The 72,089-nt window shown below is 32.2% G+C and overlaps 4 protein-coding genes across 10 annotated transcripts in view; 1 reads left to right on the forward strand and 3 right to left on the reverse strand.

Moving 5' to 3' along the window:
* Window positions 1-1,372: 1,372 nt before the first annotated feature.
* On the reverse strand, window positions 1,373-15,744 carry LOC148605621 (uncharacterized). Of its 4 annotated transcripts, none has more exons than XM_088548129.1 (6): window positions 15,589-15,744; window positions 14,658-14,963; window positions 13,927-14,178; window positions 11,495-11,614; window positions 10,282-10,344; window positions 1,373-1,395 (listed from the first exon to the last, which is right to left on the reverse strand). In XM_088548129.1, the coding sequence occupies exons 1-5, from the start codon at window positions 15,635-15,637 to the stop codon at window positions 10,322-10,324; spliced, it is 750 nt and encodes a 249-aa protein (XP_088404255.1). In that variant the 5' UTR covers window positions 15,638-15,744; the 3' UTR covers window positions 1,373-1,395; window positions 10,282-10,321. The 4 variants fall into 4 exon arrangements, with proteins under 4 accessions (XP_088404255.1, XP_088404256.1, XP_088404253.1 ...); XM_088548127.1 differs by lacking the exon at window positions 1,373-1,395 and adding an exon at window positions 4,716-6,658; XM_088548128.1 differs by lacking the exon at window positions 1,373-1,395 and adding an exon at window positions 6,699-8,164.
* Window positions 3,057-24,865, forward strand: LOC148605622 (uncharacterized). The gene is made up of 7 exons (XM_088548131.1): window positions 3,057-3,160; window positions 20,496-20,606; window positions 21,254-21,547; window positions 21,873-21,988; window positions 22,203-22,383; window positions 22,549-22,706; window positions 23,750-24,865. The coding sequence occupies exons 2-6, from the start codon at window positions 20,546-20,548 to the stop codon at window positions 22,641-22,643; spliced, it is 747 nt and encodes a 248-aa protein (XP_088404257.1). The 5' UTR covers window positions 3,057-3,160; window positions 20,496-20,545; the 3' UTR covers window positions 22,644-22,706; window positions 23,750-24,865.
* Window positions 24,866-60,713: 35,848 nt separating this feature from the next.
* LOC148605623 (uncharacterized) lies at window positions 60,714-67,448 on the reverse strand. Of its 3 annotated transcripts, XR_015916008.1 has the most exons (7): window positions 67,297-67,448; window positions 66,634-66,954; window positions 65,845-66,111; window positions 65,158-65,502; window positions 63,750-63,779; window positions 62,607-63,297; window positions 60,714-61,189 (listed from the first exon to the last, which is right to left on the reverse strand). XR_015916008.1 is itself a non-coding variant. In XM_088549452.1 (6 exons), exons 1-6 carry the CDS (start codon window positions 67,328-67,330, stop codon window positions 63,083-63,085), a joined length of 1,212 nt encoding a protein of 403 aa, XP_088405578.1. In that variant the 5' UTR covers window positions 67,331-67,448; the 3' UTR covers window positions 61,580-63,082. The 3 variants fall into 3 exon arrangements, 2 of the variants coding, with proteins under 2 accessions (XP_088405578.1, XP_088405580.1); XM_088549452.1 differs by lacking the exon at window positions 60,714-61,189 and having other exon boundaries at window positions 61,580-63,297; XM_088549454.1 differs by lacking the exon at window positions 60,714-61,189 and having other exon boundaries at window positions 63,169-63,428.
* A 1,585-nt stretch (window positions 67,449-69,033) lies between these two features.
* LOC148605624 (uncharacterized) overlaps window positions 69,034-72,089 on the reverse strand; it is an 11,312-nt gene continuing 8,256 nt past the window's right edge. For both annotated transcript variants that reach the window (XM_088549456.1, XM_088549455.1), the window contains exon 6: window positions 69,034-72,089. This exon is cut by the window's right edge and continues 180 nt beyond it. The gene's annotated coding sequence lies outside the window, so the exon portion shown is untranslated.

Genomic DNA, 72,089 nt, shown 5'->3' on the forward strand with positions numbered 1-72,089 from the left:
TTTCTCATTTGTTTTTCTGGTACCCCCATTTTTGTTAAGTATGTAGCTCCACCAATTCGGAAAGTATGTGAACGAATATGACCTTATTGGACGCCTAAAAATTACAAAGCATTTTAAGAACCTTATTGAGTTAGTAAGTTGTTTAAAAAAGTTAAATTTATGAAGAGATCATTACTGTCACAGATTGGTCTGATATAAAGATTTTTTAATAGTATGCAACAAACAATAAGCTTTGTCGTTTGTCTTAATAAATGTGTTAACTGATTTCCCTCTTTGCTGAGTCTTAGACTGAAAAATAGTGAGCTTGATACTATCCAAGTAGATGTGTGAGATGTATCAATATATAGCGTTTGTTTTGTAAATTCGCTGATTCTGAGTAAAGCAAATAATGCGAGTGAGAAGGCAGCCGAAAACAACGTTGCCTCAAATTAGGAAGACCGAAACTTTTTTTGTAAGCGCTCATGGAGTTCTTTGGTCTTTTTGTTGGCCTTCATTGCGTTATAACCCGTCCATTGCCTTGCAGACTATAAAATGCTTTGCAGTGTCACCTAGACCTTTTTGTGACAATTGGATATTCCAGACAAGCATTTGACTGTGGTTAGTAACAAAGTTTCTGTGGTCAAGAAAGTGGTCATTGCCCGGGGACAGGCCAACATTATTGTAGGTGATATTTAAACCTGATATTTGACAATTTCTGTAGTGCTAAGCAGTAGGATATTACTGGGTATTTATGGTAAACCCAGACTGCACAAAATGAGCGGCTATGTATTGCAGATCTCCAAAATTGAGGGTTGACTACAGCCTGATTGTTAAGGTAAAAAAAAAAACAGTTTCTTCTTTTCTAAATATGATTCAAAAAGGTTGCATCCATGAAAAGAAAGGTAAGGTCTCTTGTGATACCGGATTCCCTCCTAGAACGGGACCTAGGACCTTTTGCAAACTCACCTTCAAAATAAATACCAAAGCCCCTTTTACCATCAGAACTCTATAAAACTCTATGTCGTTATCAGTTATCCAAGAACTTTCTGTTTTAGGGGCGACACATTGAGAGTAATAAAAGGGGGTTAATGTTTTGCAATGCAGCTCTTCTGGCAATAATATCTTTATTTACTGCGTTTGCAAAAATTGATGGGATGTCCTGGGCATTGCAAAGATTTTTTCGAGAGCCTAGCTAGGCGGGGACCAGAATATCTATGTGAAAAAAAAAACCCACAAGAAACCCATGAAATAAAACGATTCTCATGGGAGTGCTGGGATATGTAGATAAGAATTCTTTCAGGGTTGAAAGTTAAAGTTGGGGAATAACCTGATGAATAGTGACTAGCGGCCTTGTTGTCTTGATCTCCAAGCACCAATCGATGCTTTCCACCACAAGCTTTGCATTGATGCATGTACCTGCCAAAAAGATAAAAGTGGCAATCAGTGACTTTGTTGTAAATTCTGCAATACATTATCGTGATGGATATTTCCCTGAAAATTGTGAGAATGAGTTTGATCTCTTTTTGTTGATTTGTTGGTATATGGATTTTTGTGTCTGGGTGTTGCTCACTCACGTATAACTTTAGGCTAAAATAATGACAACTTTATGGTATCTTTGTAAAGCATTGTTATTACTGTGGTTGTTATAATAGACGAACCAGCTCCTGATTGTGTCTCATGAGGAACGCGGGTCCCTTTCTTTTCTCATGCAATATTGTTGCCATATGTCCCCCAAACAAAACGACTTGACCTCTTTATTGCTAATCTGACATCCCTCATATATTTGAGCAATTTTTGTGACCTGTTCCGAAATTTTTTTTATCATAATGATCATAAAAACAATAAAAGTTGAAGTCCAGTCTTCAATGTCCACAAATGGTCTGGACCTAGTGACCAGGTTTTAATCTTGATGTCGCCCGATTCTAGGTCATTCAGGGCCTCTTTTTCTGGTTTTAAAAGATCAGAGTGGATAAGTCTACCAGTTTACCGACCCATATTTTCTCCTTTAACTTGAGAGGACATTTGCACCCACGTTATCTAGGGAACCAAGGTATATCTATGTCAACACCGTGTAAAAATTCTATTTTCCTAAAAGATTCCTGATTAAAAGGGGCGAACGGCTAACCACATTTGAGTCCTAAGCTGTCTTTTCCTTCTGTGGTATGCTTTGAGGTCTGGCTGACGCACGTATCCAACCTAACTCCTTCTTGACTGGCTGGTTGTCGTGCTGGTGTTTCTTCTTTTTGTACCCCTTCCCCTTGCATGTGCACCCCGTCTTTTCGATCGCCGCATGTCTGTTGCCCGGTCGTTGTATATTTAACAAACAGTTTGGAAACACACTCAGGACTCTTTCAACATTAAGAACTGCAGAACTAGATTATCTACTAACCTCCGATTGGCGAAACAAGTGCTACCATTATTGGACAAAATTGTTGTATGGCACAAAAATGGCGGCCACCGGTCACAAATCTGCTATTGTGCAGTTCAGTTTCTGTTTATCAGCATGTGTCAACAAAAGCAATTTATGGGTGACGTTTATACTAATTCTGCAGTTAATGAACAGTCGTCGAGCTGCTATCAATTAGCCACCACCAGAGAGTACATCATTACACGTGGTTCTTCTTACAATCTATACGCCCGATTTGTCTGTAACTACGGATGTAAATACGGAAAATGTATTGACTGATGATCAGACTCACTTTTGTGAATTAAAAAAATTCTCGATCTGTCCTTCAAGCTTATGATTCATGGTAGCTATAATAATCTTCAATCTTCTACATAACAATTAAAAAATGAAATTTGGCCGCTATGTAAACTTTTGAAACTGCAATCTCCATAAAGCTGGTTTCACCTGCGTTTTTTTTAAAAGAAAAATAAGTTCAATTTCAATAATTGTAATGTTGACTCATGCTACTTTGATTTATGTTTGTCATCGATGATCAAATTTTAAATGATTGTTCTATAGTTAGAAACATCATCAATACAATTAATTTTTATCTTAAACTGTCATGTCTGTGATATTTGAAATTCCACGCGACTTGTTATTGTTGGTTAATTAAAAAAAAATACCTAATTGCGAAATGTTGCATCATGTGTGTATAGTTTTCTTTTTTTGTATCATATGTTGATGTCAGAGTTATTTATAGATCCACATCATGTCTAGAAAGAAGTAGCAGTAAAGGTATGTACTGATTATTGGTTACCAGTTGTAATCTTCATGAAAATATTCAACAAAAACAAATCGAATTGTATTTTTTGCCGGGGGGATTGGGTGGATGGTTGGTGTCAAATATTCTGACCTCGAGTTTCTTGTTTCTGTAATCATATTAATCTCTTCAAATTTAACTATGGAAAACATACTGTTTATTGTTAATTGACAGTAGGTGCAGGTTTGATTTTGTGAAATCGAAAGTAAATTTGTACATGTCCTAGTAATTCATGAAAATTCATTTAAATCTCACACAGAATTATATCAGATTGTATTTACCATTTATCAAAATTTGAAATATTACTAATTTCAAAATACCCAAAACACTGAGATTGAATTCCTTGTATTGCATATAGAAGAATCTTTCGGTGGTGGACTTAGCTTCCTATTTCGATAGTTTTGGTTTTGAGAACTTCTTTTTTCTGGGGGGGGGGGGGTTAAGATCTTCCTATATATTTGATTCTAAAGCTGCTACGTGTACATAATATAGAAATTTGAGATCACAATGTTTTGTATATTAATATTTAATAACCACTGGGTCGATTCCACTGCTGGCGGACCAAGGGGCTCGGAGGATATTCACCAAGCTAATAGTCAGACTTGTCTGGTCCGAATTGTATTAGAACTTAGTTATCATATTTTTTATAAAATTTGCAGTATTACTAATATAAAGTACCCAAAGCACCGAAGCTTTATTACTTGCATTTCACTCTCGGTGATTGATTTGCTTCCAGTTCCGATGGTTTTGGGTTTGAGTACTTCTTGCATACATTTTTTTTGGATTAAGATTTTCCTATATACACACGTATCTGGTTCTAATGCTGCTGATGAAAGGTTATTCCTTGAAACACGTACACAGTTCAAGGAAATTTGCAGTATGTTTGATTGGTATTTTGTGTATATATATTACCCCTTTGAATACCAAATAAAGTGCAATTCGGCAAATCATGTTTAGCATTTTGAAGTTAAGTTTTTTTCCCTTTTCGATTAGACCATGATTAAGTGCTTGTGATTTCTTGCACCTTTACTAAAAGAAAATAAGTCAGTGTACATGGGTACATCGTGCCTTGCTGCTGTCCATTTACAGAAAAAGTTGTCCTCCAGTATAAACAATCAAAAAACAAAACAAGCCGGTAACATGTACACTTCAGTCATAAATAAAATGTTAAGGTGTCACTTTAATAGCTTTTTGGGTTTTAGTAACCGAATCGTTTGCTTGGAAGGAACATATAAGTTAATTATAGATTCTTTCTACTTCAAAATCCATTTTCATTTGTAATGCGATCTGAAAAAGTATTCTTAATTTAGAATAGAGCAAAATTGAAGGGTGGAAGGGAGTCAGGAGGTAAATTTGTATCGTAAACTGGCTGAAAAAATTTCCATTCACCTCTTATGAAAGATAATCATAGCCATAAACAAAACCAATGATATCTTGCCGTTCTTTATAAAACGAATTAAGTATTGCAATGATATACAAAGAAATAATGAATAGACGTCAACATCTTGAAACGAAATTTTTGGTCTAAGTGAAACAAAAGATTTATTTTTTGTTCAATTTCAGTTTATTCGCCTTGATAATCGATACATTCTAATTAGGTTACTTATTGAGCATCTACAAAATGATACAAATATGCACATCAAATTTATCATTATTATGGAATTATTCTACCAATGGCAATATTTAAGTATTTAAGCAGCATAAAGTATGATTACAAGTATAAATAATTGTTATTTTACGTCCCAAATAATGAACATTTATGTTTTTTAAGTTCATGTCTCAGCTGATGTTTCACATTACACAATATTGATTCAATTATCTCTTTATTACAAACAATGTGTATGTTTGTAATTTATTTACTATATATGTATATATTACTGTATATGCAAAAATCAAGGACAAAATGTTATACCTTGCTGCTTAGATTATTCAAAACTAATGGATATAATATATAAATATGACCATTCATCATATTATGCAAGATTATATATCTATAATTACATTATCAATGCATGAATCATTAAAACATAGTTTACAATGAAAACCAATATTTGATCGAAACGACAAGGTCATATACCATACTATTAAACTTTGACCAGTTTCACGAAAAATGTTAAAATTCTGAACGAAAAAAAAAAGGAAAAAAGTCAGTTATAACGCAGGTTAAATAGACTGTTTCAAATATCATTACAAAAATACAACCAAAGCATCTCGCTCGCCAAAGCTCTTTCGCCATATTATCAGACATATACATGTGGTATTATAAGTTTACTTATAGTGAATATAGAACATTTCAGCATTAAGCATGTACTTAAGTTTTAAAAATTACAAATGACTTATAAAAGTTATAAGTGCGGAAATTTTATAGTTCATATAGTATAAGGGAAATATTGAAATGTAATCTGCTTAGCTGCTTAGATGAGATCTGATAAGATTGCTTTATTTATTTGTGACTTTGTCATTTAATATCCATTGTCACATAAATACAAAATCATAAAAAAAATTTGGTGATATCGTATTTCCTCACATAATTACAATGTCATTTTGGTACTGATTTTGCTACGTTGACTTTTTGGATATTTGTGAATGGACTTAAAGCCCAACAAATATTGAATCTGAAGCGGAATATTGTTTGTTCTCATTATAGCCGACAGAACTAATTTGTCTTGACATAATATTCCAACGATTATTATTTATCAAGGAGGCAAGGTATATTATCCTGGCACATACAAAAACATGAAATGGAGTATCTCAACTAGTTCTGTAGATTTTGATGAGGTTTCTCGTGTAAGCTTTTGATTTTTTAGCGTTAATGCTGACGATTACTATTTGTAATAAAAATGATGCGATTATTTTTATTTATTTTGGACGGCATTGACTAAGAAGATGATAATTTATGTGGTATTTCTTGAATTTTTAAGATTGATTCAAACGGGGTGTAACTTAAAAACTGGGTTTGCATTGAAAGCAATCGGTGTTAACCAAAATTATTCCTACAATATTTTAAAACCTTAGCATGGATCGAAAGTCAAATAAATACTATAACACTCATTAGGAGAGATAACTTTAAATTAAATAATCAGTTTTTAACAACAAATTACGAATTATGCCGTGAGCATACATCATTGAAAATGGTGTGGTTTATATCTAGTAAGTTTATTTGCACAATACAGAGTAGCATATTAGAGTTGACATCAAACTTTGTATTTAGTAGTACTGCATACCTTATAAAATTAAAACCTCTCTTGTATATGGAAGATACAATCAACATAGACACCATTTAAACATTGTAGTTTAGACTCCGAATCTGAGGAAGTATATCATACTGAATACTTTATAACTACATTTCAAATAATAAAACATAAACACTATAGGATTATGTTCCTTGTCTATGTTTGAGTAGGTACAAGAATAAACCTTTGTCCCTCCGCATCCGGATTGAAAATAACATTCTCGTTATGTTGTGTAGATATCTACAAAAATAAATAAATAGTATCATTGCGTAAGGTTTTCCATATTGGCTTAGTTATTGGTCCGAGGCTAGCTATATTGGACTGACGCATAGCCGAAGTCCAATATTTCTAGCCGAGGATCAATAACTCAGTCAATATGGAAAACCTTACGCAATTATATCTTCATTGACTAACTAGTAAATACACTAGGCCAATTTGGATTTTAACCAGTCCAATATTAGGTATTGGATAGGTAAAATCCCGCATTGGACGGCTAGATTTCGTATTGGCGTATTTCTGTATTTGGTATTGCATTGGCAGATTTTATCATATTTAGCCTCATATTTGAACTTTAGTTAATAAATAATTGTATTTCCAAATCAGTACGTAAATTGCAATTTTTATCTTCTATGTAACTTAATATCAGGAAGAAAATAAATAATGATAGTAATAATTCCAATGTACGTATGTAAATTGCATTTTTTGTATTCTATGTAACTTAATATAAGGACAATAACCAATTATACTTTGGCTCTACAATTAATATATTATAGTAATTTAGATATGTTAACACCCTCCCCCCGTTTATACCACTTATATATCAAATAAAGCATATTTGAGTTCCATACAAAAAGAGCTGTTAGTGAGTTAAATAATTAAATTTGGTTGCTTTGATTCGTACACACCAGAAACAGACCTAGCTTTATTTTGTAAAATTGAGAAATGAATGTGGTGGGTTAGAGAAGCTAAATAAAGTAAGGTATTTGATAAAAAGATAGGTAATTTATGTGAAGGTAAACATGCAATAATTTGCTCTTTAAATTCGATACGTAACTCCCCGTCATATAATGTCAAATGGTTATCTCTTTTTGTTCGGACTTGGGAACTTGCTTAGAAATGAAGGAAGGAATGTTTTCATTCATTGTTCATATTCATGCTTCTTCCTTTGATATAAACGTAGTTTCTACATGCATTATAGTTGATAAAGTACAGTATTTGAACTCAGTCTTAGAGAGTCAAACCGAATTTGACTTAAAACCAAATAAAATTTTCAATATGTTAGCATAGCTTTTCATTTTATGACAAAAGTCCCCCTTTTATTTAATTTTTTTTTACAATTTAAGATTTCGAAAAGTTTGACTTTCTTTTCTTCTTTTTTGACAGCAAAATAGCTTTATTTCAACAAAATAGTACATTTTTAGAAATAACCAGACATCAGAAATTGCCATTTTTATGAATTTCCTTTAATTTCGTATTAAACTAGGAGATTTTGCGGGTAGTAGTTTTCTTTACCTTGAAATATTTGCCACATCCTCATGTAATATTAAAATTTGTATTTTGTCACGAGTTGTTGTATTACGTGCATACTATATTTTCGTGAATGTTCTATTCGCGCATTTGTCTCATTTTTAAACTAATTGTTCAGTATTGGTCTCTCTACCAAGGACGATGATTGTGATTTACCGTCTATGTACTGGATTCCTAAACTCCACAAGAATCCACACAAACAACGTTTTATAGCTGGATCTGCAAAATGTACCAACAAACCTCTTTCAAAACTTTTAACTTCTATACTCACAACTATCAAAGAGGGTCTGCAGTCCTACCACAACACTTGTTACTCCCGTAGTGGTATTAATTCAATGTGGATCCTGAAAAATTCGAAAGATCTTTTGGAGACATTCAGTTCAAGACTATTATCTGAACATAATAGCATTAAAACCTATGATTTTCACACTGTATACTTCTATTTCCAATACTCAGCTAAAATCCCGACTCAAAAACATTAAACATCGTTGTTTTCCAAAAAAAAGATGGTACACCAAGATACGAATAAATAGTTCTTGGTAGAGATTCCTCATACTTTGTAAGAAATAATTCCAAATAATTTTCCAAATATACAGAGAAAGATGTTTACAAAATGCTGGAATTTTTAATCGACAGCATATTTGTCCAGTGTGGTGGACGCATTTTTTAACAAACGGTCGGCATTCCAATGGGAACAAATTGTGCTCCTTTACTTGCTGACCTATTCATTCACTCTTATGAGGCTGACTTTATATCTGATCTGATCCGAAAGAAAGAATATCGTTTGGATAGATCCTTTAATCTCAGTTTCCGCTATATAGATGACGTATTATCCTAATTTCGGGGATTTGATACATCGCATTCGAGCCAAAGAACCTGAGATAAAGGATACTACAGACACTGAGAAGTCAGCCTCATATCTTGACCTACACTTATAAATAGATGGTAAGGGAAAACTTTTGACCAAAATTTACGACAAACGTGAGTACTTTTCATTCAAAATTGTCAACTTTCCTTTCATCTGTGGCAACATCTCTTCAGCATCTGCGTATGGAGTGTTCATATCACAACTCATACGTTATTCCAGAGCTTGTCGTAATTTCGTAGACTTATTGTATCGCGCTAGAATTCTAACAAATAGGCTTCTGGAACAGGATTATGTTGCTACAAGATTGAAGTCATCACTACAGAAGTTTTATGGTCGTCATCATGAACTCGTGGATCGTTATGGTGTATCCATCTGCACCATGAAAACTGATTTATTCAACGGGTCATAGTTTTCCTTTTCTCGTTTGTCTACCATGGACTTGACCTTTTATGAGCATCTCGGTGCGTGTTTCTAGAAAAGCAGGGAATGCTTACCGTACCAGTGCACCTGGTCCATGCTCCCAGTTTTTAGTGGAGTCCGAAGCGCTCATTTGCTTTTTTTACTTTGTATGTATGATTTTAATTACTTTATGTTCTTTGTTGTGTATGTCTGTTTCCCATGTCTGGTCTTTGTCCCTAGATTACATTCTTTTGATTTCCGCTATAACTTTGGTTCTCCTTTGTATATATTAACGCCAAAAAACATATTGACGCATAAAAATAACTCATTGTTCAAATCAAGCCTATTTTATTTAAAACTGAAGAATAAGATACATGTGTATTATCAAACTATTGTAGCTATCTAATGTTTATGTAATACCATTTGTTTTTTACTCATACACGCCGAAAGCCAATCCGATGGTTGATATGGATTGTCGGAAGTTTTAAGTTGTAATATGAGAAATCACCTTAATACAGCGTCTATCATGTATCATCATTAATGTTTGTATAAGATTGTTAATTTCTCACTACAGTGACTAGGATTAGCCCATTTTTAGCCATGTGAGATTTCCTTATCTCATCCACGGGTGATATAAAACACGCGACGATTGTGACGCCACAATAAAACGTCTCAAGTATCACAAACCGCCAGAAAATGCAAGACTAAGTAATTTTGGACATTCTTGGGTTGGAGCTCGATGGTCTCTAACTCGTCAGGGTCTCGTTAGATAAGTCGAAATCTTACCGTTTTGGTGTCTGAAATTTTTCTGTCTTGCGCTCTTAAAACCAACACAAATCATTTTTATCTGAAATTTGCTCGGTATCGCTCGATTGTGTTGAGGATAAATGGGATATAACCTAGATGTCCATATCATAGTAAGAAGACCCAATGTGTAATAAAAAAACTAATGACGTTACTCATGCGATTACATAATGGCTAATATGGATTTGCGATTACGATACATCAAATCAAACTCAAATTAAAAAGGTAGAAAGAAACATATACAGGTTAAAATTAGATTACTTACTATAATATCAGAAGTGTGGCTGTTTTGTTGGTCTTCACTATTAAAGACTCAAAGACTGTTTAACTGTAATAATTTTGACATTTCATTTTTGTAATGTGTTAAACACACGTAATGTATGCAATGCAAAACAGAACTGTTGGTATTTGTGAACGCTTTTCTAGTTTAAAATTATATAAAATGTGAAAGAGTAATCAAAGGAACCAAGATTCTAGCGGAAATCAAAAGAATGCAATCCAGGGACAATGACAAGACATGGAAAGCAGACATACACAACAAAGAACATAAAGTAACTAAAGTAATACATATAACGTAACAAAAGTAAATTAGCAACTGGGACTCCACTAAAAACTGGGAGCATGGACCAGGTGCACCGGTAGGGTAAGCTTCCTCTGCTTTTCTAGAAACACCCGCCGAGTTGCTCATAAAGAGTCAAGTCCGGAGTAGACGAAAGAGGAAAGGTTGAAACAATCAGTTTTCATGGTGCAGATGGATACGCCGTAACGATCCACGAGTTAATGATGACGACCATAAAACTTCTCTAGTGATGACTTCAATCGTAAAGCATAATAACCCTGTTCCCCAAGCCTAATTGTAAGAAGTCTAGCACGGTTCAAAGAGTCTGCGTAATTACGACAAACTCTGGAATAACGTATAATTGTGATATGAAAACTCATTACGCAGAGGTCGATGCCACAGATGAAAGGAAAGTTGACAATTCTGAGCACAATTTGTTCCCATTGGTATGCAGACCGTTTGTTGAAATTTCGTCAACCACACTGAACAAATATGTTATCGATAAAAAATTCCAGCATTTTGAAGACATCAAAATAAAAATAGAAATAAAATTTGTGAGCATTCTTCACTTAATTGATTTTCATCACTTTCATGTCGGAAAGGACAAATTCCATGTTTTTGCTAAATATATTTTAAATATAATAAGCATCAGAATCTAAAATAGATGGTTCAGTACCTAATTAAAAATTTGCGGATAAGAGGAGGACACTTCTCTCTGTAAAAAAAAATACAGATCAAAAGACGGAACCCATATCACTATATCGTAAAAAAAAACAACGTACAACATATTTGGAAGCTAACGGCAGGTATCTGCTAAATGTGTTTAGTCACTTGTTTTTCATGGTTACGGTTTTATGAAATAAGCATTATTGTTAGACATGCTCGTAATTTATATGATTATTCAACTTCTGCTCCTTACCGTTCAATAATAATGTCTTTATTTGCTGCATTAAGGCCGACAAAATACAAAACGTCACTGCACAACCAAAACATCCAGCTATGTACTTCAGCAATCCAATCTTTACATACTTTTCATCATCTATAAAAAAGGTTGCAGTACATAATTATTTTCAATTCAGCTGAGTTCTTCTTTCTCGTAATATATGCACAGTTACATAAGGTATCGTCCTCTAAATCCTTTATTTGCTGAACACTTCGTATTATTTGACTGACATACTATAACACAGTCCATCAAAATGATAAAACAAAACACTCTAAGGAAATAATTATATTGCAATATCAAGTCATTTATCAGCCACACAATAAGTTTGGTAGTGATTCAGTCAATGTCATAACGTCATTTATTGACAAAACAAACGTTGAATTTCATTGAATTGCAGTTGATATACAGTACGAATTGTAGTTTTCCTCGTGTACAATATTTCGTGGGTGTCTATTTTCATTGTTTTTTTTTGGAAAGTTTTTAAATCGATGACTCGATTGTAGTAAAATTTTGTCATCAAAAGATTTTACTTCTTTTCTTTGGCAATGTGTATTCATAGTTTTGCTATACTAGTGCAGAACAAAAGAACAGAACAGAAGTTACTTAGTAGTGATGGCCGAAGGACATGTGAGCTGTTTCCATCACTTGGCTACGTGGTCCGTGAACACATTTTCAAAAGTCTTCTTCTCTGAAACTGCTTAATCGATTGAAACCAAACTTGGCATGATTATTCCATACAGAATCTTGCAAACGATGACCGTTGTTTTTTTTTATCTCGGTAAAAAAATGGGCACCGTTACTAAAATAGAACATAGGGATCAATCAGTATATTACGCAAATATCTCCGAAACCGTTAGGCTTAGCCAGATTCTGACAGGCTAAAACTAATTTATGGGGTGATATCTATATATGTACCAATTTCATTCGAGATTTGTGAATCGATATTGGAGTTTTCCTTTTTCTGCATTTTGTTTAATATTAATTCTACTGCTTTCGTTCAAAAATCTTCTCCGCTGAAGTATCTATGAACAAATACCGGAAGTTGGCATGATTGTTTCATGGTGTTTCCTGCACAAAATCACCAGCCAGATTTTAGCTAAACCCAACTGTTTTTTTTAAACTGCGGAAATATGTTATTTGACAGAATCCGCGAAATTAGCAGCCGGAAAAATTCAAACGAATGTTATTGTCGTTTTCAAAGTCAGCCAGCTTAAATATTGACTCAAACTCTTTATATTATTCGATGTCCAGAAATAACCTTTTGGTGAGGAATAAAAGCAAAAAACCGTCCCTCAATCACACATACAGCATGGTACATGAAATTTTGAAAAACTCTTTGTTTTCAAATACGTAAGCTTCTTTTTTATATTTTATAAATTTCTTCTTCCAGGTGTTGGAATAATTGGACTACGTACTCGGCCGGTAATGCAAAGTTTTCGCTCTCATCTTCATGACTTATTGAGAAATTGTTTATTTCTGTAGATGTTATTTTCATTTTATGTCTTACAAATTTGAGTTATTGGAATTTGTTCTTAAAAAGGGGAGTCTCATATTTGGACAATAATTTGAAAACGCTTCCATGGTCGTCATCTTGAACTCGTGGATCGTTACGGTGTATCCATCTGCGCCATGAAAACTTATTTGTTCAACGCGTCATAATTTTCCTTTCCTCTTATGTCTACCCCGGACTTGACTATCTATGATCAACTTGGTGGCTGTTTCTAGAACAGCAGAGGACGCTTACCCTACCGATGCACCTGGTCCATGCTATCAGTTTTTAGTGAAGTTCGAGTTGCTAATTTGTTTTTGTTACTTTTATGACTTTATGTTCTTTGTTGTGCATGGCTGTTTTCCATGTCTGGTTTTTGTCCCTGGATTACATTCTTTGACTACCGCTATAACCTTGGTTCCCTTGATTACTCTTCTAGCACCTTTCATGAAACCTTGGTGAATAGTTTATTTGAACCGATCTTTTTATTTTAATACATTTTTGAGTTACGTGACATTTTCATTCCACAAAGGGCAATGCTACCATTTGACCCATAATTCAATAACGTTTCATCACATGACCATATAATTATGAATTGCATTGCTTTGATTTCAGAATCATTTCAATTTTAGTTAACATATCCCTCAGAAGCAAAATTTGGATGTTAATAAAATCGCAACGTCTGTCTGTCTGTTTGTCAGTCCATGTAATCTTTTGTAAGAGTTATTTAGAACTTTAGTTATTTTACCACCGCGACCAAATGTAATTCTTTGTCAAGCTTTTAATCACAATGATTTTATCAAGCTTAATTGTTATGTGTTTATTTTCTCTGCGGCCGATTTAACTGCGCTTAGAGTCATTTTCTTAATGGTGCAACAAATAAAATCAGTTAAAGCACATGAGATTTCATGCAACTTACTTGTGTCAAAAATTTCAATTGAGCCAACAAAATCCTCATTATTGTAGGTTGTAGCTTTGCATTGAAATGTTCCTCCGGACCTGTTTAGTTCATACTCTTCTAAATACAATAAGGGCCCATTTTTGTTATTAAGTTTAAGTTCTTTTCCACATCTTGCGTAAAAGGTCCAGGAAAAATTTGCTTCTATCATCGCATTTAGTAAAGTGCAGTTGAGTGCATTATTAATTCTTCGAATGTGGATAACTGGAACTTCTGAGAGAGAAAAGATCTTTTAGGTTTTAATTAAACAACACTAGAAGAAAACATATCAAATTTAAAAAAAAGAAATTAATCATTTGCACGTCATGTCTTCATGAAAAAATCAAATATAAAGACAACTTGCTCATACAGAGTGTAGTAGTTACGCTAAATTTTCAAGACCGGAGTAAATGTTTCTCCTTCAACAGAGCAACATAATATATCAATTGATACTGTAAATATTGCATCGGATTGAATTACGCTTTCCCTATCGGTGCACCTGGTCCATGCTCCCAGTTTTTAGCGGAGTCCGAGTTGCTCATTTGCTATTGTTTTTCTTGGTATGTATTATTTTAGTTGCTTTATGTTCTTATTTGTGTTTGTCTGTTTTCCAAACCCGGTCTTTGTTCTTGGATTACATTCTTTTGATTTCCATAGCATCTTGGTTTCCTTCATTACTCTTATTGTGTACACATGTTTGATGAACCACTCACCTTGAACATACAGTTGGGTACAAAACGTTACTACAGAATCGTTATAAAGCGATGTGCAACAGTAGATATCCTCATCATTCTTAGTTATGTTATGTATAAAAAGGATGTATTCACTTTGGTTGTTAGAATCATTCAAGATGCCTTTTACTTTGCTTTTTGTTGATATTATGTTCTCCAATGATCTTTTACTCCAAATAGGATTTTTATCTGTTTCGGTCGAAGGGCATTTTAGTTCTACAACATCGCCCACTCTTACCGTTGTTGTACTTTGGGTAGCAAAACTAACTGTGCAAAACCAAAATACCCCTAGAATATACATGTCAGTATAAGTCAGTGTTATATATATAAATATATATCAGAAATTCAAAAAGAAACGAACACTGACCTATTGATTGTTAAATTTTGTGGATATTGAGAAGAAATTAAAAACACTTCGTTCTGTACACAAAAAGTAGTCATATAATGGTATTTCGATGGCGGTCTTCAAGTTCCATGCCGATGTTCATAGCTATTCAATATAACTTAAGTTTGAGTGTTTGGTTCGATACAAAATTTGCTTCGCCAGTTTTCATACCACAAACAACAGTCAGTCTTGGATTAATTTTATTACTGTGACCGGTTAGGAGATAAAGGACACCAACAAGCATTAATTTCAATGTGATAACAGTATGTTAAGCAAAATTAAGAACTTAAATTTACAACTGGTCGAGGTCGATTTATATTCAACACTTCTGTTTTAATTCTGAATCTGAGTAATGATAAAAGGTACACAGGCATAGATACCTGATTTGAGTAAATAATATTTTTTGTGCCAGAGTTCTCCTGAAACTCGGAGGAATGGAGCCTTCACATGAATTGTTCACATGAAATTCTCGAATTCAGGTGAACCTCATTTAAAATGAATTCACGTGAAAAAAAAGTAAATACATACCTGGAATAAACACTGCAGCTGTATCAAACTTCATTATTTTTATGAGCATGAGTTTTTGAACTTTACTGGTGAAAATTTTAATCCTCCTGTGTCAGAAGTGTAAAAAGATTATTTCTAATATTTACATATGAACAAACTTTGTATATATAATGTATGATTAAGAACAGTTTCCTGTTGGTAATTGGTATTATAATGTATGTCTAGACATATAAGTGATGAATATACTTTTGTATGAAGGTCATTCAATAAGATATTTTTAATGCATTTTCCCTCTTAAAGTTCTTCACGATTCTCTTACTAGAAAAATTTGACCATAAAATTTTATTTCTATTGAACAAACAATACATACATACATACATACATACATACATTTTAAACTTTTGATGCTGAATTGTTTCTCTTCTTAATAGAAAGATAAAACATTGTCACAAAAAGGAAAAAAATCTCGATAAAATAATATTAAACTATAAATAATCAAATATAACGACATTATTGTTGACCTCCTTTAAAACAGCACAAAAACATTATATTACTTCAGACTTTTTTTTATCAAAATAACCTATTAGAACTTTTATAAATCTTTTTTAATCTTATTTCGAATACAGTTAAGCGATTTATTCACGTAGTGAAGATCAATGATGCAACTTAATATTTTTACAAGCCTTTAAAATATATAGAAGTGGAGTTGTCTTCCGGATTGTTTCTGTTGTTTATCCAGGCCTCGTTTTATTCATTGTGTAAATTGAAATATTCCTTAAAAAGACATAATATTTGCGTATCATGATCGAGTTTCAGTCCCGTTTAATGCATACCGAATCTCTGAAACATATACAAAGCCAATAAATTGGCATCGTTGCATTATATGCCAAACTGTCACACAGCAGAAACTAACCGCGCATCAACTGATAAAGTATTCCCAACTTTTATAAATGCTTTAAAGCAGGAAAGATGGTGTATATAGAATGTTACTTACTGAATTTGATCCATTCGATGACATTCCTTCGAACAAAAAAAGGCATCACAAAAGTAATTACTGGACTCATACAAGTAAACGACACCTTACGTTCTGTGTTGTGATTGTCTGTTTTTCATGTCTGGTCTTTGTCCCTGGTTTACATTCTTTTGATTTCCGCTAGAATCTTGGTTCCCTTGATTAATCGTCAATCTCAATCGAGATTTTTATCATTTTTTAAAGTGTAAAAAAAAACTAACCCGAAGAAAAACTCCTTTTTTGGGTACATGTCCAAGTCAATTGATTATATCTGATACCTTACACAATTGGTCGTCTTGCATTTTATGCAAAAAGATCGGAAAGTCCATCGTGTTCATTTTTATTTCAAAACACAGCATAGTTTTGGCGTGATCCAGAATCGTCAAAAAATTAAATGAGAACATGTTTGTGTACCATTCACACGACTTATCTAATCTATGAGTGTAGAGTTGTTCGTTCTGAAAGAAAGTCTCTTGCTGAAAAAATACAAATATTGCTTTGTGCATAGACAAATTATTGAAATACGGGTCTTTTAGAATTCAATTAATTTTTTTTATAAATATTTCGGGGACAACAGGGGAATACAACTTTGTATCAAGTAGTTTTTTCACAATTGTCTTAAGCACTCAGAATTAATAGTTTAAAAACTGAAAAAAAAAAATGTGTAAAACTACGAATGTTTACGTTAGCTTCAGAAAAAGAAACCAAAATACTGTATTTGGAAGCTTCAGTTCTGAGACGCAAAAGAAGGATTACTGTTCTTCAATAAATATCATACTGTGAACAAAATAACACTGAAGAAATCTTTAGAGACTTTGCCTTCTTTATCGACAGGGTTTATTACATGACTATTTGATGATAAATCTAACAGCAATGTAGAAAAAGGAACATTTATCAGAATTCCTTTCGTATATATTAAGAAAAGTTAAGGTTTATCCGGATGTAGTGTGTCATTGCTTACAAAGGCTCTGGTCACAGTTTGTATTGTAACATCTCTTTGCAATTGCACTACATCGAAGGTCATAATTTTTAATTGAGCACTCATACTTTCATAGAATCCTTGCTTCATACCACGAGGTTTGATCGTAGCAGAGAACCTCTGTATGTTTGTACTTGATATATTCCCACTGTTTTCTGCCAATATGATGTCAAAGTTGACATGAATGCTGAAAAAGTGGATGGAACGGATTCTTTTTACTCAATAGTTAGTGCCGCATATCATGTTTGTGAGGAGATAAGCCGCAATACATATTAAATCTCGGCAACGCAATTAGAGAATCACAAGTTGTCAAATAGAAGCCCAGCCAATAGACGAAGAAGTTTCGTCGCTTTATACTAGTGCAACTTAAGCAAAGAGCTCATAGCGTTCAGAGCAACTAGGATTTTTCTAATCCATTGGAAGGTTTCCTTTCCATGCAGAAACCTCTCATTACTTGGTACTTCTTTGAAAATTACTACGGACTATTGTTGAGCTGCCATGTAAATTACCCACAATAATTGACAGACAGAAAATTCTTTTGTGTACTGTGTTCAACAAGCAGAAATACAATATCAGTGGTTTGTTGATATATGTGAGCAGCATGTCGATCATTTTCTGTTCATACATGAGCGTCTGTTTTCAGTTACACATTCTGGAATTCAGATAAATGGGAAATGGGAGTCTTTGATACCATGTGTAGATACAGATTTATATGCAGTCACTCGTGTTTACCATATGCTTTCAGGAAAACAATCCAACTGTGCCGTTTGATACTCCTGTGTAAGACATATAGCCGTATGAATCTGTTTTAGGTTGTATAATGTAACAAGAATGCATTGAAAAATCTAAAGTGTTTTGGCATGCCGTTCAGATATTCGTAGTTGTATGTTAATCTAACTAAAAGGGGAAAAAAGTTTGAAATAAATCGGTAAAAAAACGGAAGCATTACTTAGGTCACAAAACGTTTTTACGGACGCACGGACACAGGTACGGACCTACGGACAGATACTTGAACGGACCAAAACATCAAAGATCCCCAACTTTTCGTCGGATATAATAAACAAGTGTCTTCGAATATAATAACTATAAGTTTACGCTTTAAAACCTTTTCCTGCATTTTTGCGTTATAAACAACAGCATTTCAAGCAAAAAAAGGGCGAATAAACCACGATCTTAGGATTACCAAAAAAAAAAAGAACAATATATATTCTTGTGACGAAAACATAAGTTTTTTTATGTTCATACGGCAAGAAAAAAATTCAGGTCGTTTAATATGGAAACCCCCCAAAAATTTTTTTTATACATTTTTTCCTAAATTATAAAAAAACTTCTCGAAAGTAAATTTAAAAATGAATAAAGCTACGATTTAAATTGATTAAAAAACAATTTTTATATAATTTTGAAATATGGTTTATTTTTAAACTACGTTTTTATTTAAACGTTATGTGATTTTGAAATTCCCATTTTTTGCTATTTTTGCAATTTAGAAAAAATTGTGACCACTTTCCATTTTTACGACTAAGCAATTATAAAAGTACAATTAAAGACCTTTCAAAAGATGTATAATATAGCCATGTGTTAGGTAGGTGCATGAAAAAACCTCGAAATCCCTTGTTTGGTACTCGTCTAATACGCTTTCGCATGCTAAACTCACTGCATGAGCACACCCGCACTTTACTGGTATTTAAATCGAATCGGGCAATACTCGTTGTCCAGTAGTTAATCACATGTAGGGCGAAGGAGTAATATCGCGTTTTTCACCATCTACCCCAAAGAACTTGAGATAAAGGATATAGACACTATGAAGTCAGTCTTATATATTGACCTACACTTAGAAATCGATGGTAAAGGAAAACTATTGACCAAACTTTACGACAAACGTGATGACTTTACATTCAGAATTGTCAACTTTCCCTTCATCTGTGGCAACATCCCTTCCGCTCATGCGTATGGAGTGTTTATATCACAATTCATACGTTATGTCAGAACTTGCCGAAACTACGCAGACTTTTTTGTATCGCGCAAGAACTCTAACAAATAGGCTTCTGGAACAGGGGTATGTTGCTACAAGATTGAAGTCATCACTACAGAAGTTTTATGGTCGTCATCATGAACTCGTGGAACGATGTTTTTGAGTCTGGGTTCAAAAAGAGTATGGGGTATAGAAGTATAAAGAATTGAAAAAAATCATAGGTTGAAATGCTATTTTAGTTTGATAATAATCTAGAATTACACGTTTCTAAAAGAATGTTTCAAGACCCATATTGAATAAATGCCACTACTAGAGTAACAAGTGTCGTGGTAGGACTGGAGTCCATCTTTTACATCTGTGCGTATAGAAGTTTAAAATTTTGAAAGCGGTTTGGTGGTACATTTTTAGACCTTTAGAAAGGACCTTATGATGTTTGAATCTCTCGTAATGGCATCACCGGAAGAATAGTATTTGAATGAAGAGTTTTTACTAGAAAAGTCGGGGGGTTTAGCCTCATAAAACCTCAATCTCGTGGTCCTACAATTTTTTTTTATAATTGAATTTTTTTATGCAATAAGTGAGGTATAGGAATATCAAACAATCGGTATTTATTTGACTTTGAAATTCGGGGGGGGGGATTTGTCGTGTTGGAGGGTGTTAACCAAATTAATTGCCTATATACCGTTGTTGACAGAAGTTGAAGAAATGATCCTTTTTTTTTCATCTTGGCTTTAACACCATTGGTCTAAATAGTCTGTGGAAACCAATATCCAAAATGATGGCCACAAGTCTGTATAATGATGAGGTAGATTCAATAATAGCTGTGTAAGGATTTGTTTGTAAAAGGAGTGTCATAAAATGACAGATATAGAATAGAGTTTGGTTCGAATATGATGAAGTACAAGAAAATCATTCCATTCTCCATATTTCAGGTTTTGTCGATAACACAGTTTTGTTCATTGCAGATTCAGATAATTGAAACAGAAAGTAACAATTAAGTCTGAAACAAGCACAAATGAAGTGGTGTGTTTGGCTTTTCGTATTTGAATATTTCCTTGGTAAAGCAAATCTTAAAGGTACGTTGATTTACACTATTCAGCAAAATGAAAGTTTCTTTAAAGCATCTTCACTTTTAACATGTCTTTGTCCGTATATGCCAGATACTAGACACTTCGTCACACACATGTACAACTAAATATAATATAATAAACAATTAATATAACAGATCATAGCGATACAAATTTCTTTATATCATTAATCTTGTGGACTAAAAATATTGTGATTCGAATACAATTGAAAACCATTAAAACTTGAGAGGCTTTATAAAACATAATAAGAAAGAGTACTCAAGGGAACCAAGGTTATAGCGGTAATCAAATGAATGTAATCCAGGGACAAAGACCAGACATGGAAAACAGACATTCACAACAAAGAACATAAAGTAACTAAAATCAAACATACAAAGTAACAAAAGTAAATGAGCAACTCGGACTCCACTAAAAACTGGGAGCATGAAACTGCATGCAGTCTCTTCATTGTAAATGATAAAAATGTCAGATCCTTGGTCACAAATGTGTAATTTGAATTAGACTATATACTAAAGCAAAAAGAAGCATACAGTTAAATAAAAAAGGGTCATTAGACTGATACGAAGAATTGAACTAGCAAAACTAAAACATTCTTGTAACTTTAATTTCTGTCCTTGTTATATTTTTCATTGAAGTTACTTGGTATGTTAGAACTATCCCAATTATCATTGGTGGAAATCTTACACTGTTTTGCAATACAAGCACAATTCCTTGCGACGATTGTCCATCACAATGGTATCAGGGGAACAATGTTCTGTCGTTTTATGACAGAGTCAGTAACTCTAACAAGTATTCAGTAGAACATGAAAAGGACGGGTTCGCATTAACCATCAAGAACTTGACTTTTGAACATTTTAATAGAAGTTACGGATGCTCCTACGACTATGCATCCTTTACAAAAAACCTTACTCTACCTAGAATATACGAATGTAAGTACTGTTTTGTACAAATCATTTTATTGTCAAAAAATTAATTTTGTGAACATTGAATAACAAGTATGCATACGCTTTGTCTAAAAAAGAATGCCACTTTCACTAAGATCGTCTTCCTAGATTTTTAAGACTTTTCTATTGATGTGAATCAAAGCTTTTGAAAAGTGCCATGATTTTTTATTCAATTTAAAGAACGACAAAAAAATACATTTGATGCTTCAAAAAACCCTTGAAGCTTCACGGAGCTTTAGATTTAATGAAAAACAACCCTTCTTCACACAAGGCGGTATTCATTTTATTAACAAGCGACTTATATTTTAAGACCATCCAAGGCAGACCAAAACTAACCTTACGCATGAGATTGTTGACAATACACTTTACATGAGTCTAACGTTTCTCGAGGTCCATCCAAAACCTGTTTGTAGTGTCCATCTAGATGTAAGTTTATATTGTTTTTCTTACCTTGGTTATTGTAAGGTGCTTTGTCAACATTTTGAGTATAATATCTAATTTCATTATTATCAATATTCTGTATATGCTTAATCAATTAAAGAAAAATGTCTTAGGAGTATATTCACAATCAAACAATAAAATTACAATCAGTCAACAACGATGAGCACACTAACCTTAATCATTCAAATTGTTTTTGCAGGCAATTAACATTTCAACTGCTTTAAAGACCGTTATTGTTGACAAAGGGCTCTTTTTTGATGTTGCACTCGAGCTAATGCATACTCCTGAAAATACATGCGACGGAAGACTTGTTGTGGAGTGTTTGATAGGAAGTAAAAACGAAACATTCATGGACAGTCATATACAATTCAATTGTGATGGTAGGTGATGATAATGGTTTGCATATATATGATGTGTGATTCGAGAACATGAAATATATCATATTGTAAAATTATCCTCTTTACGAAAGTGATGTATCCAATTTTTCCATTATTATCGATAAATGTATTTCCTAAATACTTTAAATCTATTTCTTTTTTTTACAGATGGCTTATACAAAACAATGGCGAATGGTACTGCTAGTTGGTCAACGGACATGACAGTTACTATTTTCTTTGTAATCATAGTATTCATTTTTTAATCACAGAGGTCAAACTGAAAATTTCTGACTCAATGTGACAGGACTTCAACATCTGATAAAACGGTATGTTAGGTCCCTTAAAGGAAAATCATAATTAGTTACTACTATACACACTTGATCAAATGTTGATTTCATCAATTTATGCTTGGATTTGCTTCAAAACCGGACCACATTTGCCAGTGTGCATATAAGTAATAGTTGTCTTTTTGGTAAAGGAAAACTATTGACTAAACTTTACGACAAACGTGATGACTTTTCATTCAAAATTGTCAACTTTCCTTTCATCTGTGGCATCATCCCTTCGGTTCCTGCGTATGGAGTGTTCATATCACAACTCATACGTTATGCCAGACAGACTTTTTGCATCGCGCTAGAACTCTAACAAATAGGCTTCTGGAACAGGGTTATGTTGCTACAAGATTGAAGTCATCACTACAGAAGTTTTATGGTCGTCATCATGAACTCGTGGATCGTTATGATGTATCCATCAGCATCATGAAAACTGATTTATTCAACGGGTCATAGTTTACCTTCCTCGTTTGTCGACCCCGGACTTGGCTTTTTATGAGCAACTCGGCGGATGTTTCTAAAGAAGCAGAGGACGCTTACCCTACCGGTGCACCTGGTCCATGCTCCCAGTTTTTAGTGGAGTCCGAGTTGCTCATTTACTTTTGTTACTTTGTATGTATGATTTTAGTTACTTTATGTTCTTTGTTGTGTGTGTCTGTTTTCCATGTCTGGTCTTTGTCCCTGGATTACATTCATTTGATTACCGCTATAACCTTGGTTCTCTTAATTACTCTTTTATAGTATTAGTTTATGGACTAATAATGATAAATAAGAAATATTTTGTCATTCTGTCATACGCAGCAAATTGGATATTACAGATATACATCCTGTACTACATTTATTGCTTTAATCTATAATATGACATGACTTTAATTTATAGATGTGTATTTTAGCTCATGACATGCATTTGCTGTAGCATATAAAATCTCAAAGATTTGGAATGTTTATGTGCCTATCCTTTAACTTATTTCATTTCTTTAGGTGTTGTTTTTTTTTACATATTTATTTCTTTATTTGATTTCTATTTTGCTTTACAGAATTCCTAAGGAAGTTGTTTGTTTTACAATGGACTTACTTTTAATTAGAAGAAATTGCGTGGAATAATGGCCCGAAAGACAGGGAAACAAGTTCTTTTGAAAGGCGGCTCAAGTAATACACTGTAAATTTTATTATGTCACATACTAATTGCTTTACTTATGAAACTATGTATAGCAAGTATTGCACTATCCATTTGTTCATTTTTAGTGTAGCCTTATAACTTGCTCATCCAGAGGCGAATTCTACCTATTTTTAGATATCCTTTGGTATTTAAAACTATAATCTAACTATCAAAGTATTACGGGATTTAGATAACAAAATTACGCAATACATATTGAAAAAAGAAGGTGGTATATTGTTCGGAGACATGATTGATTATGCTCTTTTTGTAACGAGAATATTGTCGACGAAAACCATGTGCTTTTTTATTTGTAAACATATCACCGTTAATAATTTAAGACAAAAGTATTTGGTAAAATAATAATACTATGCGTTTTCAAAGCGCAACAAAATGGGTAGATTGCTATTTTGCCATTTGAATGCGTTAAAAAAACTGTGTGTTCATTAAAGAATTATCAGTCAATGATAGATGTTTAATAACTGTTCACTCACTGTATGTATGCTGTATTTATTTCTGTGCCGTTTTCTGTATATGTAACTTAGTATAACTTATTGAACTTCCGTAAAATATATGTGTGGATGAGTGTATATGTAATATATATAATAAACAGCAACAAAACCCAAAATCTTTATTTCCTTTATAACATTTTATTCAACTAATTACAATTTACTCAGAGAATTGAATGGAAGAATATTTCGTTCTGAAAACTGTTAAATATTAATTTAATTCTGAGTATTGTCTTTCTTTATGCACATTTGAGGTATGTTATGTTTTATCTGTAGAGAGATTTGTACTTGACCAACATTATGAGTTACTTTTGTGGTATTCTTACAGAAAGAATTTGGGGGGGGGCCTGTTTTTTGTTTGTTTGTTTTGTTGTTGTTGTTGTTGTTTCTTCCTTTTTTCTGGTTTTGGTTTTGTTTTTTTTTTGTGATATTTTTTTATATTATACTTGCACGATTTAATATATATAAATAAAACTATTTCAGTAGTAGGTATCATTTCAGTGATCAGAACAAGTTCTTGATTCAGAGTTTTCAAGATAGGCTTACATCTATTGGCGACAAATGACGTTCTTGGGGGCTTTAAACAAATAATTTATTATATCATATTACGATTTTGAACACCCGTATCTCATTGTTTCTTTATGATGTTAGCCCTCATACGTATGTGTGTGTTGTATTTGCATACAAATCCTGTTGTGATGCGACACGAATATTGTATATAAGAAAAAAACATACGAAATTTGAAAGTAAGAAAACAAGTGTTCATTTGCCCAGAAACTTAGTCCCAGGTCAAGCTCGGCAAAAGCAACGAAGGTAGTATACAAGTGTTTGTTGTCAAATTTTATTTTATTTAGTTCTTATATATCTCAACATATCTCATTACAAAAAATACAACTTCAGTTTTCCATAACAGCACAGTAAAACACCTTGTGGTTGAAGAAATATTTTTTATTGACTTCCGCTCCTTTAATGTTTACATATCACTCTTTTTGTTTAATTCAGTGTTATTTGATCTTTGATTTCCGTTTTAATTCCTCCCTGAAAGTGTTTATATTTAATGCACAGTAAAACGTTCTTAAATGATCTCGGTTGGACTTGTCTTAAAAGTACTTTAAAAAAGCTTATTACTAAACTACAGAAAGATGTTTGCTTTACTGTCCTAAAGTATAGTCACTTACGATAGTGACTTTCGGAATATTTATTTGACATTCAGACCGAACTTGAAAATAGTAATGGAATAACAGTCTAGTTATCCTTCTTTTCATGCACACACACTAGCTTCCTATAACTAATATAAAAGTTCCAAAATGTCATTAGCTTTATTTTTTCTTTCCCGTTTTTTTAGTAATTAGGAAATCTTCGCTTTAGTGAATAATGATGACACGTGTGTGCACACTTTCTTTAGTTGTAATGCAAACATACGATTAATGTTTATAAATCGTTAGGAAGATCAATAGTTAATATATCAATATATGTACAGGCATAGTCTGTTCATAATATAAAAGTATTCAAATTCGATTCAAATACAGATTGTTTGATATTTCCATAAATAATTTCCCCAAAACAATATGCAGGAGCTAGTAAAACAATAAACAAACAAAACTCATTGGATTACACAATTAACAATATCGAGTGCACAAGTAGTATATGTACAATGTAGGCGGCTTCTCATTTTCCAAAAATAAAAATTAAGGAGTTCATGGTGCAAAATATTTTTGATAATGTAAATAAACACAATCTTGATTATCATTGTTTTTGCATTATGTTTACCACTAATTAGTTTCATGCAACTAAACAATGAAACAAAAAAGAATGAAAAAACAAAAACGCACACTACTAAATATGACACAAATAACAGGCAGATGTCATATAATTAATAGTTTTGTTTCCTTAATGAAAATGCTCCCACTTTTGTGTTTATTGTTACCTACTTGAATATTATTTTCTCACTTAAAAATCTGAGACTTTATTGAACTAGATGTAGTATTTTTTCAAATAATGATAAACGGAGAAAAGAACCGTATTCAAATCTCAAAATTTAAAGATCGAAGGCAACTGTTCCTTAGAAAGGTTGTTAATACAATCATTAAGTATTTTCTATTTTGCAGACTAGGCAGGATGATGTTTCTGTGATGTAGGTCTAGTTATTCCCGCATGTAAACGATTTGTGGTTGCGTAATGAGGGAAATCATTTTTCAAAGACTTTATGAATGCTTAATTGTTAAAATTGTACATTTAAAAAATGGGCATTGAATCAAGCTTATGTTGGCAACAAATTTATAAATACTTTCGTTTATCTAATGGATATGTTGTCAATAAATGTATTGAATGAAGGGTAATAACTAATTTGCCGAACTTACAAACTGTAGGCAATAGTCAACAGGAATAGTCAAAAAGGAAAGTCAGTATTCCGAAGGGCAATTTGAAGGTTAAAATGGAAATTAGGAATCTACTGCTACGGTCCTGACTCGACATAGACATTTCTGAAGAAACGTTGGGTTTAATCAGGTTAGGAAGAAGCGTATAAATATATTTCGTCGGAATATATTTCAGTTTGATATGTTTCTATTTGCAGTAGTTATAGTTCCGGATTATTTGTTAGCAGTCAGAAGGAAAAAGGAAGTTACTGCATCAAACTTGTCTTTTTTTTTCTCATAATTCTATTTGTACGAAAAGTCAATCAAAGTTCGTGAAATATACTTTTAAAACTCCTATTATAAATGTTAATATATATCCGTAAGGAAACGAACTCAGGGTTAAATCTAAACTGATATAAATACTCGTACAGTAGTCATAGTATTTTGTTTTTGTTTAGTTCTATAGGGTGATCTTACTTATCATTTCAACCTTTTTTGGTTAAATTTCCAAATCGATTATATCTGACAGAATTCCAGAAATACCAATAAGGAACCAAATACAGTCAGTTCCTCTTTGCAACTATTGTTTCAAAGAATGCAAAAATTGAGAATAGAGTCAATTTCTTATGACGACGCATATTTGCTACATTTTTTTCATAATGAGTAATATATCCTTACAACCACAAAGATTTGTACACAGTAATTACAATAAGAAGTGCTAAGTAGTCATGAATATATATATATATATAGAAGGGTCTGAAAAATTCCCGACGATGTTAGAACTGTCAAATTTGCGATGCAAATTTTTGGTCGTTCCCACCGCGGGACTCGAACTCGTACCGCTGTGACATCTATGGCAACACCGCCTGCACTAAATCCAGCGCCCTAGACCACTCGACCAGCTAGGCTATATAAAAAATATAGCTTTCGCTGGCCGGGTCATTCCTCCTCGTAGGATTAATCTAGGGCTGTAACTTAGTACACGATGTATGGTAGTACGGAACAGTTCATCTAGGTGTTATTATGTAGGATAGAGGATCAAATTAATGATGCATGTCACAACAAATCAATATTATACAACGTCTCAGAATGTGACGACTCTATTCGCTACACTGCTCCATCGGATCAAATTGATACAGGGAAGATAACGTAACTTATAGAAGGGTCTGAAAAATTCGTTTTATTTTTTTTTGTTTTCTATTTCGAATTGGAAGAATAAAAAACAATCAGTGGTATCGAAATGTTATCCAAATTGTGGTATAAAATGCTAAACGATGTAATCATTAATATAGATAGGCAACATAACATAAAGTTTTCAGGTTACATTACTTTTTGATAACGGTCAGGTCATAATTTTCTAATACGAGTTCAAAAGAATAAAAAACAACCAGAGGTATCGCAAAATATTATCCAAACTGTAGGATAAAGAGCTTAACATTGACGGGAAGAATCTAACACCTTACACTTTCAAAATCAGAAATAAAGGACGTTAACTGAAACAAAGATAACTTCGTGAGCTTGCAAAAACTACGCAGACTTTTTGTATCGCGCTAGAAGTCTAACAAATAGGCTCCTGGAACAGGGTTATGTTGCTACAAGATTGAAGTCATCACTACAGAAAATTTTTGGTCGTCATCATGAACTCGTGGATCGTTATGATGTATCAATCAGCATCATGAAAACTGATTTATTCAACGGGTCATAATTTGCCTTTCCTCGTTTGTCTACCCCGGACTTGACTTTTATGAGCAACTCGGTGGGTGTTTCTAGAAAAGCAAAGGACGCTTACCCTACCGGTGCACCTGTTCAATGCTCCCAGTTTTTAGTGGAGTCCGAGTTGCTCATTTACTTTTGTTACTTTGTATGTATGATTTTAGTTACTTTATGTTCTTTGTTGTGTGTGTCTGTTTTCCATGTCTGGTCTTTGTCCCTGGATTACATTCATTTGATTACCGCTATAACCTTGGTTCCCTTGATTACTCTTTCAAAAAATGACAGTTTATGCATAATATGAAAAGTACAAATGCATTGTTGATGTGCATACTTGAAATAGTCTGCCTATTCACAACATTCTGTATGACAGTTTTTAAGTCGACAAGATGACAAGATTTATTTAAGTGACATGAAAACATCTAAACAACGACACGAATTTCTGTGAAAAAAAAATCAACAAAGTTATCAACAGCGGAAATAAATAACCTACTGACTTCATCAAATGAACCCGAGGTTAACACTACATCCATTAGTGCGGCATTGGTTTTATCCGGGAGTCAGTTACACAACTCGCCCTTCCGTACGTATTGAAGACAATGAGATGTTTTGGTCGACTAAAAGAAATCAAGGAATCCTGGTTTCGAACATTAATCATAAGATCTAGAACCCTATCCAAGGGTAAGCGTTTGACAGGAAAAATAGACACACACGTACAAAGAAATGAAAGTAAATTGAGCAACTCGGAATACATAAAAACCAGGGAATGTATAACAGGCGCATCGTAGGGTAAGCGTTCTCGCCAAGTTGGGTCATACAACGTTAAGCCATGTCTAAACAAAAGGGTGAGGGAAAAGTATAACATGATGAACAAATCAGTTATGATGGTACCGATGAATACACCATAACAATCCACCCACGAGGTCATGACGACAACCGTAAAATATGTTCTAGAAAACCAATTGTAAGAAGTTTAGCTTTATTGCGACACCCTATGACGTATCGTGTGAATTGTGATTTGACAACTTCTTACGCCGATGCCGAAGGGGTGTTGCCATAATTTTTTTCCCTTTTCATCGCTCATCTTCATATAATTGAATGAGACGGAGACGAAATTGTTCCCTTTGGAATACCTGGAATGTCTATTGAAAAACACGCCCATCACACTGGACAAATAAGTCGTCGATAAAAAATTAGAATTATGTAAATTCTTATGCGATGCATTAAGTAGATTATTTGAAATTTGTTTTATAAAATAAGTAGAAACTTTGCCTAGTTTTACGTATTTGTACCTAGGTTTTCAATTTTTTAAGTAGTAAAAACGATGACTAGGGAGTCTGAGCAGGAAGGGTAGTAGTATAAAAAATTGAAAAAAATACGTCTTGATGAATTAAAAGTTTCCACATTGAATTGATGACTATAAAAATATTTGGTGTCGCGTTATGACTGTAGACCCTCTAGGTCTTACATGTCTAGTCATTGGTATTATTCCCAAATTTAGGGGACATTTACTCTCCATAGCATTAGATTTTTTAGCATAAAATTGTTTTAATCATCATTCCTATTTTACTACTGATAATGTCTACATCTGTCGTAAATTACCCCTTCCTTAACATGAACTGATTAAATGATTAAATATCATTGCAAATAGACAAAAAACTATTGTTTCCTTCAAGTATGGAAATTCATGAAATATCTTAAGTCTTTCCAAAGTTTGTTGATGAAAGAAAGTGAAGTAATCACAACATCACGATTGATAGTTTACTGTATGAAATACTATATTTTGTTTTCACGTCTTTAAGTAGTAAAATTAAATGTATTGTATCGCAAATGTATAATTTGTGATCGTTCCGTTTTCTGATTTACACTAAAAATTCACTAAGTGTTGCTGCAATTTAAAGAATCGTAATGTTTTAGCACAGGAAACCGCTATTACATGTAGCAGCAATGTATTGAATGATATGTGTTTTTTTTTTTATAAAAGCATGTTTGTGTTGTTTTAGAGTATTTAGTACCATTCTTCAACACAAAGCGACATTATGACCTTAATTTTAGATTACATTTTTATTTATCAAACTTCAATTTCCATTTATACAATTCATTTTTAGTATATATTATATTTAAAAAAGACAACATTTTTTTTAGAAAGTGAGTTTAATGATAATTTGTGAAAAGTGTCTGGCCTGAAATTTCAAATAGGTTTCTAAAGTAGTGTTTTAGGTCAATGTAATCAAGATGCTTTCTTTCGGTCGGTTAATTATTCGTGAGGTATGTTTTGTTACAGAATGACTGCACTTCTACATCAGGAGGAAGATGTATCTCATGCCGCCAGTACAGCGTGTCATCGTCAACACATAAATCATATGAATTTTCATTTTCTCTTTCTCCCACCATATTTCTATCGGATTGAGCATACACATGTTTATCCAAAGGACGTACTTCAATTAAACTGAAATAAGATCGCCTAATGGGAGCGTTTTCAGTATTACTATCGACTTCCTCTCGCACTGTCGACGGGTTAGTTTCACCTAGTTCCAATTGTCTTAATTCGCCATCTTGTAAATAATTATATACATGTGTATTCCCGGGTATTTCTTCATTCATGTTCTGTTTCCTTTGATTTCGTTGTTTTCCAAAGACAAAACAACAGACGCATGTTAAAAGAACACTTAAGACAAGAATTCCAACACCAACGTAAACATGTCTGCTTTCATCTGCAATATAGAAAAAAATAAACGTTAAAATCCTTCATTCGCTAATAGGGTAATTACAGCAAAATTATGACAGGAACTTGTACTATGATATTTTCTGCTAATGCCAAAAAGTATTAATGATAAAATCAACTGATTTAACCTATTTATTTATTAACAAGTTAATGACGAATCTCCGATTCATATGAATAAAGATGGGCAAGTAGAGGACACAAGTAGTATATAAGTATTCATTGGATCACCGATAATTCATTAAAATGTTCCTTCAAAAATGATGGTGTGCTATCAGTGAGAAACTCTAAAATACTGATCACCTATTGTGCATATACGGTTTTTTTACTAGACATAATATACTTTTTGCATACTATCCCCCAAAGCTAATTCATCAATGATATAACAGTATACTGTTTTAAATAAAATATTAATGTTATTTGTAATGAAATATTAATGCAAAGTTCTGCATGAAATATTTTAACCAGAATTCTGTCTAGCCTCATATATCTAATAAATATAACCCTCCAAATTCAATGAAGTCCGTGAAATCCACACAATTTTTTTAAAACAATTTATGTTAGTATGGAAATGGAAAGGATATAGAATACGTTGGTTTGGTATTAAAATATACGTTTTTAACGAATACTCACAAATGCACTCAGTTGTTTCCTCAATATATCTGAAAAATACGGAAACATTTGCTAGTTCTCTGACTCATTAACGTTGTTGGCTTTAAGCTCGTTTATTGTTATTAATGAACTACTTGTACATATGAATTTGTACTGGACCGCAATAAGTACTAAAACAATTGTTCCTAAAGGTAAATGGTAAACCAAGTACTTTTATAGTCTTCAAAAATTGGAAGTGCTGTTTGTGCAAATTCATCTTCTATTAACCTTTATGGTCTCGCTAAAAAAAAATCAAACGGTAAATAATTACCGCATTACACTCATGCGAAACACACATTACTTGAGTATACGCTTGGCTACCTACATAAAAATTGTATATGGAACATCGTCAAAATATCGATATGGAGTTCAATAGATCTAGTTTCTTAAACCTTTTTGTCTTTCGAAAGTTAATGACGAATCTCCGATTCATATGAATAAAGATGGGCAAGTAGAGAACACAATTAGTATATAAGTATTCATTGGATCACCGATAATTCATTAAAATGTTCCTTCAAAAATGATGGTGTGCTATCAGTGAGAAACTCTAAAATATTGATCAACTATTGGTCTGTTCGAGAAGCCTAATTGTAAGAAGTCTAGCGCGATACAAAAAGTCTGCGTAGTTACAGCTAGCTCTGGCAGAACGTATGCGTTGTGATATGAAAACTCCATAAGCAGGTGCAGAGAGGATGTTGTCACAGATGAATGAAAAGTAATCACATTTGTCGTAAAGTTTGATTAATAGTTTTCCCGTACCATCGATCTCTAAGTGTAGATTTAGTACGTCATCTATACAGCGGAAACTGACATTAAAAGATCTAGCGTAACAATGTTCCTTTTTTCGTATCAGATCAGCTTTAAAGTCAGCCTCATAAGATTGAGGTCAGCGTAGAGGAGCACAATTTCTTCTCATTGGAATGCCGACCGTTTGTTGAAAAAGCCTGTTGCGTCCTGTTTTCGAACATTGAACCCTCTTGAGCTTGGGTATTTGACCATGGGAAGGAAAAATTATCAATTGTTTAGTGTTACGTACTGGAGATCAAAAACCGTGTATGGTTGACTTAAAAGGACATGGAAAGATTAAGAATAACAGGAATAATTCGTTTGAGGACAGAATTTAGATGCTACAGTTACACAATGAAAAACCGTCCTGAAATTGATTATGCACTCTGCCGAATGTTTCTCAATGACTTTATTATTGCTTTGATATTTTAAAAAAAACTGTACGGCTATTTTACAATGTTCCTGTATGAGCGGAAAACATTTAAAAAATAAGTTTGAACCTTTAAGAAGTGATTTTAGTTTTATTTTGTGGCAGTAAACTTCATTTTATATTAGAGAAAAACAATGGAATGTAATAGACATATTGTATCAGCCTAAGAAAAATGTTTTCAAAAGTATGAAATAAGACGTTTTGTTGTATCTTTCAACATTTCAACATTACTTAAAAAATTGAAGATGAGGAAGTATACCACCTTTACAGTCAACTGAGAAACAAATTTTACATCAAGGACTTTTTCGCATTACCATTTGTCTTTCTATATTTTAATCTTTATTTATAAAAAAAACATATATTTATTTCCTACTTAATTCAATATATATCAAACCAAATCAAGAACAATAACTCTTGCAAAGTACCCATTTCATACACAAACTAAACAATTTTTTTTATCTCAAAACAACAAAATGGAAAACTACGAGTATGTTCATGGTCTGCAAGTCTTTCTGAATAAGAACTAGAATATGATTCGGTGGGTCTTTGACAACCATGAATCACCTCCTGATTTTTTTAAATTCAAAAATAGATGCAGTAGGAATTCACTCGAACTGTAATTTGACATGACTTTTTGTAGGTTGTTAACCTACCTTAACTGCAATTTCATTACCTGCAGTAGGTATTGACTCACCATAACTGTAATTTTGATATTTTTAAATACTTAAAGGCTTAAATGGCAATAACAACACCTCAAAAATAAACTTACCTGGCATTATTGGTTCATTTTACATTGATGCATTAGAGTTGGGTGGAATAAGTAGAAATTCGTCCTTTACTATCCGTCAGGATGTGGCATGGACGGAAATTAGCAGTTATGCTATAGTTGTGTTTACTTTTACAACATAGTCTTCGATGCAGTTTATCACACCATTACTATTTTCATGACACTTACTTACTTGTATGAAAACATCAACGGAGCCAACAAATTCCTGATAAGTTCCATTATTATTTACAGAAGCTTTGCATTCGAGTGTTCCACTGGCAGATTTCAATTCGTAATCATCTAAATGCAATAAGGAGGCATTTGTGTGAAAATTTTTCAGTTCCTTACCGTCTGTTGAGTAAAATGTCCTCGAGAAGGCTGCTTCAATATCTATATTCATTAAAGTGCAGTTGATGGTATTACTTGTTCTTTGAATGTGGATTTCTGGAATTTCTAGAAAAAAAAGATTCATCAAGCATTTTATCTTTGACTTGAATATTTGAAGAAAAAAAAATTAACAATATGTTAAGAAACTTCCAACACTTCATAATGTTTTATACGAAAGGCTGTTTTCATATCTATGAATGTAAGAATAACACTAAGTTTACAAGGCTTGTGTAAATGTTTTGGCATTTGTATGTATGATTTTAGTTACTTTATGTTCTTTGTTGTGTATGTCTGTTTTCCATGTCTGGTCTTTGTCCGTGGATTACATTCTTTTGATAACCGCTATAACCTTGTTTTCCTATATTACTCTTTGTATTCCCTCGACGTTTCGTATTAAAATAAATATGTTTTGGCGCAGACCTGTAAAGCCGAATAATGTATACTTGTTAAAATAACCACTTACCTTCAACAACTAAATAAGTACAATAATCAATAACAGATCAGTTATCAATGAAAGTACAGCAGTAGCTGGCCTCGTCATTTTTTGTTGTATTGTATATCAGAAGGTTGAATTGGCTATTTCCATGTTCCTTCAAACCTAATCTAGACGTCCTCGGATCTTTTTTTTTTATCTTATTATTCGAGTTTATAATATTATCTCCGAATCCCTTTTTCCATACTGGATATTCATCACTGCCATGCCAAAGATATTTTAACCAAACGACACTACCGACTGCTGCCTTAGTTGATACTTGGTGGGCGAAAGCAGCTGTGAAATAAACGTTTTGTTTAATTCACACATACCATGAAACCATATTGATACACTAATCAAACAAAATGTTAATGTTTTCACCATCATTCTATGAAACCACTGTTACGCCTAAAATCATACAGAGGCGATTAATCACAAATTTGATTATTAATCTTTCAATGATTCCTGCAGTGTTTGCTTCTATAAAAAAAAGTCTGTATGCTTTTTACTGGTTATCGGTCAAAATAATGTACAAACCTGTGCTTCTTCGATGTAGAATTATGTGCAAATAACTGTTAAATCTAACCTTCACTGACAGTTTTACTTAAACTTAGTCTTTTTAGCATAGGGTTCACCTTTGCAACAGATCTGCATAAATCGCTTGAAATTTACTTGAGTATGCGAGTGGTCAACATTGGTTTACATTGGCTTCCTTTTCTATTAAACGATATGGTGTAATGTTTATTGTTATTTCGTTTAATATTGGCATACCTTTGATAAAATGACTCACGACAACAAAGATAAGTGCTTTTACCCTATAACTGTTTTAAAAATAAGAACCAAAAGGAGCAAAATAAGCATCTAATAAATTTGTATGAATTAACCTTTTAGTTTGGATTAAATATAGTCTTTTATTATATTGAGCTTGTTATAAAAAGAATTTCACTGCATATTTTGAGTTTTTGTTTTGGGCCCTTCATTCAAATAAGTGCAAATCAGTGCAAAAATAAAACAAAAGAAAAAAACAAAGACAAAACAAAGCAAAACAAAACAAAACAAAAACAAAACAAAAAAAAAACAAAGCAAAACAAGTTTTCTTGTTTAGCTTTTATCCTTTTTTTAAGTCCAACTGAAATTACAAATGTGATTCGGTATAAATTTCTAATTCAACGTAGACATGTAGCCCATCTTATTGGTGTTGTAAAAAAAGTTTCGTAGTTAGAAGTGAAAGAGACATAGTGTAGAGATAGAATGATGCAGGTACTGAATTTGAATAAAATCTATTACCCATGGTAATAAACTTCTCCATTCAGCTTATCTGCACAAGAAGAGTGATTTAACCTTATGCATTATCAATATAACTACTCAATACTATGCCAGGGATATCTAAATTTGTCAACAACGAAAACGTCAGACCAAAACATCCTTTTCCAACATCCTTGTAAATTGTTCCAAATATCCAACATCTTATATTCTATTACACTAAACGTCATACCCCTTTCATAAGTATATAATATTGTATCCCTACATATCCTACATAAACCAAATATATTACATAGAATGCACATGGAACAATTTTATAGAAATGTAACCGTTAAAGAAAAGTATTGTTACAAAATAATAAATCATGTATTATCACGAAACCGCCACAATAATCATTTGATGCAACACACATTATACAATAGAATAATCATTTTCAAACGCTTCAAATAGTTGTATTTTACAATATTGCTGTATAAAATGATAAGAAAGACGCAATAACTTTAAAGCACATACCATTTCGGGTCAAATGGCTACATCTGACTAGTACATAACCAAAATACCCTGAACATGAATTTAGGCATTGTAAGTGCTTTATCTGTTTATGTTAATAAAAAGGTAGTAAAATGCAAGCAAGCCCAGATTGCGTACTTTAAAATCATATTTATTATTTACTACAAATGCATCTGAATATGAATATTCCTTAATTGTGTAAATAGTTTCTCAATGAGCAGGAAGATGAAAATGCGGATTTTCAGCACCATTTGTTCACGACAAATTTTTGTTTAAAAATAGTACCACTAACAATGATTTTGAAAGCCATACTGATCGTGCTTAGACTTCAGTTATTTTTGGAATTTAAAGTGACATTCTGAAATTTATATATTTAACACTTAGAAGAGGCTATTGATACATTAATTTTGGAATAAAATAAATCCATTGTTTTGACATTGACTAGTCTCCAATACGGTAGATTTATGTATCGATTTTGTAAAAATAATATTTTTATACGTAGGCGTTGGTAAGACCCCCTACCTCGTATGTATATCAATACCTGTACCTCTTGCAGGTGTGATACTGTTCAAGTTATATCGCCAACACAGACGGGAACATTACAAATAAGCTCACCAATTTTACATCCACTTTAATAGGACTATAATTTATTTAACCGTTTGTTCACATTACTTTTTAAAAGAATGCTCAGGACGAACTCCTTGCTTGTTTGCACCATTCAATTTTATTTCTGATGTTGTTTTAGTTCATAAAGACAGAATATCATCAATATTGTTTTAACAGGAATTGCCATGTGATATATCTTACGGATTATATTCGAATGTCAATAACTGACTTTGCATTAAGTGGGACAAACAGAGCTCTTTTTTTTTCTTGAATTTCATTCTCTTTTAGGAATGAGCTGTACAATAGTCAATTGAGCTGTAGATCCTCTTTGCTTTTTTTATTTGAATTACATCACTATTTCGTTGAAGTCTGATATTCTTTGTTATTTCTATAACTTAAAATATTAGAATGACTGTTATTCCGCCAATCCTTACCAACATTTTTTTCGCTTTTTTTGTTATCCCACTATTAGTTTTGTTTATTAACTTATGATAAAAATCAATCAGTGCTTCTCTAGCAAAGATGATATGTTCAGCTATTAGTCCATGGCCGTCATATTAATTAATCAATCAAATTGATTGGTAATCATGTATCCGAAAAAAAATAAATGCAATTCGGATGACCTCTTTGAAGTGTCCCAAAATATACCGGTCTATCACAAATGTCATATATCAAATCGACTGTTAATGAGTGCTTTCTATTTTCGGAGACTGTTTTTATGGTAGGCCACTGATATAGAGACAATTCCGCGTGTCAGTTTTCCCGAAACGCGAGATTTAGATACAGCAAACATTTCACTTGTTATTTGTGATCGCATACCGCAAAAAAGCTTATTTCCAAATATATACGATATTTTCGGTATTTTTCATATAGTTTATATTCCTTCTTTTATTATTTCTACTACTAATACATTATGCAATATTAAGTAATAGTGAAGAATCATAACGAAGACATAAGAGACAACTCTCTTTGTGGATGATCAAATGTTGTTATTATATCTAATATTTAAGTCAACAACCGACAAGTGTCGAGGACTTATTGTTTTTACTCCAATATCAACGTTCAATCGGTCCATTTGTCATATATAACACGGTTTAGAGATAATATATGTCCTTCTTCCGATGATACTTGTTACTTTTGGTTTCCTTTCGTATCGAAGTTTAAATAGCTGACAATTCGTTGAAGTCGTAGGAAGAAAATTATTGATTTATGAAAAATTTAAATTCTGAATCGTCATCACATTCCAACAGTGGAATAATTACAATTCGTTAAAATCCAAGAACATGACATGAACAAAGACAATCTACATAAACAATATAACGAACAAAATAAAACAGACAACATTTAACCTTAAGACCATGAAAACAAGACGTCACAAAAAACACTAAAGCAATAGCAATATAACCTCTAATAGAAACCTGGGAGTGACATCAGGTGGTCCGGAAGGGTAAGCATGTCCTGTTTAGTCAGCCACAACCGTCATATTGCAATGAAATTTAATCCAGTAACAGTCTTGCAACAATAATGCAGCTTCTCGAAACATATCACAAAGGGGTTCTATCAAAAAACAATTGATGCATCGGCGATACCGTTCAATTCAGAAAGTTTCATGATGTTAATAATGATGAAATAGAGTGGAAGTAGACAAATTAAATTATGATTATTAAGACATAGCCATAAAACATAGGTCAATACAAACGATATATTGAAAAATCTGAAACATTCGATCTTAAACTTGATGAGGCATAGTAATAAAACATGCAAATGAAAATTAACATCGTGCGTAGAATTTTGTTTCAAGGAAATTAAATATATCTTTGATTTTTTAACCCCTCTTAATTTGTAAAAAAAAACGACCTTTTAAAAGGTTTTGAAAGCTGAGACTTTTAAATTCACTGAAACTTGAGTCCACCTTAGTGTTGTCTTTTAGAATTGAACAAAATAACATTACTATCAATAAAACTCTTTTCCTTTGACACTTTTTGACGGTAACTAATATCTAATTCTGTAAATAGAAACATAACAAGGACATCATTATGAAAATTTAAACTTGATTTCGCATCTGTATGAATTGTATAATAATCATAAATAATCTATTACGTATATAGTCAATTTGTAGTTGTTATATGTTTATATGTTCACTCAATATTTTTTCGATATTACGTTGAGTTTGGCTATTCTCCATTTCTCTCTCTAAGTGTCAATTTAAATCATTGTAGCATTTAGCTTGAACTGTAACCAAAACCAAAACACAATGGGGGAAATTACAGGAATTTACGGAAGGGAGAAACCTTCCGTTTAGACAATCATTCTACATCATTACAAAACAGTTTTTTCAATACCAAACTCACTATTTATCTAACGTTTCAAAAGATAAAACAGTTTTTATTATACCTACAATCGGACGATAGTTGAATTTTCATTTTATTACATTTAAGCAATCCTTATAGGATTTTATACAGTTATTGTATGAGTCTGAATGTACTAAAAATCTGTATTGGACGAGCAACCGCATGGGTTGAATTCAAAGCGGGTTTTCATTAGAATAGTGATGAGTACAGTAGTTTCTATCTGAAGTGTATTTTACGCGTAACAGTATTATAATTATTTAACTATTTCACCATACTATAGCTTATAAAAGGAATACAATTGAATAAACTGCTGGTCACTGACATGCAATGACCAGCATTTTAAACACATACTTTTAGAGAGTCCAATATGAAAATCCTCCGGACCATTCTGGATATTGGTAGCTATGCAACATCAAATATAAAACTCCCGGTTGTACATAACGGGAAATTAAATAATGATCACTTGTCATAAAGCAGAGCTTCTCATCGGTTGAAAAATATACGTATATATGATAAGGTGCATACATAAAGTTCACCTGAAAAGCAGTTATTATTTCGGTTTCACCAGCGTTAAAACGATTTTGCTACTTTAGCTTGCTATAAAACATAACTCTATCTGAAATAAATCCCTTCACTATTGCTTTTACATATATGATTTATATATGATTTTTATATAAGAGGGAGTCCATGCAAAAAAAAAAACAACAAACAAACAAACAAACTAGGCAATAGGTAACACATGACAAAGTTTGTTTTCAACACAAATGCATCCTTCTCAAAGTTGAAAGTTGGATTTTGATATACTTCAAAGATTAAAGAGAAATAAAATACATAGAAAGCATTGAAAGTCAATGAAGAAAGGGAAATAACTCTTTAATTTGAGGAAATGTGGTTGCTTTGTTTGGGAATTTTCAAAGCATTTTCTGAGCCATCAATTGTCAATTTAAAACAAACTTTATACAATTTGACATGTATATGGTATATACATTACATTGGAAATGTAAAAAAGTAGTGGTATAGAATTTACCCTGTTCCACCAAATTTCATAGGATTTGCCCGATTTGTCATGGACAGCCTATTAAATAACAAAAAATAATACTTTCACGGGTGATGGCAAAATACGTCGGTTTTAAAGATGATATGTTTATATATATATATATATATATATATATATATATATATATATATATATATATATATATATATATATATATATATATATATAAACATATCATCTTTAAAACCGACGTATATATATATACAATCGCAAAAATAACTTCATTGAGTATTTATTGATTGGTTTTTGATCAGATAAGAATATAAACTAACATTTGGAAGTATTTACCCCTGGCAAATACTATAAGTTTACGTTACCTTCCCTGTATCAATTTGATCCAATGGAGCAGTGTAGCGAATAGAGTCGTCACATTCTGAGACGTTGTATAATATTGATTTGTTGTGACATGCATCATTAATTTGATCCTCTATCCTACATAATAACATCTAAATGAACTGTCCCTTACTACCATACATCGTGTACTAAGTTACAGCCCTAGATTAATCCTACGAGGAGGAATGACCCGGCCAGCGAAAGCTATATTTTATATAGCCTAGCTGGCCGAGTGGTCTAGGGCGCTGGACTTTGTGCAGGCGGTGTTGCCATAGATGTCACAGCGGTACAAGTTCGAGTCCCGTGGAGGGAACGACCCAAAATTTGCTTCGCAAATTTGACAGTTCTAACATCGTTGGGAATTTTTCAGACCTTTCTATATATATATATATATATGTAATACGAAAAGAACAAATGTATTGCAGATGTGGATATTTAAAATTGGTCTGTTTACAACACTCAGTGTGACAGTTTTCAAGCCAACATATAAAAAAATGCTTAATTTAAGTAATATGAAAATATCTAAACCACGACTTGAAAAATTCAATAACATTATCAACAGTGGTAATATGTAACCTACTGGCTTCATGAAATGAAACATGAGGTAAACACTCCATCCATTAGTGCGACATTGTTTTAGTCCGGAAGTCAGTCGCCCTTCTATACGTTTTGAAGACATTCAGATATTTTTTTGGTCAGCTAAAGTAAATTACGGAAGATTAGATTCGAGCAATAATCAAGAGATCTAGAACTCAATCTAATGGTAAAGCTTTGACAGGAAAAATAGACACAGCCGTCCATAGAAATGAAATAAAATGAGCAATCCGGAATATACTTTAACCGGTGAGTATGTAACAGGCGCATTGGTAGTGTAAGCGTTCTCTGCTAGAAACAACCGGTTGGTCATAAAATGTCAAGCCATTTGTAAACAAAAGAGGGAGGGAAAAGTATGACATGATGAACAAATCGGTAATGACGGTAACGATGAATACACCAGAACAATCTACTCCGAGGTCAACCGTAAACGTGTGTAGTGATGATTTTAGTCCTACAGCAACATAACTCGGTTCCAGAAACCTAATTTTAAGAGGTTAAGCGTTATTGCGACAACTATGGCATATCGTGTGAGTTGTGATTTGAAAAATTCATACGCCGGTGCTGAAGGAATGTTGCCATAGATCAAAAGAAAGCCAACGACACGGAGCGAGAAAAGAAGTCTTGAGATTTGAGTGAATGAAACGGAAAAGAAATTTTTCCAGTTGGAATGCCTGGAATGTCTTTTGAATTACAAGCCCATCACACTGGACAAATCAGGCGTCGATAAAAAAATTATAGCATTTTGTAAACATCTCATGCGATATTGTAAATCTGAAATTTGTTTTACAAAATATGTAGAATTTTACATATCTGAACGTTGGTTTTCAATCTTTTACGGAGTAAAACCATGCCTATTGAGTCTAAGCAGGACGGGTAGTAGTATAAATAGTTGCAGAAATATACGGCTTGGTGCTATAAAGGGTTTCCACATTGAATTTATGACACTACGAGAATATTTACTGTCGTGTTATGACTTGAGACCCTCTAGGTCTGACGTGTTTATCATTGGTATCTTTTCCAATTTTAGAGGACATATACTCTACATAGCTCAAGATTTTTTAACATAAAATTGTTTTAATTATCTTCCCTATTTTGCTACTGATAATGCCTAAAGCTAACGTAAAAAAAAACTATCATTCTTTTCAAAATTTGTTGATTAAAGAAAGTGAAGTCATCAAGAAATCACGATTGATAGTGTACGAAGTATTGCACTTCATTTTCACGTCATTAAGCAGTTACATTGAATGTATTGTATCGCAAATTTATAGTTTTGGCTCGTTTTTCTTTCTTATACTAAAGAATCACGAGGTGTTGCTGCATTTGAAGAAACGTAATCTTTTTAACACAGGAAACTGTTATTAGCAAAAACGTATTGTACGATATGTGTTATTTTTATACGAGTATGTTGCTGTTGTTTTAATATATTTAGTACCATTCTTCTAGGACAATGCAAAGCGACCTTAATTTTAATGATTACTTTTTATTTATCAAACCTCAATTTGCATGTTTACAATTCATTACTAGTATATATTTACAAATACAACATTTAATTTCATGCAAACATTTGTTTTAGAAAATGAGTTATGAAAATATGACTGGCCTTAATCTTCAAACAGGTTTCTATAGTAGTATTTTTGGTCAATGCTATCAAGATGCTTTCGGTCAGTTAGTCACTCATGAAGTATGTTTTATTACAGAATAACTGCACACATACACCAGGGAAAGATGTATCTCATGCCTGTATAACATGTCGTCGTCAACACTTAAATCATATGAATTTTCATTTTCTCTATCTCCCACCATATTTCTATCGCATTGATCATACTCATGTTTGTCCGAAGAATGTACTTCAATTAAACTTAAATAAGATCGCCTATGAGGAACGTTTTCTCTATTACTATCGTGTTTATCTCCCAATGTCGACGGGTTAGTTTCACTTTCTCCCAACTGTCTTAATTCGCCCTCTTGTATATAATTATATACATGTGTGTCCTCGGGTGTTTTATCATTCATGTTCTGTTTCCTTTTATATCGATGTTTTCCAATGACAAAACAATAGACGCTTGTTAAAAGAACACTTAGGACAAGAATTCCTACACCAACGTGAAAATGTCTGCTTTCATCTGCAATATAGACAAATTTAAATATTAAAATCCTTCATTCGCTAATAGGTTAATTACAGCCAAATTATGACCGGAACTGTCAATTGTATTAGAATATTTTCTGCTAATCCCAAAACGTCTTATTAATAAATCAGCTATACGTTTCTTTTTGCAAAAGCCATAATCTAATTTTGGCATCAATGATATAATAGTATACTGTTTCAGATAAAATAGTAATGTCATTTGCAATGAAATATTAATACAAGTTCAACCAGAGTTCTATCTAGCCTCCTATATCTAATGAATATGTCCCTCCAAATTATGTTAAGTCCACAAAATTCACACGATTTGTTTTTTAAACAAGTTCTGTTAGTGTTGAAATGAAAAGGATATCGAATACGCTTTTTGTATTAAAATGAACTTAAAATTGTAACGAATACACATAAATGCACTCGGTTGTTTCGTCAATATTATCTGAAAAATACGGAAACACTTGCATAGGTTTCTTATTCATTAAAGTTGTTGACCAGTTTATATGAAACTAAATGTCTGAACTTCTAAATTTGAACTCTAGGTAGAGAAAGATGATTTACTTGAAGCTAATCCAGCATATGCACATGTTCGACTTCCCGATTTTCTTTAACCCGAACAGGACTTAAAGAGAATAAAATGCCGTTAGCCCTTGAAATGCTACTGACAATACCCGCAATGCCCAAGTTATTTCTACAAACATATTCACAACAATTCATATACGTGATTTGTTTGAACCTAGGTACTCTGTACGTATCGATAATTCGTCTTTTCATCTAAATCATGATAAAAGACCTGTTCACGTTGTTGCTCTATTACTTTCTCGTTTTTAACCCGATTAAATGATAAAAGGATGCTGTAAATAATCAATAATAAGTTCATAATCCATTTTTAGTAGAGTCCGGATTGCTCTTCGTTTAATTTTATTTGTGCGTACTATTATCTTTAATTTTTGTTATTTTATGTATGTTTTTCTAGTTCATAATTAATATACTGATCCTAGTTCTAATAAAGGTTTCGTTGTTTTAACTCGATTATCATTTTAAATAAAATTTAAAAAAGAGATACATACTTTTTCCTTGCTCTTTGACAACATAGGAACCGTTCCCATTTACACTCATCACATGTATACTACACTCTGCTTTCAGATCCTCATCGTCAGCTTCACAAATAATCAGACATATACTTATACTTGAAATTTCAACCGTTTTGCCAAATGTTTCAATCGCGTAGATAGAATCGTTTGTCCATGCGTCATATTTGTGATCAGTTACCGTGACTGGTTCATGATTTCGTTTCCATTTGTAATTGCATTCTGAGAGGTTTCCGAAATAGATGTATGCATTAAGTTCATAGACATCTTTCTGTTTGAGATACATGAAACTCTGTCTAATGCACACAGGAATATCTTGAAAATAAAAATAACATGTTATCATGCAGTTATTACATTATTTATTCAATCATTGAAAAACGAGGTTGAATAGTAAATAAACAGTACGAATTCAAACATTACGTCAAGATATAACACAGTATATATACGCATATTTTGCAAAAACTTCACTTCAGTGTATATGAAAATGTAATTGTTTATTGTTTTCAGTCTGGCGAGTGATACGTTGGTGATATGTCTTAGTTTCATAATGATTTTCAAAACTTTTTCATAGAAATTTTTATCAAGTTAATTATTACAATATTTGTTTTATATATTCTGTTGGAGATATAACAAAATGAGGTTGACCACTAGTAATAGCTCTTTCTCTTTAATATTAATATTCTGCTGTTCTCTGCTATTATATACCACATATTAACTAAACTGTGCCTAGTCCTTACTCCACACAAATTAAATAGTACAAGTAATGTAGTTGTTTCTCCATAATTTCATAACAAAATTATGTAAAACACAGATTCCCGTAAATTTTACCTAATGCGTAAACTACCGTATCGATGTGGTGCTTTTGAGTCCATGTACACTTCATTAAAGACAATGGAAAGAACTGGTTTAGCTTGTCGCTTACTCCGCCCAACAATGGCGTCAATCATACGTCTTGGTGTCCATTCCGCAATTATAAACCTGATCGTTTGTGCCAGAATTGTAAAACCATTTAGTTATTCTAAAGCAATCTATGATTGTGAACTATGGGGCAAGATCACAACAAAAGAAAGAATTTTACTTGGGATATTTCATCATTTCAGTTATAAAAATATGCAGAACTTGCCTCGAGTTACCAGAACCGATATTTGTCAGTCCCTACTGGATTGGTTCTGGATAAATAGTTGCAAAAAAAATTTTGTTCCTTGGTATAGTTTGTCGTCTTCCCGAGTCCAGCATTTCATTTCGGATTTATATTAGCAGACTTTGCGCTAAGGGTAGCAAAACCTCAACCTATGATTTCCCCCGACATTATTGACATACTCGCATGCTACTTTCCCATACAATACTTGAACGACTTTTATCTACAAGATTATGCATTGTAAAAATATCGATTGATTGTAATAAATCTAAACTGCAATGCATTAAGTACCCACTTAGGAAACATGTCAGGTGATGATTTTTTTCGTGCATATTGTCATGTAAAATTGACTTTGAGTTTGACCAAGAAGACGTACTAAGCGTCATTTGTGTAAAGTTCTTTTATAACTAATACAAGCTTTTTACTTAAGATTAAGCTGATTACCTGACAATCGAAGTACCTCGTTTTTTTTGTTTTTTTGGTTTTGGTTTTGGTTTTTTGTTTTGGTTTTTGTTTATTTTATTTGTTTGCTCATTATCATCGTAACTTAATTCTCTACTTTCTATTGTAATTTGCATCTGTCAGTTGCTTTTTTCCTTTCCTTTTTATTAAAGATTCTCTTCATTCTTAACACTTATTTTTTCAATTGTGTTTTACTTATATACATGATAGCTCTCCTACGGAAGGTAATTAATCATATATAATCCTTAATCTTTAAAGCTTGACAAAGTTTGGGAGTGACCGTAAACATGAATGACGTCCTTCAAAAACATTTTATGACGGTGTCATACTAAAAATAACTGGGATTATGTTACTTAATCAGAACTATCGGTACTAGAGATGAAGTTATTCACTTCCAATAAAACTTGAAAATAAAATAACAACCACAAATGAGTTTTCGTCTTGAATTATTACAAAAAAAAACGAGAATGGAAATGGTAAATATGTCAAAGAGAAAACAACCACACCAGAATGAGAAATGTCAGCTTAAGCCATTTATGGGTCTTCAATGAACTAGAAGGAAACACTCACACAACAAGTCAGGCCGCAGCTGTTCCCAAAATATTATACAGAGGTACAGCGAAATAGTTTACTTCATTAATATAAGAGTAAAGTGAATGTGAAACGAAACGAGACATATAAAGGCCAGACATGAGCAAAAAGTGCATGATCACAATCTTTCCCCTTTTAAATTTAACTTCGCACAGTAACTTAGAGACCCCAATTTCAAAACATTATCATAATTGTCAAAAAATAAACGAAATTTGATTATGTTCACTCCTTTCTTGTTCTATTACAGTACGCTGCTAAATGAAAGAAGTCAATGCATTATGTTGCGATGACTTTCTTCTCAAAATTGTTATTGGCCTCTCTGTGACACAATTGTATCCGCCCTTACAATGTAGATTCTTCTCTGAACGCAATGAATTCAGTATTAAACGTTTGCAAGAACTTTTAATCGTGTATAAATCTTACGTAGAACAGATTGATTTCCTTGCAATACAACTCGATCGTGACCATGAATAAAGCGTAAATCTCACACAGGAAAGATTTGTTTCTTTTTTGTAGACTATTGAAAATCGTGTCATTTAAATTATCAGCTACTCTACATGTCATAGGATATGCATTAAGTACATGAATTTACAAACCATCGATCGTTTATCATTTAGACCTTTCTAAAAAAATTTTTTAATGAAAGATACGCATACCTACTCCGAAAGAAAAATTCAACCTTTATTTTCTTTGTAATAAGACACATATGGATTAATTAGTACGTTTGAATGAAATTGTGTACTTAGTAGAATTTACATTTTTTACGAAAAATAAGACGCTTATTACTGACATTTTAAATTCTATGTTCATACTTTATAAAAAAGAAATCCTTGATCTCATTTTCGTATATCAGACCACAAAATTACCCGTACTTATATTTGTATATCTTCAAAATTAAGCTTGCTAGCACGAATATTTTATTTTAAAAACATTTGTCAAAGATCGCTTTTGTATATTTTATCCTGGTCACATGAGCCAACATTCTTATTTGTTCTATAAATCTTCTAGCTGACTAGTAGGCTTCAGCTGCAATTCTTTTCTTTCTTTTTTTAAACGTTTCCCTCTTGAGAATATTTCAAAACTTCGCAATCATACTGTCCTTCTGATTTATATGTTTCGTCTTTGTTGAGTGTCAATATTTTTGACATCCCTAAGCTGTTAGATTGTCGGAGTAAGGTACCATTAAATGAATAATGCCGTAAAGTACTTTTAAACTGTGTTCCATTTGTCCGACTTTGCAAACTACTTAAGTGTTTTGTCTTTCAAGTCGCATGTACGGTAACTCTGAAATTGGAAGTAAACTTAAATTATTAATAATATAACATTATTTTGTTTTGTTTCGTGTTTGCAGGTTTTGTTTGATTTGATTCTTCAGAAGGGTAGAGGTATTTTGTTTTTGTTTTTCCATTGTGGAGTTCGTCTTTGTTATGAATTAAACACTTCAACAAAATGTTCAATTGCAATCATCTGTAAAAAAATATCCCACACCAACGTCATTAAGAGATAATATTTTTAGTTTTCAATGCAATCGTTTGCAAAACAGATATTACCACAGGAAAAAATGAATTCATATGCAAACATATGAAGATGAAAGACAACAAATTTCTTTTTAGCATATACAGACATATAAAAAACAGTTATTCTTACAAACTCAAATGTGGGAAAAAACTTCATATGGAGACATGTGAAATACATATGCTTTAAAAAAAATTATAATTTAAATGTTTAGGCTTTACATGTTTTTCATATGTTGTATGCTAGTCCGTAAAATAAGAACACGTATGAAAACATATGTTTTTTAACTAATATACCTGCAATACGTAAATCTCAACATTGCACAGCTTTTTGATTTCCACCAAAATAACAATAAATACCAGCGTCTAATTCAGTCAGATTTGTCAACTGCGAATCATACTGGTTGTTCTTGTTCCTTACAAGGGTTTGTCTTTCGTTTCGGTCAGATATGTTTTCCCTTGTCACAAATGCAATAGGCGTATCATCGTTGTCTCGTTTCAAGATAGGACGTGGTATATTATATTCAAGTAAAACATTATGACCTATCAACCCTGACACTTGATTGAAAATAGTTTGTGTAGAGTCGGTTAAAGTAATGATGTACAAAGGAAATGCTATACGAAAAAAAACAAATACACATATATTTTATAATAAATAAGAGTAAAATTTTAAATAAGAACAATATTTATGAAAATAGTAAATTTGTGAAGACCGCAGTTTCACACAACTTCCGACACTGCTAAGGGAGAGGTTAACAAGATGTCAAAACAGTCACCAAACAAACGATGCCGGATTTTTTTTTATTTGTTTTTTTATGGGTTTCTGTTTTTGTGTGTGTGTGTGTGGGTTTATTGTTGTTGTAGTAAATTTGATATAAACGGAATATCTCCTGTCTAATAATTTATAAAGAATAATTCCTACTAGTACTGAGCGTAGATGTTTATATACATCGGGGATATTTTGATACGCAGAAAACTGTTTTTGATTACTAAGATTCTGGTGGAAATGAAAAGAATGTAATCCAGGGTCCAAGACCAGACATGGAAAAACAGACACACACTACAAAGAAAATAAAATAACCAAAATAATACATGCAAAGTAACAAAAGCAAATGAGAAACTCGGACTCCACTAAAAACTGGGAACATGGTACAGGGCACCGATATGGTAAGCGTCCTCTGCTTTTCGAGAAACAGCCACTGAGTTGCTCATAAAAAAAGTCTAGTTTAGGGTAGACGAAAGGGGAACGGAAAACTATGACAAATTGAACAAATCAGTTGTCATGGGGCAGATGAATACACCGTAACAATCCACGAGTTCATGATGACGACCATAAAACTTCTGTATTGATGAGTTCAATCTTGTAGCAACATAACCCTCTCCCAGAAGCCTAATCATAAGTAGTAGTTTATGTATTAAATTTTCCAATATAAAACACCATTTTTTTTTTACATATACAGTTCTTATTTTAAGGTGGGACGATATCACATGGGTTACATCAAAATTTATCTACTGTACAATTTAATTCGTGGATACCAATTTTCGTGGAAGAAACACATGTTCGTAGATTCCTGAATAAGTGGTTTTGAAGTGTGTAGTATACACATCAATGGAAATCTCCTTTTCGTTGGGAACCAAATTTCGGGGTTTGGGCTATCCACGAAAACCGCGAAAATTGATACCCCACGAACAATAGTACTGTCGCAGTATTTAATTTATTTCGCATGTGGCTAGAATGACCGAAGTAACATAGAAATATGAAATATAAAATAGGGGTCAAGATGCTCGAATTTTCAATAGTTCTCTTGTCAAACTTTCTGCGCGAAATTTATAAAGAAATATCAAGAAAACATCGTATTTGATACAAAGAGTAAAATGTTCGTGCACCTAGCATAAGACCATCTTAAAAAAAACTTTAAACGATTTAGCGTAAAATTTGTATAAAATAAATAGTAAGCCATATTTTTTTCGAGATATTTTGTTAAAAAATTGCAATATTTAGCAACGTTGGCGACAGACGTTTCAAATAGAATTGATGACGTTCTTTTTATAACTTGAAACATCTAGAAATCCCATTCTTTAGAGGTTGTTCCCCTTTTAGGCTATGAGTATTTATCTCATCCGACATTCATTGGTACTACTGTTGTATCGAAATAAATGTTAACACATATACCTGAATTGAAAACTCTCAAAGAAGATTGCCCCAAAAACAAATAAATGATCAACAAAAGTTTATTTAATAGTATTGTAACCTTGTACGAAAACTACAATTATTTTCGCACAAAAAAAAATGTAATGGAAAAATATCCGTGATGTCCACAGTATTTGAATTATGTCACTCTGGTATGCATAAAGTGATGTAACAGGCTTTTGTTTCGGGAACTCTTACCGCAAGAAATTTATATTTTTGAAAATTAAAAAAAATTATGTTGCATCAAACAAAGGCTCTACCTACATAAATGCAGTCTGACTATGTGGACCATTGTTCTCGTGTTGCATTTTCCCCTTTGAGCAAGTCCATGTGCATCAAATGCCTATTGATTGTGGTAATCCCATTAGTGAAGTACTCAGACACAAGATCGAACATTTCATACAACTTAAATCATTGCAAATAATATATTGCAAGTAGGAAAAACAAACAGGAATCGAAAGAGGGGACAAGTATGCTTGATTTTAACTGGACAATTGAACGAAATGGTTGGAATGTGGTACTCCTCTCTTCTGCAAAAAAAAAACATCCTTCACGTAGTGTACATCGCTTCATTCAGCATTCCAAATAAGAATTGCAAGATCATAGAAAATGCGGTCTACATTAAGTGTATAGAGGATATAACGTCTTGTGCATTTGATACGTTCTATATCTCTTTTTGGAACGTCGGTTGATAACGTCAAACCTTAAACAAAATGATTGTTTCCGTTATCGGAAGGTCAGGATGTCGAACTTAAAACTTTAAGAGGACACAAATGTATTATGTTACATTTACAACTAACTGAAAAAGTAATCAAGGGAACCAAGATTATAGCGGTAATCTAAAGAATGTAATCCAAGGGCAGAGAAAAGACATGGAAAACAGACATACACAACAAAGAACAAAATGTAACTAAAATCATACATACAAAGTAACAAAAGTAAATGAATCAACAAAGAATACTTAAATACTTGACTTGGATTATTTGGTAGTGAGTCAGTTGTAAGTATTTCAAACTATATGCATCGGTCAGATATTTCCTTACACCGGACATGACCTTTAAAAAAGCAACCATTCTGGTGTTTTGCTAGTGACAAAAATTATCAGTTACACGGGGCACTTTATAACTAATACCGATTTTTAAATTAAATCCTAATTGTGTTTACTGTTAAGTTATGTTAAATTGGGTGTAAATGTTCAGTCATAACATTAAAAAAATGTTCAGACCTGAAAATGCATATTGGGTCTTTCTTGTAATATGTACGAAAACATGGCGCGATTGAGTAGTGTAGCAATTAAAGTGGTCACATATATTAACAAGTGTGGTGTTTTTATTTCATAATGAACCAGTTGTTTGTCCAAGGCCTATATTAATGAACCAAAGAAAAATATAATACTGAGACAACGCCAATGACTATTACAGTCCTCCTCGAAGGTACATTAGGACTGGATGATTATGTAGAAAAGTACGTACATTATTTAATACATTTTAACCAGCTTATCTAAAAACTGGTGTTAGTCTTATAAGTCAATTTGAAACTGGAGTTCAGACCAAAATTAAGATACTGTATTTTTTTATTTCCGTTCTGCATTATCCAACAGAAAATAAAAAAAACTGAAAACGGATGATGATGATTTGCAGCAAAACGCAATATAAGATTTAGAATGTATCAAGACAAATTTTTACTAATCAAGAATTTCTCGTAATCGCAAATTATCTTATTATGCGTTGAGAATTATTTGATGAAGACATATTGAATTATATTAATCATTAAGGTTATTTCCTTATATCCTTTGCACAGTGGATTTATTGTGACGAAATAACTGCAACACTTGCAATTTCTAAATTCAGTATAAAGTTATGTATTTAAAAGCAATTTCTGAAATGAAAATGAATAATAATGCTAATTAACACCTACCAACAAGGAATATGAAAAGTAACTCCATTATATCCGATACGTCATTCTGCATCTATCTTTCAAAAACAAAACTATGTGGAATAATTTCGGTATATATGATCAATCACTCCACTAAATAATAACGAATTTGTTTTCTTTCTAGACCTGTGTGTTTCTAAAAATTATCACGAATATTTAATTTGAACGATTGTTACAAACTGAAACTTAATTTTGTATTCTTCCGTTTGTTTGTTTGTTTGTTTTTGTTTTTTGTTTTTTTTGTTGTTGTTTTTTTATAATAGTTTTTGTTTGTTTTGTTTTGGTTAAGTACCAGTCCATATAAAGTTCATACACTGTCTATGGTAAGGTGATTAATGGTGTAGAAAAACCCGCCGAACAAATAAGGTTATTTCGGTCTGCAGATGCTATATTTTTAGGTAACTTTAGTCTTTTCTGTATTCAGATCTGCACTTTTGAGAAAATAATACATTCACTTCACACTCAAATCAACCAAATCAAACTAAATCAAGAACGATAACTCTTGCAAAGCGCTAATTTCATACACAATCTATATAAATTTTATCTCAAAAGCGCAATATGAAATGAAAAACCAAGACTGGTTATGTGGTCTGTAACTGATTCTGAATAGGAAATAAAAGTAAAGTTGGTGTGCTTTTTGACATGCATGCATCACCTCCTGCCTGATTTTTATAAAGACTGCTACTTAAGTATTGAAATAAAACTCACAGCCCAGTAAACAAATAAATGGGAATAACAAAATTATTAAACTGACAGGCCAAACTCCAATCAATAGTAAAAATATTAAGTATATATATAATAAAAAGAAATAATAAAAAATCATAACAAATGGCAATGTGAAAACGAAAATGATTTATGCAGTTGTTATTTTTTAAAAATTGAAAAACCATTGCAATGTCTAACTTGGTAAAAGCAATTGGTCAAAACTTTTCATTTAAACTAAAGGTTGTCATTCATTGGCAAAATATGTAAAAATATTTAATTGTTCCTTCATGGTTTTCATTTCAAACAATTATTGGTCCATGGTATGCAAACATAAATATTTCGCGTTATGTCAACCTACAAGACTAAAGATCACTGTGCGCTGGTTCTTTTATTCATTAACTTGATGATTAACTTAAAAGATCTGCCAACTGATCAAAATTTAGTATTAAGTATATCATAGACAAAGAAAAGAGGAATTGGTTCGTAAGCCATGAACTGAGTATGTATGCGAGAAAAATATTGATAACGTGTCAAATCGTTTACGCCCTAGACGAATGTGATAATTCTTTTGAACATAGAGAACAAGATGGAATAGAAGCCTTGAAGATCGAAAATACAACCCATTTGCAAGTACAGACGACCACAACTACAATATACTTTATTCAAGTTCTCCATCATCACGTACAGAAGTCTTTAGGGCTTCACCACAATCGTTTTAATCTTTATTTTTCTCACTCTCTGTATCACATCAATAATGAAAAACCTGCATTAACGATCTGTCTTTGCATTTGTGCGGTGGTGTTGGATAAAACAACAATTAAAAAAGGGCGGGTATGGTTAAACGCATTAAATATACAAACGCATACCCTGAATCCAAGGTATTAAATACCTTCAGAGATCACCAAAAAGTTTTTTCTCCGGTCGATCCCGTACCCATTAACCCGTTTATGAAAGGGTTGCATTTATTATCCTCCCATATATTGAGGATCGCAGATTTGACACTCAGTGCGATAGATACCGTTTGAGGTCTTTCTTGTTGAACATGAAAATGTCTTATATTTTTTGCTTGTGATTCTAATGATAAAGGGAATACCTCCGTGTGGTCACAGCATTCACAGCGCCTATCATCGCATTTGTGATATTTTCAGTCGCCTTTACAAGTTTAGCCAGTTCAAACTCTACCGACAAGTTTAATCTTGATGTTATTTGGCTGGTTAAAAGACAGGACTGGAGGTTCTAAAAGATCTTGGATAGTTTTTCAATATTAGAACTGTTTCCCAAGAGTCTGGAGGACACATGTAACTTTCTTTAATTTTTCTTCTTATTTATATTCTTTTTTTTTTGTTATGCAGTTTTCTGTTTCGAGAAAAAGACTGCTTTCAGAAAGCATTTGTTTTTACATTTTATCCCCTTCTCATAAAATGGATTTCAAGAACACATTGTTGAAAGTTTACGGTGTCTTTGTAGGATCAGATCCGATTAATAAGTAGAGTCTAGCTATACGGAATGCATCTGTTCCTGTTCGGATATTTATGTTTATTTTTTGGTTTGAAAATCCAAATCAATCGTCTCGTTTCGATTACACTGTCGGTGTCAAATTATACTAATTTTTGAACCTGAGACTTCATAGGTAAATTTGATAGCTGGGTGGAAGTTGTTTACATGAGTTATAAAGCTGTTTTTGATTTCAATGAAGAGTAACCAACGCAATGGTTACAAATCAAAGAACTAGAGAAGTTTTTTGCTCAAATTATTGATGAAAATATTGGTATAAGACGAAACCAGTTTTATTAACATGCATACGATTGTCTCCATTAAACTTGCACAAATTGTTGTATTTAAGGACGATAGTGAGCTTTCTAACTAGACAATCTAAATTAGTTTCACACAACTCAATATAGTTCAGTGTAAATTCTTGAAGAAAAAGGACAAAAATCAGTACAACAACAACAAACCCTACCGAATAGCACAAAAATAAGAGGCAGATGTCAAATTAGTAATATTTTTATTTCCTTTATGAAAAAAATCTCACTTCCGTTTTCATTGTTACGTACTTTAATTTTATTTTTCTCACTTAAAAAAATCTTTAGCTTTAGTGTACTAGATATTTTGAATTTGAAATAATAAAAATCAGCAACTGAATGGGTACCGCATTCATTACTTAAAGTCAAAACAACAAAAACTAGCTATAAAAGTAGAGAACGAAATTAATTTTACCTTCTGAAACAAACTTTGTTTTGTATAAAAATCTTCTTTCAGAGAAGGTTGATAAACAGATATAATTTTTGTTATCTTACAGACTGGGCAGGATCATATTTGTAAGTCTAGTGATTTCCGTTTGTAAATGGTTTGGTTGCATCTGCACGATTGAAACCAACTTTCAAAGACTTTTTTAAATTGTGTGAAACGATATGAAATTTATATTACAGAAAATCATAATACAAGCAAAACATGTGAACTAGTAAACTTTAAATTATTCTTATGTTAGAAACATAGTTTTGTCAATAAACTGTTGAAAGAAGCGTAATTTTCTTTGGAATGAATGCATTTGTGTTTGCATCCATAATTAATTTAATTTGAATACAGTGCAAATATATATATATATATCCGATACCTAATAAGTTTGCTGGTTAGCATATTCCTTTAGACTTATATAATATAACATTTTAGTGGAAGCCAATGTCGTCTATTTCATCAATTACTTCAAATATTTTTTTTCTAACTTAAATCACGTTTATTTCAAAATTGATTGTTACAAATAACACAGTTCAAGCATTTATACACATTTTGTTTTGTTGGAAAACTTTGCTGAAATAGTTTCCATCGAAAACCTTTAAGCATATTTTCCTAATGAGAAATAAATTCATATATGTGTTTGTTACACAAATTTTTGTCTGCGCTCAAAATTGTTAAGTAATTATTTTCGCCAATATAACTTTCAGTTTTCTTAGATACCATGGCATTTTATTTGTTAAATTGTTCACATTTTTTATACATCAGTTCATCGAAAAACTATTTTTATTTATATTCACTACTATAATTTTATCTTTTTATTTTCATTTGTTAACATTATCAACCAGTGATTTGGTATTGCTGTTTTTTAAACTGTAAATTTCTGATATCCAATTACTTCGATTGATTAATTTATCTAAATCAGTTTTTCATTTATTAATCATTTCAATACAGTGCCCATAAACGAAATATTTTGTAGAACTTAATATTCTCATTATGTCAAATTATTTGTTTTCTGATTTCTATAGAATGTTTTGCTTGGGTGGTTTGTTTATCCTCATCTGCTTAACGCAAGATTGTAAAGACGTAATTTCATAATTCCGGAACTTTTTTTCAAAATCGTTGTTAAGTTTGATACCTTACAATTATTTGCTTAAATATTAACCATCTCCAATAGCGTTGTTTAAGTACTTTATTGGTATTATATTCCAGTTCAAGATTTCCCATGTAACTAATCGTGTTACCCATGATAGTTTTAAAGAAGTAAAGTAGCTTATGATATCAATCATATCTACCCACAATTATTCTGCGAATTTATCATTAAATTTTTTTTAACCTTATCTGGCTTATCATCCCATTTAAATTTGAAACATTCATTTTCTATTTCTTTCAAGTACTTAACTGGAATTGTTAATTTTTTTAATTAGCTTCCAATTAATGTAATTATAGGTAAAATATTATCAGAAATTCACCTACTATGGTGAGATTGTTTTTACCTACTTGATATTAATAAATTTTTAAATGTTAATTTTATCAATTTTATTTCCCAGGTTACTTTTTCGCACTCATTTTTGCAGTGACAAAAATATATTCCAAGCCCTTTTATTGGTTTATCTGTACAATTAGTTATTCAGATTTTGTCCCGTATTGATTTCAATTTTCCGACCCAATATCCCTCTGTCATATTTCTATTTAAAATCTACCCGGAAAATGATACAAATATTTCTATTTCATTCATTGCTTATTCTAAATCGGCTTTCGAAATACAAAATATTGAACGAGAAATAAACTTTATCTCGTTTCCTACGTGACGCATGGAAGTAAAATTGGTATGTGTATGTGTGTTCTTGTAAAACGATTGTTCATACGAAGAGGACATGGATAAAGAAAAGAAATTGTGCATTAAGATCTTATTGATCAAATTTATGAAAAAATAATCTTTTAAAAAAGTTTTAATAGTAAAAATTATTTTATTCGAATGATTGAAGTTCATGTTACGAGTTTGCACTTGTAGAGTACAGTCAATAGGAAAAAGGAAATTATGACATCGAATGAAACTTTTTTTTCTCAGAATCCTTTTTGTATGAAAAGGCAATCGGAAATATGTTATTAAAACTTGTATTGTCAGAGTAAATAAATATCCGTAAGGAACCAAATATAGGCTTAAATTTAAAATGGCATAACAACTTGTACCAAATACGTACTTCGAACAATTTTCGTAAAATTAATATTTCTTGGTTTACTTCAAAGGGACTTATTACATTACCAATTATTTACTATTTACAAACGTTTAACAAAATTTTTATTTTTTACTGTAACTGTGCTGTTGTACTACACGAACTACTGAAACAGTTCTGTATCTGCCAGTAACTTCACGTCAGAGGACGCTTACCCTACCGGTGCACCTGGTCCATGCTCCCAGTTTTTAGTCGAGTCCGAGTTGCTCATTTACTTTTGTTACTTTGTATGTATGATTTTAGTTACTTTATGTTCTTTGTTGTGAATGTCTGTTTTCCATGTCTGGACTTTGTCTATGGATTGCATTCTTTTTTGTTTGTTTGTTGGGGTTTAACGTCCGAGCAGCAATATTTCAGCTATATTCAGACGATGCATTCTTTTGATTACCGGTATAACCTTGGATCCCTTGATTACTCTTTCACCGTAGTGTGTCATTACTGAATTTTACAGTACACATTAAATACTGTGTTTACAGTAAATTTTCGTATTGTGTTTTACAGTATCATTTCAGTACTTCATTTTCAGTATAAATACAGTATAGAAATTATTTTCAAGACTTTCATGATTTGTGAAATTTTGGAACTCGGTCGAAAAGAAATATGATTTGTGCACAGAGCGGCAAAGGATTCAAGCGGAAGAACATATGTACTGATTCAATATATACATCAGTCTATTAAAAAAAAAAACTGAAGGAGGTGATTCAAGCACGTAAAAGAACAAATATATATAATTCTCTTTTTTTCTTGTTCGGAAAAGTTAAAGACCACATAACTAATTTTGCACTTTCGGTATAACACTGTGTAGATTGTGTATAAAATTTGCACTATGCAATAGTTATCTTTCTTGATTTGGTTGGAGTTGGTTGATTCCGCTTGGTTTTCTCAAAACATAGATCTAAATAAAGAAAGGACTATGCTTATGTACAAGTATAGCATATGTAGACCGAAACAACATGGTTTGTTTTGTTCTGGTTTTTCTACAGCGGTCACGTTTGCAAAAGGCAGTGTTTGAATTATATGTTTACTGGTAATTATACCGAATGTTTGAAATATATATCCATTAAATCAATATATATGAAGGCAGGTGATTTCAAATTAATCTAAAAGTACGACAGTTGTTTACCATGTCCCTGTTATCTTTATCAAGAGTGACACATAAAATAAATAGATCAGTGTCTTGAAGAAACGCTGCATATTGCATCGTTATGGTGCACTATTATGTTCAGATTTTGTAGTTATATCAGAAACAGCTAAATGGGTGAACACAAAGTATTCCGTTATGCATAATGCTCATACCAAACATCTATCATTTCCCTCTTTTTTCTTCCATTTTTTCACGACTTCTGATTTAGATCTCAAATTTCATTTAAAGGAAGGCATTCACATGATTGCTAAATAAAGCAAGTTTTGAAACTTGTCAGGGGCCAATGATTGAATTTGTTGAAAATCATGTGAATAAAATTCCATGAGTAGCCAAACTAATTCTGCAACATCTGTCTTGGACTACTTATTGGTACCTTTGAATGAGGTCCATTGACTAGATTCATGTTATTTATTTCCTGTGTAACATACATAGTTCGAAACATTTGGATGCAAAAGTCCTGTTTCAAAACCTATAGTATGTGAAGCATAAGCTTTGTAAAACTAAATTCTTTCTACGAATTTTTCCGTATAAAAATTACTGCCTGCATTTGTCAATCATATTTCAGATATCTCGTTGGGTTTTCGAGTCATAAAGGGTCAAAAGAGCCACACCCCTAAAAAAATAACTTTTAATTTTTGGTCCAATTTTGAAAATCGCTAATTGAATTTCATATGTTGTGCTATATTGTTTCAAAACCAGTTGCTTTGTCCATTATAAACTGTACATCCCCATGCTTTATTGGGTCAAAAACTAATAATGTATTAACACTCGCCCCAAGTAAACATAGTTCGATGGCTGCGTTCGTATCATGCTGCGCTCCACGATGCTCTTTATCCGGTTGGATAGTTGTAAGAGTAATCAAGGGAACAAAGGTTATAGCGGTAATCAAAAGAATGTAATCCAGGAACAAAGACCCGACATGGAAAACAGACATACACAACAAAAAACCTAAAGTAACTAAAATTATACAAACAAAGTAAAAGCAAATGAGCAACTCGGGCTCCACTAAAAACTGGGAGCATGGACCAGATGCACCGGTGTTAATATATTACATATAACTCAATAACCGTAAATTTTACCACAATTGTTGTATAGAAGAACTGTGATATTGGGCTATATGATTATCATTATCTTTATATATTTAGATTATTCATATTTGTTGTCCCAAGGATTGCTTACACACTCTAACAATGAAGTTAGAAAAATCTCGACCTTTTCACGCCCTGAGATACAAAGATATGCGTATACTGAAACAAAAATCCTAGAATATTCATTTATGACAAAATGCCGAACTGGGAGGTATAAAGGTAGCTTAAAATCATCATAAAGTTGATGAGTGGATGGTGCACTCAGCCCGTGTACAAGCAGGCATGTCAAATCTGTTGGGTCCAAAACATACTCAAGAGCATCGGGGGACAATCCCACATTGTATTGTTCTGGACCCAATTTTGACCCTTGCCGCTACTAAGTATATGCCGCTTTGTAAACTCCTGGATCAGTTTTTTTGTTCAATTATGGCCAAATGGATATTTTCTTTTAAGTGTCATGTTTATAACAGAGTAATCAAGGGAACCCAGATTCTAGTGGAAATCAAAAGAATGTAATCCAGGGACAAAGACCAGACATGGAAAACAGACAATCACAACAGAGAACATATAGTAACTAAAATATTAGATACAAAGTAACAAAAGTAAATGAGCAACTCGGACTTCACTAAACACTGGGAGCATGGACCATGTGTACCGGTATGGTAAGCGTCCTCTGCTTTTCAAGAAATACCCGCCCAGTTGCTCATAAAAATTCAAGCCCTGGATAGTCCAAAAAGGAAAGAAAAACTATGACACGTTGAACAAATCAGTTTTTATGGTACAGATTGATACACCGTAACTATCCAAGATTTCATGATGATGACCATAAAACTTTTGTAATGATTACTTCAATCTTGGAGCAACATAACTCTGTTCCAGAAGCCTAATTGTAAGAAGTCTATAGCGCAATACAAAAAGTCTGCTTAGTTAAAGAAAGCTCTGGCAAAACGTACGAGTTGTGATATGAAAACTCTATACACAGGTGCTGAAGAGATGTTGCCACAGATGAAAGGAAAGTTGACAATTCCGAATAAAAAGTCATCACTTTGTCTAAAGTTTCGTCAAGAGTTTTCCTTTATCTTCGATCTCTAAGTGTCGGTGAAGATATGAGGCTGACTTCAGAGTATCTGTAGTATTCTTTATCTCAATTTCTTTGAGGTAGATTCGATGTATCAAATCCCCCAAACTAGGATTGTTTTTTAAAGATAATACGTTATATATATATAGCGGAAACAACTGAGATTAAATGATCTACCTAAACGATATTCTTTCTTTTCGGATGAGTATTTCTGTAGTCATCATTAACGGCATTCTGTTTTTTGTTGTTGTTGACATCAATGTCGGTCCAATCGCTGCAATAAAAGTATGTTGCTTTTGTTCACATTCTTTGCAATAGTTTGATACTCGCAAAAATACAAAAATTGAAAATTAGATATAACATACCAAGCGAATACTAAAATTATGAGAAAAGAGGAAATAAATGTTTTTTTTTTTTTTGCAAATTTACTATTGAAGTGTAAACGCTACAGTTTTAACTTCCTTTTTTAGGGGTGGGGTCCGTGATCCACCTGAGTTTGTCATCTGTCATGCGTAAACTTTATACATTTGGCTTAACTACACGAAAAAAAACCGTTACCAATTTTAATCAAACTTTGGAAAATGATGGATTTCAGGAGTTTCAACAATATACCAACTTCAGGTTGTATTTGAGAAGTTAAATGGTCGTAAGAGGCAGTCTAATCTTCTTATTGATACATTGTAAAATATCAACCATTTTAAACCACCTGTGCAAATGTTTTGAAACTCGATAAGGCTCATGACTTCCACAAAGGATCCTTTTTGTGTGGGTAACAGAAATTTAATAAGTATATGAACCTCTAAAAATGATAAACATCTTGTTTAAATGATCAAATGATACGTCCACATGCTTTTAATTCTCCACTTGAAGGGTTCATACTCTTCAGAGCCTCCAGCTTTTAAAAAGTACGGTGAATTAACGCAAATTGGGGATAAAATTATTGCTTAGATCCCTTTTTTCTATCATTCTTTTAAACCATTCTTGATCCGCCCTTTCATTATATCATCTGGGTTAATATTAGCCACATTTTTTTTCCTGTGGTTTGCAAGCTTCATGTTCTTGAGAAAGGAAAATGCCGTCTTAGGTCAGCTAAGGACATATAAATCCATTATCCTAGCCTGGCTTTTATTCAGAAACAATTATGATACAGTTATTAAACAAACCTCGACAAGGAATAAGGTTTCTGTTGTAGAAAAAAGAAATATTTTTTTCAAATCTTTCTATAACTCGCAATCTACAAATCCAATTTAAGGTGACGCCAAGGAACTTATGACGTTACAAACATTGTGACGTCAAATATAACAACAAAATTAAACATATTCTTGTCTTTAAATATGCAACAATGATAGCTATTCATATTTTATACTTATTATGAAAACAGCAATAGACTCAGTTATCTTTCTGGCTATTTAGAACGTACTGGATTTTAATGTTAAGAGTGTTGTATTTTATTACGCCACTCCTTAAAGTATTGCAAAACAATGTAATGACCTTGATTTATGTTTTTTTATGAAGCTCAACACAAGTTTCAATTATACAATTAACAAGTAAGCAATATATATTGACTTATTAAAATTATATGGTGAAAAATTTGCACTTATAAAAAGTACAGAATATTTTTTTTTAATTGAAGTTTCATATTGGATAGAGACATTTATTCCTTTCAGATGAAATGATACATAAATGATTACCTGAAGTATTGTAAAGTCTAAAAGAAAAGTAGCACAATCATGGTTAGTTTAAAGATGGCATTTGATAAGTGTTATTTCAACATATGTGATTAGCAAATGTCATTAATCTAATAAAACACCGTCAATTACTTTAACGTCGGTAGTTAGATAAACCTGACTGTCCTTAATCTTCAAGCATGTTTCTAAAGTAGTATTTTTGGTCAATGCTATCAAGACGCTTCCTTTTGATCGGTTAGTCATTCATGAGGTATGTTTTATTACTGAATGAATGCACATCTACATCAGGAGGAAGATGTATCTCATGCCGCCTGTACAACCTGTCATCGTCAACACTTCAATCATATGAATTTTCATTTTCTCTACCTCCCACCATATTTCTATCCGGTTGATCATACCCATGTTTATCCGAAAAATGCACTTCAATTAAACTAAAATAAGATCGCCCAAGGGGAACGTTTTCAGTATTACTATCGTGTTCATCTCGCAGTGTCGACCGCAGGGTTTTCACCTTCTTCCAATCGTCGTAATTCGCCATCCTGTATATAATTATATACATGTGTGTCACCTGGTGCTTCATCATTCATGTTCTGTTTCCTTTTATTTCGTTGTTTTCCAAAGACGAAACAGACGCCTGTTAAGATAACACTTAAAACAAGAATTCCAACACCAACGTAAAAATGTCTGCATTCATCTACAATATAGACAAATTTAAGCGTTGAAATCCTTCATTCGATAATAGCTGAATTACAGCAAAATTATGACCAGAACTTGCAATTGTATTTCTGCTCATGCCAACAACGTCAAAATGTCGACTTTCATCATCTGCAATGTAGACAAATTCAAACTACCTTCATTCGATAATAGATTAATTACAGCAAAATTATGACTGGAACTTGTATCGAATGTTTTCTGGAAATATACTGTTTCTATTAAAATGTTAATGATCTTTGCAGTGATGAAACATTTTAGTACACTTTTCATTAAATATTTTCTACTAGAATTCTGTTTAACCTCATATATATATGAAATATTTCCCTTTTCAACTTCTACGATTTTATTTGTCTTTATGTTGAAAAAAAAAGGATATTAAATTTGATTTTTTGGAATGTAAACATAAAGCATCTACTTTTAACGAATACTAACAAATGTGTTCGGTTGTTTCCTCGATATTTTCTGAAAAACAATACAGAAACATTGGATAAGTTTAAAACTCATACATATGGCTAGAAATTTTCTAATATTACAAAATAGATTTGTTGTGTTCAATAACGATTTTTTAATATTAGAAAATCATTTTGTAATATCAAAAAATGTGACTGAATTTGCAATATTGTAAAGTGATTTTTTAATATCACAAATTCATTTTGTAATATTACTAAATAAGGAATTTGTAATATTAGAAAATGCATTTTTAATATTACAAAATAAATTTCTAATATAAAAAAATATTTTCTAATATTAAAAAAATGATTTTCTAATATTAAAACATTATTTTCTAATATTACAAAATATTGATTTTTGTCCACTTTGGCTTGCCATACATATAAGTTGTTGGCTTGTAATCATTCTTACAACCAACTTATTGTGATTAATAAACTAATCGTACATAAGAATTTGTGTTGCATAGAAATGACTACTATGTGTTTTGTTAACATAGGTACAAGGTTCACTGATCACTTTTATTGTCTTTACAATGGGTAGTGATATTTTTGCTAAGTCATTATCTATCAACCTCTCATTAGTTTTGCTTATATTAATTTGCTTATATTAATGTAGAATAATTATTGCATATTTAGATACTTATTCAAGACATTGTAAATTATATTATCTGATGAATGCAGTTGCCATGAAATTATGTGCAGGACAAAACAAATAAAAAAAAATCAAATTATTTCAAACAAGTAAGTTCCAAATGGTACCCAAAAATAATTCATGTCTTCTAACGCAGTATATAGAATTTGACACGATGGTTATGTATGATTATATCTTCTCAAATGCTTATATGGCAAAACCAGATTACTCAACAATAATCAACGGTTTTACATTCGAAAGACAACAATCCCGAGGTTTAATCTGAGAGGTTATGGAATACGGAAACCATAGATGAGGAAAACCTATACAAAACAAATGTAAATCGATATGTGTCAACTCACAACCTATTAAATGCTGAAAGAGAACTCAAAGGAACCAAGATTCTAGCGGAAATCAAAAGAATGTAATGCAGGAACAACGACCAGACAAAGAAAAACAGATAAACACAACAAAGAACATAAAGTAACTAGAATAATACATACAAAGTAACTAAAGTAAAAGAGCAACTCGGACTCCACGAAATGACTGTTATGCTAATGTTGATATGTTTTGTCAGTTTGAATGCTTTCGGTTTAATTATCACCTTTAAACCATCTAATATCTAAGAGGTACTTCTATTGAGTGTGTAATGAATCCCAGAAAACAAACTATTACTTATTTATTCGCGTAGTCATTTTTATGATTTACAGATTTAAAGTAATGTGCAGTGTTAATGACACGTTGACTAAAATAAACATACTTGTCTTCTGCACTTTTAAGCTGCAGGAAACATTTCCATTGCTATTTATTACATGAATATTGTACACTGCCTGTAGATCCTCGGCCTCAATTTCATGAATAGTAAGACCAATGCTAATAGTCGAAATCGCGACAGTTTTGCCATATACATCAACTGCGTAAGTGGAATCCTTCATCCATGTGTCGTATTTACCGTCATTTTGCCTAATTGATTTATCATTTTGTTTCCATGTGTATTTATATTTAGAACGATTTCCACCATACATATGTGCAGTAAAGTCAACGCCGACCGTTTGATCTTTTCCTTTTCGCAACACATAGTCCTGTTGAAAACAAACTGGACCACCTAGTAGACAATATTATTAAAAGTAGATGTAATAAAACAGTTATTACCTTTATTTACTCAGTTCAGAAAAAGGTGTAATTATATATAGAATAAAATCTAATTTTTCAGAACCAAAGTAAGTAAAACCAACGAGTAAACAAAAGAAAGACAAAGTACAACATTATGTAACTACAAAGGCGAATCGGGATTGTGATTTGCACCTAATTTGACTCAATCGATCGGCCTATGTCCATCCTTACTTACCAAGATGTATTGAACTTGAAAGGAAACATAATTATACTATACTATATGATAAGAATAAAATATATGGCTAATTCAATTAGTGTACATCACTTTCCTTACCATTGATTTTGATTTGCCTTTCTCGTCGTCCAATCAAAGAAATGTGTCTATCACGAGAACTTTTATATACATTGCACACATAACATCCATCAGATTTATATGGTCTATCAGTATCGAGACTCAATTGTCCTAAGCTGTTAGAACGTCTCAGTAAGACATCGTCGAATGAATGATGCTCTAATATTTTTGAAACCTGATCTTCGCTTGAACTAATGTTGCAAACTACTCTTGAGTTTTTTATGTTAATGACGACGTCCATAGTATCATCTTCAATTTGAAAATGAAATTAATAAACACATTTACAGTGAATCAAGATGGTGCTAAATTTCTTCTTTCACAAATAGTGTGTGATTATTTTATTTCAAAAGAAGTAGCACTATTTTTATTAGTGTAAAAAAATTATGGCCATCATTTCATAACACAATAAATTATATTATAAGGATGACCTGTTATAAAGTAACCTACATTCATGTTCTGTACGCATGAAATAACCTGCTCCATTGCTTCTTTAGTGAGTGTGCATCGCTTAATTTAAAGTATTTTGCCGTAAACAGTAGGGTCAATCCTAAGAAAAAAAAAATTTTTGGTATGAACATTTTACAATTCCCTTGCTTTTCTAGCTTTAAAGGAAATATAAGTAGTTTTTATTATTATTAATGTTGTTCTTATTAAAAAAAATCAAATGTTATAAACAGAACAAAGTTCTCCGACATCTTGTGATAGAAGACATAATAATCCCACATTTTATTTATTAAGGGTACCACATATTTTTGTATACAGTTAATATACCTGTTACACTTAAAATGATGCATTCTTTCAGAATGTTTTTTTCGCCTTCTAAACAACAGTATTTATCTTCATCCAATACTGTTATATTTTGAAGCCATAAATAATACTGGTTATCCGATTTCATCACAAGTTTTGCCTTTTCTGCATTCTTTGCAAAAGATGAGTTACTATTTCGATAGGCAATAATTGAATTATCTAGTATCCAGGTTGGATTGTGTAAACTGCATTCTAGTAAAACATCAGAACCAATCTTCGCCGACACTTGTATAGGCAGATCTGTAGTTATGCTTAAAATGGCTTTGACGCACAATGAAATCTTAACTGAAAGAGGACAAACTCTTTACATTGTATTTATACAATTATTATAAACCCAAGCAACTGAAAGCAAAGAAATGATACAATAAAAGATTTTTTTAATTCGATTGCCGGCCTTAACTATGCAATTGTGTATGTCAGCATACTAGCCTACATTTTTCTTGTATATATGTGTTAATTTGTAACTATTGCCTAAACATGAAAACAATTATTAGACCAATATCTTTTTTCAGCTCTTTCCCATTTTGTCATCTGTCAATAATAAACAAGTCAAAGTCGCTATTTTGTCCAGTCAATAAATAAACTGCGAGTTCAAATATGCACCAAAGTCTTTGAAACGTATCTTACCTGCACATAATAGTACAAGGTTACAAAACTCCATTTCAGTTTGTACAAAATGTTCGTTTAATGGATTAGTAATGATTTCCGCGTATTGACATTTATATATTAAGTGCTGTAGTTTAGACTATGCACTGCCAGCAGAGCATTACCTTCCTGTATGTGTGTGTGTGTGTGTGTGTGTGAGAGAGAGAGAGAGAGAGAGAGAGAGAGAGAGAGAGGGAGGGACACACACAGAGAGAGAGAGAGAGAGAGAGAGAGAGAGAGAGAGAGAGAGAGAGAGAGAGAGAGAGAGAGAGGGGGGGGGGCTTTACTAGATTTCCACATCAAAATATAATTAAGTCTGAATGCTTCCTTCTGTAGCAATATTGAAATCATATTGATGTGACATTTTTACCATAAAGATATTCTAATTCATCATTCTTGGCATTCTGATTCTGTTTGTATGCTTTGTGCCATGTCTTGAACCAATTGGGATCAATTCGCTTCATTGCGCGTAGAAGTTGGTTTAATCCCCGCCCAAAGCCATATCACGGACTTAAAAACTTACAGTAGCTGCTTCTTTGCCAAGCACAAGAAGAACAAATGACAAACGGCTGCATTGAAGCCGGAATTATGTGTCCGATTTGAGTGAAATGGTTAAAATTTACAAGCTCCACGCAGTGTAGACGTTCGTTCCGTTACTAATCGCCGCAGATAGGCCTTTCGAAATTATCAGACATTTTTCAGAGAATACGTGATATGACAATTAGATAACGTCGAATAAAATCATTCGTTTTTCATCGACTTTGCAAGATTCTTGTATTTTCTGTGAGGACTGGCTGCAGTGTCTAAAATTTCGAACGTCAATTGCTGTTTCCGAGCTTGTAATATTTATATTTAAAATACTGCTAGTGTGTCGGACTGGCACTAAGCCTGGTCTCTTCTATTGTCGTGAAATGTATTAAATATCTGCAACTGTAACTAAAACTACATTTAATGAATGCATTTAATCTTTTAAAAAAACTCAAAACAATAAAAGGTTGACCTATTTCTTTCTCAGAATGATGGACACAATATTGGAACAAACTACTTCGAAATAAATCCCCCCTTATGGCGGACTTAAACATGCAAACTAAAATCACTTTTCTTGGTGGCTTTTGTCGGTCGTTGTACTTGTGAACTCATGTGAAAATTGCACAAGCTAATGAGGAACGGATAAAAATTGCTAGTTACACTTTGTCAGAATCTAGCTAAACCTTATGATGTTTTGGGAAATATGCGGAAAACAAAAACAGCTAACTGACCCCTCTGTTCTATTTTTGTAACAGTGGCCATGTTTTCAAGGAATCAAAAATCGAAGCATATACTTTATGCAGGATATCCTAAGGAAGAATCACATTAACTTTCATTGAATTCTGTTCATCAGTTTCAGACGAGATGTTCGAATAAATTGTGAACAATGATAATGGACGCCAAGTGATGGCAATAGCACGCATCGCCTATGGCCAGGTGACATAAAAATGCATGTAATTTTCGGAGTATAGGTTAATCTTAACAAAATGACATTTTCAGAAAAAGTCTAATATTAGGTTTTAAAAGTTTAAAAGTATTTAAAAGAAAAATCGTACTTAATTAATCAAATGTACTGATGACGATATACACAATACAGAAATGTTGATTTTTGAATATTTGATTTTGTTCATTCGAATCACCGAAAATCAAAAACTGTGCTTACGGTTGATAAACAACTTAGAAATACAAATAAGGTGAGTTAAAAAAAAATATATATTATGATAAAAGCTTGATTTATTGTACTGCTCTATTTCCCAGTTGAAACGAAAATGTTCACTTGTCAGTAGTTTGATATACGCTTTAAGTAAGACACAGGTATGATGTATTTTATTCGAATAGTGCACTCAACTCTGTGTCATTTTATTTTTCGAAATGTTCAAGCTCGATCAATCCTAACGAAAATCCATAAGGTCATTTTACCTAGTATGATGTTAAATACAGATATATGAGTCATCTATCAATACTCCTGTATTTTTAAAAGGAAATAAAACTATTTTCCAATGAAGTTATTTGACTTTATGCCAATTCAAGTACAAGTACATGCTTGCGTAATTGTTGTCATCGTCGACATGAAATATATCGAACATTGCAATTAATATTAGTGATATTTTTGTATGTATTCGATTATGAATAAATCAACCTTTAATCTGAATAATTTTTATTGCTTCATATCACTGGACAAACTTTACTACATTCGGATTTAATGCTCTGATACCTTAGGCATGTTAATGAGGCCTAGGAAAATTGTTGTATTTACAGAATCCCACTGTATTGCCTACATGTTTTTCAGTCTTATTCAAAAGGAATACACAAAGCACGTTCAGAAGAAAATATTTCGATTGACTGCTTTCCTGAATACGCATAGTTCAAGTTCTGCGTTTCTAATTTTTCACTTATGCATGTATACATTACATGCATAAGTGAAAAAATATTAATTAAGCTTCTTATTCGCAATTTTTTTTTATATGGGAGGATATACATTCACGTTTAATATGTATGGCCGTGTTTATGAAATTGGCGAAATTAAATAACAACAAACAATAACTTCTTAAAGGATGTATCTGTTACGCGGCTAAATTACGGACTTTCTAACTAGATTTTAACTTTGGCTAAAAGTTGCTAACAATTTATTTCTGTCAAAGATAAAAAGCTGAAAATCGTTTCTATTAAGTGAAAAGAAGCTGAAATAAGTACATGCAAAAACATCTTCAATCTGAAAATATGCATTAAAACATATATTTATATACATTATATACATAATATCATACATAAATACTGAAATACAATCAATCGATTTCACATGAAGACACCAAGAATTTACTTAAATTTGGAACGCAACTTATCATTTGTTTGTTTGTTTGTTTGTTTTTTTTTTGTCTTTTTGTTTTTTGTTTTTTGTTTTTGTTTTTTTTGTTTTTGTTTTTGTTTTTTTTATATCTTATTTGAACATACTATTTGTTGTTACCAATCAGAATGCATTTGAGTGGTGATAAACACTCGTCTCTACCCAAAAATAGTTCAATCTCCTTTCTATCAAGTGAAAGTAGCTAAAATTCATTTCTAACAGGGAAAATTGGCAAAAATCGTTCGTATTAGACAGGGATGAGATAATCATAATCAGTTTTTATAAGTAATCATGTGTAATCAGTAATCAATGTTAATTAAAATTTCAAGTAATCATATGTCACCGACTACTAAAATAGTGGTGTAATTATTATTACATTTTGATTTCACTATGATCCCCAAACAAATTGTCCTGTAAAAAAAGATTACTAAGGAGCAGTATTTTCACTTATTAAATAATTCATCAATATTTCAATCGATTTCAGCCACTGAAAATTGAGATTGACTTTTATACATTTAATTTAATAGATAATAATAGAGTAACACACCAATTAGATTTATATTCCCTGTTGTCGTGTTTTCTTCTAATTATTTACCACAGCAAATAATGATTCAACAATTGCAAACGAGTTTTCAATTAGTGTTTTGATAATTTATTTACAAAATCCTCTATGGCAAAATGTTGACCAAAAACAATTGTGAAATATGCAGAATTTTTTCTTTATTTTAAAATTATTTTGTGATGGCTTGTATTAATTTTTATGAAGAAATCAATAATACCTCTCTTCATTTTGCTTCAGAGAAACAAGCCTTTCCCAATTAACCTAAAAAGCATGTACCGTGTTATATCTGTGTATGTCATAATTTAATTAAAAGATTGAAATAGCCTAAAGGAAGCTTAAATTAATGTACATACTTACAACACAAACATATTACTCAATGGTATCGTCTTTAACTTAGACACTTAGTCTACTGGTAAGAGTGTAACACGCTTGGTCTACTGGTAAGAGTGAAATACATTTAGTCTACTGTTAAGAGTGACATACACTTAGTCTACTAATAAGAGTACAATAAATATGTTCAATTGTAACCGTCAATGAACAGTTTTCAAAAGTCGTGCTTACAATGATTTTGAAATTATGTACATAATACAAGAATTATTTCTTCTGTTTTAATAATGTATTAATTATTTTGCTAAATAAGTCATTACACTACCTGTTTTAAAGAAACTGTATTTTCCTTTATTCATGTGTGGAAATATCTCAAGTAATCATATGTAATCATATGTAATTAATTACATTCGAAGTTATGAGTTATCATAAAGTAATCAATTACATTTTTACTCATGATATCATGATGTAATGAATTACATTTGAAAGTTCTTAGTTTCAACCCTGCATTCTGGGGAAAATAGCTAAAATTCGCTTCCATCAAGTAAAATATGCTGGAATTATTTGTACCAAGGAAAAATTGATAGAATTCTTTTGTAAAAAAGAAAAAGTGATAAAATTATTTTCTATCAAGGAAAATAACTACCATTCGTTTAAATCAAGTAAAAAGCTACAATTTGTTTATGCCAATTAATTTTTAATCTGCACGTATGCATTAAAACATATATTTATATACATAATATCTTAGATAAATACTGAAAGACAATCACTTTTATTTGAAAATATCAAGCATCAAGTGAAGATAATGGTAAATATACACGTGTCTACAAAACCTACTGTATATAACAAAAAATGTGACATGGTTGTCCATGGGATCTTAAATATGCATCAAATTCAACAAAAGATTGCATACTGATTTAAAACTGATCAAAGTAGAAGCTTGATTCATTACTACGAAAATCAGTCTGCAAATCAAGAGTAATCTTTATTCCGCGATTCCACTAACATTGGTAG

The sequence above is a fragment of the Perna viridis genome, chromosome 10 (genome assembly GCF_037379345.1).
Source record: "Perna viridis isolate PV_CMFRI_1.1 ecotype Kerala chromosome 10, ASM3737934v1, whole genome shotgun sequence".
Lineage (NCBI taxonomy): Eukaryota > Metazoa > Mollusca > Bivalvia > Mytilida > Mytilidae > Perna > Perna viridis.

Coding starts and splice junctions, on each gene's coding strand:
- LOC148605621 (XM_088548129.1), bottom strand. CDS start 15,637: ATGCTCATAAAAATAATGAAGTTTGATACAGCTGCAGTGTTTATTCCA. Junction 14,964..15,588: donor AGCTGCAGTGTTTATTCCAG/GTATGTATTTAC, acceptor TGTATATTCTAG/GGGTATTTTGGTTTTGCACA. Junction 11,615..13,926: donor AATTGAAATTTTTGACACAA/GTAAGTTGCATG, acceptor CCTTTTTTATAG/ATGATGAAAAGTATGTAAAG.
- LOC148605622 (XM_088548131.1), top strand. CDS start 20,546: ATGAAGTGGTGTGTTTGGCTTTTCGTATTTGAATATTTCCTTGGTAAA. Junction 20,607..21,253: donor TGGTAAAGCAAATCTTAAAG/GTACGTTGATTT, acceptor TTTTCATTGAAG/TTACTTGGTATGTTAGAACT. Junction 21,548..21,872: donor TCTACCTAGAATATACGAAT/GTAAGTACTGTT, acceptor TTATATTTTAAG/ACCATCCAAGGCAGACCAAA.
- LOC148605623 (XM_088549452.1), bottom strand. CDS start 67,330: ATGGAGTTTTGTAACCTTGTACTATTATGTGCAG. Junction 65,503..65,844: donor AAGGCAAATCAAAATCAATG/GTAAGGAAAGTG, acceptor ATTGTCTACTAG/GTGGTCCAGTTTGTTTTCAA. Junction 63,298..63,749: donor GGAAACAACCGAACACATTT/GTTAGTATTCGT, acceptor TCTATATTGTAG/ATGAATGCAGACATTTTTAC.